Consider the following 72,089-nt stretch of genomic DNA (forward strand, 5'->3'; position numbering starts at 1 on the left):
TTGCGGTATATATGTGGCCTTCTGCCCTTGTGATCCGCATGATACGTTCAGTGCAGCACTTGGCTATGGTTATGTGGTAAATCCCCAGAACCTCAACATGATTTGAGCTATGCGCCTTATGCATGCGTTTATTCCGCAAAGTACAGTTGCATTCCACCCGAATGCCGCCTGATCCTATGAGGCCATCCCCCCCCATGTATGAATGATGTACACCTTGTTGCAGCCCATGCTCTACTAAGGAAGGCAGGACATTACCGTTGGGAATATGTCCTGCCTCCTTTTTGCCTTTTTTCTTTAATTTTCAGGCCAAATGCATTCAAGAACCCATTTTATGAAAACCAAATGAGGCTAGTCGCATTCCACCCTGATACCGCCTGGTCCTATGTGGCCCCTGTTATACTGTTGATGTTCCTGCCTTCGATGATTCTTAGTGCCCCCCCCTCTTCCAGGCCGGTTATCCTGGGCGGGGGCCTTACCAATAATTTTAGGGAGCCTTTTGCCCTGGTAAAATTAGCTTTCCAGGCAAGTCATTGTAATATTTGAGCCCTGCACTTATATTGCTGTGCTGTTGTCAGTGCATATGTTTAAGACGGACCAGTGGGCTTGTGATTGAGTGGTGAAGCTGAGGGGCTGCCCATCGCCCTCTCTGTCCCTGGTTCGCTGAGGGACCTTTCTCTCTGATTAGGCCAGTGGGCCAGTACTATCTTTTCATGTATCAATGGCTACGCATTGATTCAGTTTTGATTATCGCTATGTTGTTCGCAAGGCCATTATGTTTAAGGATTACATTTCTTTCATACAGGAGCAGCTGCAACAGTTGCCATCGTGGACATGTGTTCTGGAAGTATTCTGCTATTTATGCTGTATTCAAAAGGCAAAAACTTATTTCTGTCATAACTATCGCTTGACACTTCTTGGCGCTGGCCTTTAATCCAAGGCAAGAGGAATGCAGGATCATTCTGTGGATTTAGGGTCAGTAAGGTCCTTGTGGGTTGGTCGCGTTCCACTCCTAGGGCCTCTGACCGGAGGAGGCTAATCACGCCCAATGTCCTCCTTCAGATCCTGCCTTTATTTAGGTCAATGTGCTCATCTTGCATGAGTCGCACCTGTTCGCCACAGTAACTCTGACGATGTTCTATGGTGCTTTTCGCCCTAGTGAATTATTGGTTTCCTCAAAGCGCGATGTGTCCTATCTGGCCTTATGCTCTGGCGATTGCACGTTAGGTGCAGATTTAGTGAGGTTCTCCTTAAAAGTCTATAAGACTGATCAAAAGGGCCATGGCAGTTTTGCTTCTTTATAGTTGCCAGGTACCTGACTTATGCCCATTTTCCGCTATGCAGCAATGTTTGTGTTTCAGGCCAGCTGGCCAGCGTTATCTCTTATACATGCAGATGGTTCTGCCCTGACTCAGTTTCAATTCTGGGCCATTGTTCGGTGGGCCTTGTTGGACAGTGGTTGCGATGTTGGAGTCTATGGGCTGCATTCCTTCCAGATTGGAGTGGCTACGGCCACTGCCCTTGTGGGCTTGAGCATTGAGGATATCCAGGTGATTGGCAGGTGGTGTTCTTCAGCTATAACTTCTGCCCTTGCTCCCAGCACTCAGAGGGTGTACCAGCTTGCCTTGGGGACGTTCCAGGCATTCCGTGCCATTAGTGCTTTGCCTCCTGTATGGCCTATTCTTGTTCACATTGGCTGCAGTTTATCTATATCTGAATGGGCAATCTTGTATTTCTACCATCGCCGGACACCTCTCTGCGCTGGCCTTTATTTCCAAGGCAAGAGGAATGCAGGATCATTCTGTAGATTTTAGGATCAGGAAGGTCCTTCAGGGTTGGTCGCGTTCCGCTCACAGGCCCACTGACCGAAGGAGGCCAATCACGCCCGATGTTCTCCTTCAGATCCTGCCTTTATTTAGGTCTCTGTGCTCATCTCAGTATGAGTCGCACCTGTTCGCCGCAGTAACACTGACGATGTTCTATGGTGCTTTTCGCCCTAGCGAAGTACTGGCTTCCTCGAAGCGCGATGTGTCCTATCGAGCCTTTTGCTTTGGCGATTGCACGCTAGGTGCAGATATAGTTAGGCTTTCCCTTCGAGTCTCTAAGACTGATCAAAAGGGCCGTGGCAGTATTATTTCATTGAGAGTTTGCCAGGTCCCTGAATTGTGCCCAGTGGCTGCAGTGCGTTTATTTCTGTCAATGAGGCCAGCGGGCCAGCGTTACCTCTTTATACATGCGGATGGTTCTGCCCTGACTCAATTTCAATTTTGGGCCGTTGTTCGGCGGGCCTTGTTGGCCAGTGGTCGTGATGCTGGAGTCTATGGGCTGCATTCCTTTCGGATTGGGGCAGCTACGGCCGCCACCCTCGTGGGCATGAGCGTTCAGGATATTCAGGCGATTGGAAGGTGGCGTTTTTCCGCTTTCAAGTCTTATATCAGGTATTGATTCTGATGTATTGTTCTTTCTTTCTTAGGTGTGCTGAGCCTTCCGGTGCCTGCGAGGGTCGTCCTGTGTGGCCACTCGATTTTATTTTGGGCCCATCAGAGAGCCTTTTCTACGCTTGCCGGGACACAGCTGCAGCTTTCCGCTAGAGCAACGGTTGGCTGGGTGGTCAGAGGGGCATGCTTTGGGATGCGCTCATGCCTTTGGTGTGTTGCCTTATGGCATCGCTTAACCGGCCACATGTGTTGGTGGTTCATTTAGGGGAAAACGACTTGGTGCAGCAGCCAGGTATGGATCTGCTGCTTAGGATCACCCGGGATTTTAATGCTCTTTCCAGTCATACCCGGACCTTGTTATAGTGTGGTCCGACATGCTGGTGCGACGTGTTTGGAGGGGTGCACTGCACCCCAACAGGATCGACAGATCCAGAAAGTGGGTGAGTAAGAAAGTTAGGAATTTAGTTTTGTCATTGGGTGGGGCATATATTCCACATGATAGGATCCGTTTTCATGCTCCATATCTGTTTCGAGAAGATGGTGTCCATCTTTCGGATATTGGGTGTGATTTGCTATTGGAGGATTATAGGTTGGGTTTGGGGGCTTTGTTTTCTTTGGGTTGAGGGGACCAAGCTTCAGCTGATCCCCTCTTGTGGCGTTAGATTCGGGCAGGTGAGGTAATTGGGGTTAAAATTGAGGTGGATGAGGCATTTGGGAAAAGGGCACCCCCTGGTGAAACATCAAGGCGTAATGTCTGGTGTGGATCCGGGGGGTGTCCACGTGGGACTGGCTTGTGCATCATGGTGAACGCCTGTACGGTGGGGCCAGGATGCGGAGGTTGGAACCACAAACCTGACTCCGATTGCAAGGAGGGAGAAATTTTCCCACATCCTTGTCTGGGGAGTTGCCGTACAATGTGACTGACTTGCCTCCTGGTTGGGAGGGTCTAGACCCTCATAGATAGGTTGAGCCTCACCTGCCCGAAGGATTTGAGATTCTTTAATTGGCGGATTGGAATTTGATTGATTATGTGTTATATTTTAATAAATATAACATTTCAACCATACATGTGTCACGAGTCTTCCTTGGTGTGTTGGCAAAGACACATTACTCCACAATTGGTTTTGCAGGTTTTTTTTGTGTTGCTGTACTTCACACACTTACAGAAACAGAAGCAAAAGAAAATGATTTACTACAGATAACTTCACTAAAATTGCAAAGTAAATTATCGAACTATTGTCTTAATATCCCATGCAAGTAAAGTAATGCCCAAGATTCTACAACAAAGGCTCTTACCATATATGGAGCAAGAAATGCCAGACGTCCAAGCTGGATTTAGAAAGGGAAGAGGTACCAGAGATCATATTGCAAACATACGTTGGATAATGGAATGGACCAAGGTATTTCAGAAGAAGTTCACCCTGTTACAGCAAAGCCTTTGACTGTGTAGATCATGAAAAACTATGGAATGCTTTAAAAGAAATGGGGGTGCCACAGCATCTGATTGTCCTGATGCGCAACCTATACTCTGGACAAGAGGCTACTGTAAGGACAGAATATGGAGAAACCGATTGGTTCCCCATCAGAAAGGGTGTGAGACAGGGGTGTATTTTATCACCCTGTTTATTTAATCTATACGCAGAACATATCATACGGAAAGCAGGATTGGACCAAGAAGAAGGAGGTGTGAAAATTGGAGGGAGAAATATCAGTAATTTAAGATATGCAGACGATACCATACTACTAGCAGAAACCAGTAATGATTTGAAACGAATGCTGATGAAAGTTAAAGAGGAAAGCGCAAAAGCAAGACTACAGCTGAACATCAAGAAGACTAAAGCAATGACAACAGAAGATTTATGCAACTTTAAAGTTGACAATGAGGACATTGAACTTATCAATGATTATCAATATCTTGGCACAGTCATTAACCAAAATGGAGACAATAGTCAAGAAATCAGAAGAAGGCTAGGAGTAGGGAGGACAGCTATGAGAGAACTAGAAAGGTCCTCAAATGCAAAGATGTATCACTAAACACTAAAGTCAGGATCATTCAGACCATGGTATTTCCGATCTCTATGTATGGATGTGAAAGTTGGATAGTGAAAAAAGCTGATAAGAGAAAAATCAATGCATTTGAAATGTGGTGTTGGAGAAGAGCTTTGTGGATACTATGGACTGCAAAAAAGACAAATAAGTGGGTGTTAGAACAAATTAAACCAGAACTATCACTAGAAGCTAAAATGATGAAACTGAGGTTATCATACTTTGGACACATAATGAGAAGACATGATTCATTAGAAAAGATAATAATGCTTGGAAAAACAGAAGGGAGTAGAAAAATAGGAAGGCCAAACAAGAGATGGATTGATTCCATACAGCAAGCCACAGACCTGAACTTACAAGATCTGAACAGGGTGGTTCATGACAGATGCTCTTGGAGGTCACTGATTCATAGGGTCGCCGTAAGTCATAGTCGACTTGGAGGCACATAACAACAACAAACCTGAACTATATCAACTTTCTTAATGTTGTTGCTTCCTCCCTACTGAAACAAGATCAGCACAGCAATGTCTTGTTTCTGTTCTTTGGGCTGATTGCAGGTGTTGCCACCACTCACCATATGCTCAGAGGCACATGTTGCCAAATTCTTCCAAGCTACACAGGAAGTGGATTGTACTGTGAAAGACCAATCAAACTTGTGTTTGCATTTTGACAAATTTGTAGGGCAGTCCAATATCTCAGAGAGGAGGTCAGGTCTCCTGCTCCCCTGGTGCATTCACTATAGCTGCCCAATTTCCCTGCTTTTTAAAGTTTGATAGAAATATTTGTTGGCTATAGGTATAAACTGTAAGGGGTTTTGCCTATTAGTGAATTTGCTATGACTAAAGCAAAGTAAACAAGGGTGCAGGAGGCACAGAAGAGAGGATAGGATTTAAAACTGAAGCTTATAAACATGGTGTTTTGGAAAAGACCAAAAATACATGTAGTTTTTCAACCAGTAGCAAGCCAGGACTCTTTTGGTCAGCTTCCTTCAATTAAATCGCATATTCAGACTACACAATGTCACAATAAGGTAGCATTTGCATGTCAGGAAGATTGATCTAGATGTCAGCATTTGATCACAAAATTGAAAAGTCAGATTTCACAACAGGAACCAATTATGCAAATTAGGAATAATTGTATTAATTTGACACTGGTGGGAAAAGCTGATAGAAGACCTAAGGTTTTAAAGATTTAGTGATGTCTGTAATACCATCATGTACGTGATGGTTTTCCATAGAATGAGAGGCCATGTTCCTGCCTCAAAGGGCTTATAAACATGAAATATTGATTGGCCAATTAGAAAAAAATCCAAAAGTCAGAGCAGGGTACTATTTTATTAGAACCAACTAAAATGTCATAAAATACTGAGAGGACTTTCAAGTTCTACAAAACACTTCAAACTAGATATTAAGCAAAACAAAGGTGGGGCAAGAGAGAAAGTCCTAAAATTTGCAGTTTACAAAAAAAAATAAATGAAATTTGTGAGGTGTAAGACAAATTTAATTAGATTAAACCAGGGATGGTCAACATTTATGGGGCCTGTGGGCCAAAAAGTTTGGAATTTTTAGAATTTTGAAAAGATGCCATGGGCACCAGTGGTGGCTAGTACCTACTAGACCTGATGGGGCTGCTGAGAGGTCTTTGGGCCATGGCCAGTGAGACGTCATGGAGGTGTGGCCAGTGAGAGGTTGCAGGGGTGTGGCCAACTTATTCTGGTTTTCTCCCTATCCTCCCTTGCAAAGATACTGTAGATGCTTAAGCATTGTTGTTTTACAAATAACGCCTAACATAGCTGAAAAAATGTCTTACTTTGGTCCAGAAGAAGTCATAGTTGTTGTTGTAGTTGCTTCTTATAGTTGCTTCTCTGCTGTGAAAAAAACTGTGTGGCCTCCACCCATTCTGGTTCTCTCCCTATCCTTCTCCTGTGCAAAGAAACAATGGATAAAACATCACAGTTTTAGTAATATTGAACACCTAAGTGTCTTATCCTGGTTGAGAAGGGGTCTCTGCTGTCACAATTTCTAGTGTGAATTCATGCCACAATAATTGTACATTACTGAGAGGTAAGCCCCACTGTATTCCATGGGGATTGCTCTGTGGTAAGTATGTACAGGATTGCAGCCTGAAGCGGTTAGTCTGAAAGGTGCCACACAAAACTGTTAACAAGGGACCCCATGCATTTCCAAATCTATGGGAAAATATTACCACCTCCACCAGCTTATCCATTTCTACATCTTTCCAGAATGTGGAATAAAATATAGGGAAATTCAGTGGAGTAGGACCTGGGAGACTAGGGTTAAAATTACCATTCAGCTATGAAGCTCACTGTGCGACCTAAGGCCAGTTACTGTCTCTCAGCCTAACCTACCTCATAGGGTTGTTGTGAGGATAACATGGAGAAAAGGAGACCTATGAATGCTCCCTCGAGCTCCTTGGAAGAAAGGTGGAGTAGATTACAGTCTGTAGATATAAATGTAATACTGACAAATATAGGAATATTTTTAAAAAATTAAATCAATTTCCAGCCTGCTTGTTCCTGATTTTAACTGGGGTGGGGGTCTAGGTTTGGAATCATGAAAAAAACCTAACCTAAAAAAACAAGCCCTGGTGCAGCTTCTAAAACAGGGCCCCCTTCTCCTAGAAAGGAACACGTGAAATCAGCTTTGCGCTATCTTCATTCTTCAAGACTATTGTGGTATAAGCTTTCATGGGCTACAAAAGATACTCTGAGCATGTGCAGTAACATTTTAAACTCACTTAACTCATTGTTTTTGCTCACTTCCTGCCTTGGGCCAGTTACCAACTCTCAGCCTCATATGTTATGTATAAGACTGCACTGCAAACTTTATTGATGCAGACAGAGATCTGAAAAGAACACCACAGGTGGTGGTATTTTATTATTAATAATATTACTATTATTATTAATATTAATAAATATTAATATTAGTATTAATATTAATATTTTGATCCGGCCTTGCCCAGGGTGGGATACAACAATTTTAAAACACATAATTAAAATAGTTAAAAACAACCTAGTTGGTCAAGTCACCAGTTTATAGTAGAATATTAACCATGTACATGCAGAAGTATGTCCAAAGGGACTTACTCCCAGGGAAATGGGATTAGGATTGCAGCCTTAGCAAGAGGAACAAAAACTGGACTGGAACAATTATTCACCACCTCCTCGCAACTTTCCAATGGCTCTCCTGGGCAAACAAACTTACAAGGGAGGACAGCAGCCGCCACCCCTCCCTTACTAGAGAGGACAAATTGCCAAGCACATAGAGGGTGAGCATGCAGGGAAAGTGTAAAATAATTCACCTTCACCAGCTACCCCTTCGCAACAGACCATCAAGTGCAGAGATGCAGACCACCATTTCTTCAAAACCTCCTCTAGTACCCCCAGCCCATTCCCCAAAATAAATGCAAATGAAATAATAAATAGTCTCATGTTTGTTACAGAAAGACAAGACTGAGACTCACACTGGGCTGGTTCACACTGCAAGTTACTGTGAGATTGGTGCTACTTGCATCCCCATTTAATTCACAGGGTTCACATGACGTTGCAGGCAAAGAGAAGCTAGGACACAGTTTTTTGCTTTAAATCCACATTAAACCAATCCAGAGATAATGCAAAAAGTGAAGGAAAAACTGTCTCCGCTTCACAGCGTTACTCTATGTAGGTGCTTCACTCCAATGTTTTTTGCTGGGGGGTGGATCGTCACTTTCAGATACTCCCCTTTCTCCACCCACTAAACTCTTCATGAATTCCATTTTGTTTCCATTGGCTTAACAAGCAACTTCCAGCTGATTGCTCCTGAACTACTGCAGCCCTCCTTTCTTTCACTCCTTCCCACCAAGTAAGCTGCCTTCCTTCTCTCCTGTTCTTTCTTTCTTTTTTAAACTTCAGCACGGTTTGAACTCTTTCCACCCAAACTCCCTCGGGCTTTGCAAAAGCAAAGTGAACTACCCCCATGACTTTCCCACACAGCACCGCCGATCTGTAGGAAGGAAGGGAATGTTGGGCTGTGAAGCGTGTGCTGGCATTGGTGTCTATGCTCTGGCACAATAGAAACAGGGCAGCCCAGAGTGCTTAACATGTTCCGCTGAAATCACTTTTATGACCCAGGCTAACAACTTCGGCAGCGGCATATGAGGCACTGCTTTTCCCTTCCAGTTTGCTTCACGCCACCCCAGCAGAGGGAGAAAGGAGCAACGCTGGGTTAGCCTGAGCCACCTCCACATCTCCCCAAAACCTATCCGCCAATTACCAGCAATTTGACAGGAGGCATAGTCTCTCTTGCGCGCGCACACACAAACACACACACACAACCTGTCTCTGACTAGCTAATAAAAAAGGGAAGAAAGGGTTTTACTAGGAATAGGAGGGGAGGTCTAGTCAGTGTCATCTCAATTTCACACTGAGGCACTCTCCAGCCTTGAAGTCCAACAGTCATGGGAATTACAAATTGTTTTTTCAAGTCAAGGGAGGAAATTTACTCTGAAAAAAAAGGCCATTGGAGAAATGGGGGGCAGATGACCTCACTCCTTTTCAACTGCCAAACTTCCAGAAGCAGTTGGGGCAGGAGGTAGTTGAAATACTGTGCAGGTGAAGAATTTTTATACATGCCCAGTAACTGAGCAACTAGAGGGAGTACACATGTAAAATTAGAGGGTGGGGCCAAAAGGAAACAGCGATACTAAACCTTTCGAGAGGGATGCCGACTAGTGTGAATGGAAAACAGCGGATTGGAAGGTAGAGGTGCGAACCTTGCAAATCTATCAAGATGGCAAAAGCTGCATCTTTAATACAAAGTTTAGCTCCTGTATGAATCAGCCCACTATTTCCAGCATTTTACTCTCACATCTCTGAGCATGATCAGAAGGTATGTATGATTCTGATATAGGCTAAGACTACCAAATGGGACTGTTCTTGAAGCAGCCTAGGCTCCTCCCTAATGTACTAGCCTGTGTTAGATAACAACAATCGTCATCATAACAATGTAGGGAGTTGGAGCCTTCCTTGGAGGGCTGAGAAGCAGGCAGACCAAGAGAAGGGATCTCTTTGCCAAGCTACACTTTTGGATTAGGGTTGGCTGAATGTTGCACAGAACTGATTAGTCAGAGAGCAGTAAATTGACAGAAATGTTTGCAGAGTTTCTCTGAGTTCAAATAGAAATATAAAATGTGTGTGGAACAAGAATGTGTGGCTTTGAGATTTTGGTTTTTTTCCCATTGCTTGACATTCTCATTTGGAGGGCTGTGTCCCAGTGGATCAGCCTCCACTGATGGACACCATCCCCTCTGGATGCTTCATTTTCCCCTCTCCAGGCCAGTTTCCCCCACTTCGGATAGATAGAGTCAGACATGGGGCTTATTGAGTTACATTTAAATGCTAGCGCTTCTGTCCCGATTTCTAAAATTCCTTTCACACTGTAGTATGTATTGCATTAAAGAACCATGGCTTTGTTACTGGCATTTTGTGCAACTGTCTTTCACATAGCTGCAATGAATATCTTGTTTTTGTTCCTCACCCATTATACACATGCACATTGTAGTTCCCTACTGTGTAGGAAGTCTAAGATCTCATCCTATCACCATGAAACCCCTCTCCCTTTAGCATCTGACTTTTTTTTTAGTTGTATATTCACGGGGGGGGGGGATTCTGCTGCTACCCGCACCTATGCCAGAATACCAGTACAATTTTCATCAGGCAAAAAGAAAAGTATGCTTAAAGGGCAGGAACGCGCTGTCATGTGAGTGGCTGCAGCTAGTGAAAAAGCCTCCACTGGCACCAACAGGAGCTTCCCTACAATTAACATTCCATCTAGTTTGGCCCTTAGAATGGTGACAGTTAATCCAGACAGAATCCAGAAAGGCCTAGTCTACAAACACAGAAGAATAAGACAGGAATGAGGTAGAAGAGTCCTGAAGTAGTACAAAAGATTGACAGCATCACTTCAGACTGTAGATGGGTGGTCATATTTTGAATGCTCCCCTCCAGTGCTAAAAACTATCTGCAAATAGAAAGCCAACTCACAGGCAAAGAACTGGGTTAGACACTTCCTCCTTTATATGACTACTTTCTAAGCCCCCTGAAAAGTGATAAGAGAAGAACTCTCTTTGGTATTGTAACAAGAAATCTTTTAACAATAAATGAAAATGTAATCACTAATGATTTTTGCTCTATGGAGAAAGTTTAAAAACATAGAACTGAACTGCACCCAGGTCGATCACCCAGGTCGACCCGTGCAACCTGGATGAGCGGGGCATAGTTGCGGATGGGGGTGATGCTGCCGCCACCATCTTTATTATGGGCAACGTTGCGCATCACAGTGGTTATGTGCATGCGATGAGCAGCATGGAGGGGCAGAGCTCTTGGGCTTATTTAAGTTCAGGCCACCCCTCCTATCCTCCTCTTTGGTACTCGACGCCCTCCCTCTTTTATGGTGTGTTCATGGGTCGCTTCGGGGCCAAGTAGGAATTTTTAGCCTGCCCACCCTAGTTGGTGGGCAGGTTTTTTGCCTGCTCCACACTGTGAGAGGGGGAGGGAATTGGGTTAGGGGGTGTTGTGATTAATAGGTGGTTTTGGCTGATTCGGCTAATTTGACATGGTCAGAATGTTAATGCCCTAGAGAGGGCAGTTTTATTATGGAACGGGTGTGGGAAGGTGTGGGAAGGGAAGTAGGTAAGGACAGCTAGGTGGCCCCCTTAGGCACCTTTAGAAGTGATTGGCGGTTCCAGATGCCTGTCTGTCAGGACTTTATGGCTCAAGGGCAAGATATGGGCTGCTTCTGGGGCCAACTTACCTCATCCACCCAGAGTTTCACAGCCCCGGGGGGTGGTGATGTGAGAAGGCCCCCCTATTCACCTACAGGGTGTGGCCGGGGTAAGGGGTAAGCAGATGGGCTTGCCCTTTGCCCCAGGAGGGGCTGGTCACCCAAGAGCTGTATGGCAAGCTACTTGCTTATAGACAGTCCCCACACCTAAGTTTTCCCTCTGCAGGTCACTTTAAAAAGGGGTTTTTTTTGCTATAATTTAATAAAGTGGCCCTTGTTCAACCCAAGCTGATGTGTCTGTGTCTTATTTTGCCCCTCAGTCGCAATTATAATAGTGAATGTTGGAAAAAGATCAGTTGGGGAATATAACCCATTGGGAGAAACATGGTCTAATTGACATTAAAAATACGTTGATAACATGAATATGCAAAACATTTGACCAGGTTAAGCAGACTCTAGGATATGTTCAACTACCGTTTCTCCAATACCTTCAAGTTAGAAATATAGTTAATAAATTATTACAGAGACGTGGATAATTTAAGAGAGTCAACAAAATTTGAGATATTACATCTGAAAATCAATCTACAGGAATCTTGAGTAAAATGCACAGAATTTAAGCTGATTTAGAACCCTCAGGACATAAACATCAAACTAGGTGGGAACAAGTTATGTCAACAACAATTCCAGAACATAAATGGATATGGATTTGGAAAAATTCCTCTAGTTTTACTTTATGTATTAATCTTAAAGGAAACCTTCATAAACTATTAACTCATTGGTATATGAGACCAGTCAGACTAAATAAAGTATATCCTGAGAACACAGATCATGGTTGGCAATGCAGAATGCTGGGGGCAAACACGTTCCATATTATTTATGTGGCCATGCACAAAGACTCAGACATTCTGAAATTTAGTGTTCTCAAAAATGGAAAGTATTTTGGGTTATGACCTTCCAAGGAACCCTATGGTAAGGCTATTTGGATATCTTAAAGAAACTATATTAAAGGAAGATATAGAAATAACAATTTATTTAATAACAGCAGCTAGAATGCTAAGATGTCAGAATTGGAAGACTGCCACCATTCCTTCTATAGACCCTTGGTGAAGTAAAATATGGGATATGGCATCCATGGTTAACTAACAAATTTATTCAAGGTTAGAAAAGTAAACAGTGAGAAAACACCTTTACAGAGAAATGGAATTTATTTCATACTAGAATAACAAAGGGCAAGATGCCACAAACCCATATTTGTTATTGGGAGAAATTTAACAGCTAAGTGTGGAGAGAATAGAAGAATAAATTAGTTGGGGAAAGATTATTTATGAGTTATTTTCTTTTTCTTCTTCTTTCTTTACTTACTTTTTTCCTTTTCAGGAAGTAGCATTATTTCATTCTAGTTAATGATTAATTGATGATGGATTGATGTGTGATATGATTGGTGAAATGATGAAATGATTATTATATATTATTTTTTTCTATGTATTGATATAATTATTATGTATGTATTCTTTAGCTAGGAGAAGGATATTTATGATTAATATTTCTAGCAGTTATTATATTGTAATGTATTGACATTCCTTTAAAGAAAAAAGAAAAGAGAGAAGAGAAAAAAGCAGGGATTTAGGAAAAACAAGTATGACAGACCAGTCCAGATTATGATCAGCCTCATATGATATTGCACAATTACTGTACACTTTTCACTGGAAACATAAGTAAGCTGCCTCACACCGAACAAGTCCATTGGCCCATCTATCCCAGTATTGTTTACATGGATTGGCAGTGGCTCTCTAGGGTTTCAGAGAGGATCTTTCCCACCCTGCCTGAAGATGTCGGGGATTGAACCTGAGCAATGCATGTACTAAACCACTGAGCTTCCCCTAGCACCTACCAACTGCTGAAGTATAGCCATAATCAAAAATCCAGAGAATCTGCTATGGACCTGGGAAGAGGTTTATCCATGCAAAAGAGAGGGTACTTGTGCATAAGCTGCCATGAAAAATGTTCTGCACAGAGCTTTGAAGATTACTTTTAAAAAGTAATAAATTACAGTTACATGGCCCCCCAAAAAGTAGTAATTACCGTTACAATTACAATTGCTCTGAAAGTAACTGATTACTTTACTTTTACTCAAAAGTAATTGCTACAATTACATTTTCGTTACTTCTTTAAAATAAATTGCCTACAAGGTGCTGGCCTTGGCTGCTGCACATTTAAGTAGAATCATAGAATCATAGAGTTGGCCTTGTAGGTCATCGAGTCCAACCCCCTGCTCACAGCAGGAAATCCACAGCTAGAGCATCTCCCGCAGATAGGTGTCCAGCCTCTGCTTGAACACATCCAGCAAAGGGGATCCCACCACCTCCCTAGGCAGTCAGTTCCATTGCTGAACTGCCCTTACTGTCAAGAAGTTCCTTCTAATGTCCAATCTGAATCTACACTCCTGCAACTTAAAACTATTAGACCTAGTCCTACCCTCTGGGGCAGCAGTGAACAAATCTGTACCCTCCTCTATGTGACAGCACTTCAGGTACTTAAAGAGTGTAATCATGTCACCCCTCAGCCTTCTCTTCACCAGACTGAACATGCCAAGTTCCTTCAGCCTTTCCTCATAAGACTTGTTCTCCATACCGGCTATCATCCTCGTCGCCCTCTTCTGAACCCGCTCTAACTTGTCTATATCTTTCTTAAAATGAGGCACCCAGAACTGAACACAGTATTCCAGATGAGGCCTGACTAATGCAGAATATAGTGGGACTCTTACTTCCCTCGACCTGGAAACTATAGCTCTGTTTATGCATCCCAAAACTGTGTTTGCCTTTTTTGCCGCAGCATCACACTGCTGGGTCAAGTAGCCTAAAATAACATTAAAAATAAGTGCGCACACACAGAGGGTAGTAAAATAATTTTTTATCCATAAGATTAACAGAATGGCATAACAGAATCTCACATCCCCTCACTCCACCCCCAGCAATGATACCCCAACACACATATTTTTTGTATATATATTGCCTCCAGCTCTTTTCTCCTTCCACTCCTGTCCATTTTTAAACAATTGTTTTCTCCATGCCGTCTAGCTCTCCACCTCCTCCCTCATTGCCTCTTAAGCACCCATAGAGCATGAAGGAAGTACAACGCTGCACAGAAGCCCAATTTGAAGCACATGATTTTTATTCACAAATCAGAGGAGCAGAAGGCTTCCGCTGCTCCCCCCCCAAGTAATGCACAAAAGTAATGTTGGAAACATTACAATTACTCCTCAAAAGTAATGAAGTTACTACTCGTTCTATTACCAGCAAAATGTAATGAAGTTACCCACTCGTTACTCAAAAAAGTAATAAATTACAAGTAATTCGTTACTTGTAACTAGTTACTTCCACGCTCTGGTTCTGCAGAAACAGAATCTTGCACAGATACTGTTTTTCATGGAATGCAAAGCAGTGGCAGTCCTGCTTCCTTTGGTCTTCACCCTACTTCAAAGATTTGTAACTGCATTTTTAGAAGATGGGATGATCCGGCAAGTGAAGTAGGGCTTTCCTGCTGTCAGGTGTGAAGCAGTTTGTCCTCATGGATCTTTGCTTTCCATAGCCAACAATATGACCTAGCCGTTCACACAATTCTCTGGATCACAGACTGATTTTAATGAGATGATTCCAGGTCATTGGTTTCTGGAATGCTAGGCCAAGGAGGCAAAACTAAATTTTGCTTCCACAGACACCGAAGCAGAATCCACTTGCTGACCTGTCAGTCTCCAGAAATGCTGATATACCATCAGATAAAGCTGACACTCCTATATGATCTTTCCATTTTTAAAACACACTAACAAATAATAAGCAGATGTTCAACCATAAATATTGCAGACAACTTTTAAACTGAAATTATTGATTAAACAACATTCATCTTTATGTGCATCTCTATTAACTGTCATAATGGTGCTCCTGAAACATAACTTCTTGTTTCCCTAATATGATGTTGGGAAGAAAAAAATTATCACATTCACTCTCAAAACAATTTAATTTTGTACTTTATGTAGCAAACTGATATTAAGAGCTCTTGAAATAATGAATTACAATATGATACATGTCTGTTTACCAGAACATTGTCAGCCTTGTCTCCTTAACATTCCTTATCACCATTCAATTGAAAAATTCCAGCACACCAATTTCTTACCATTGAATGGCTGTATATTCATTTCATAAATGTCACTGCACCCACTGAAGTTTCTGAGCTAAAAAAAGGGGGGGGGGATAACTGTAGAGTATCCACAGTGTCCAACTTCTTGTGATCATTACTGTGATAAAGACTTAAATATTTGCTTGAACAGAAGTGTCTTCAGTTTCTGGTTTCCAAAGTAGTTAGTTCCAGCTACATCTACATAAACAAAGGAAAACAGCATTAAATATTTCTGTGATGAGTTGATGAGCCTTATCTCAGTACACAATTTTTATATACATTCTTTGTTTTTAATTCATAAGGAGGACCATGTTTAGTTAAAATATGATCTCTTTTTTGCCATCTAGCAAATCTCTCTGTCTCAGTTAGTGGACAGAGAAGAAGTTGGCCCTGTTCTTTAAAAGAATAAGTGTTCCTGCTTTCTTCTTGTTTTAATTCCCTTCAGTGATCAAGTGACAAGACTTGTCAGTTTATGCAAACTATGGGTGCACTGCAATAGGCTGGCCCACTTGTGTGTATGCTGACAACATGCAAGGAAGTCAGCTTCACACTGATTGATTTCTATACTGCCCTTCACCAAAAACTGTCATAGGGAAGTTTACAAAGATAAGGTAATATAAAAACATAATACATAAGAAACAGAAACATTAAAAAAATTCTTATAATTAAACAACACCTAATTTATTAATTCATTAAAAGGATTTATATACTACTTAATTGTCAAAACCTCTAAGCAGAAACATCCTAAAAATGATTTAGCCTATCAGCCTTTAAAGAACTGACAAAAAAGTGGGTTTTTACCAGGTGTCTAGAAGAACACAAGATTGGGGCTTAAATTCCACTAACTTAATCTGGGTTCAGCCCAATGTAATTATTTGTCTTGCTTTGTTTTCAGGACTTATATCCCACCTTTCTACAGAATATTCAAAATATTCTATTATTGTGAACTGCCCTAGAATCCATTTTTGATGGGCAATACATGAACATTTTAATTAAATAAATCAGAATATTAGAGAAACAACAACAAATACACAATGCACTATTACAATTACACTCATTGAATAAAACACACCAAAACACAGCTAAATAGGAAATTGCACCACAACATCAACTTAAGAACAATAAGGTGGGGAAAGGTAGCAACTGTCTTTGCTGCCCCATATTGGTGCTGATTTACTTTCTCAGCCATTTTTCTCCCATTCTTAGAACTTACCTTAATATGTCATATCTTTCCTAGGAAGTCTGTCAGCTCTGTCAATCCCTCTTTTTCCCTTTAGGTGAATGAAATCACTGATTGTACTAATCAATCATTTACTCAGCAGAAAAAGATTGTTCAGGAAAAAAAATATGTTGAATACTCCGTCTTACTGAGTACTGCTTGTTTTGTGATACATTTCTTGTTTGCTTCTGTATTTAAATCCCTAACCTGATTATATGATGTACTTTGAGACTAGTTTACTTCTGACACTTTACTCCAATTGTTGCAGTGTTGTTTTTTTCTGGGAAGGTCTTCAGCATTAGGATGATGCATATAGCTCCTCGGGAACTTCAGCTCAGGATTCAGACTCTGCACTGCTTGATCCCCTGACTGATTGTCCAGTCAACCTAGAGAATCAAAGTGCTACTTATTCATTTCTTTTCAAGGAAATGAGTATCTAGATTATAGAACAGCTTCAGATGTTCCAAAGAAGTGAGGAAAGAGGAAACCTGAGTGACTTGAGCATATTCGCACCATACTTTCTGGTCTTATCCAAAAAGGTAGATGTATTAATCCAACACAAAGATAGAGACATCTCCTTGGGCATGAACTGAAAGTGCAGGGAGACAAAGTACAAGTTCCTCATACTGCCTCTACCATCACTCTTCTGGAACTTCTGTAGTGCTGCTTTAAATACAAACAGCAATAAAAAGATAAGAACCACTGACTGAGATAGTGAGTATCACTTATAGACTGGATTCAGATGAGAGTCATGATTAGCAAAGATCCATTGAAACTTGTGAGACTTTAGTTAATTCCTCTAGTTTGGATTCAGCCCTATAACTTCAATACTCTCAAACGAGACCATATGTATCTCTTGGACTAGTAAATACAGGATAGTGGAATTTCCTTCCACTGGATGATAATTAATTGCTACGAGTTTGATAATGTTTGTCCACCGATTAGTTTAGGCAGCACAGATATGCACTAATAAACAATAGCATTATTTGCTTAACTGAATATATTGATTACCTTATCTGGAAATAAAAGGAACACTGTTAATTATGTCAATAGAGAACATAAGACAAAGAACTTGGTTTCAAGTGAAATTTGTATTGAAGAAAGTCAGATTGCAATGTTACAGTTTAAACTTAATTTAAACAGCAATGAAATCCCTTGACTAGTAGGAATCTGACAAGGTAATTTGTTCTAAAAAGCTTTTCATCGTTTAGGGAAATGTGTCAGTTTTATTATGCATCTCCCAGATTCCCAACAATGTTGTCTGCAGTTGGATAGGAGAAAAAAGGAGATTTATTGACTCATAATTAATGCACTTTGAAACAATATAGCAACATGACCTGAGGTGTTAAACTTGGATTCTGAGCAAACACACACCAGTGAAGCTATGAGGTATCATCACCGTGAGATATGATAGCTCTCATTTGAAAGGCTGGCACATAGAAGATGAACAACTTTGTTTTCTGTTGTTCCAGAGGACAGGAGCCAACAGAAAGGGGAGTTTATTTTTTACTATTTAATTATTCAAAGACGTTTTAGTATATTTTACATTCTTTATTATTCCTGTTACCTATTTTTTTTGTTGTTGTTGTTACTATTGTTAATCATCTTCCACATATATGTCTCAAGGCAATATACACAATATAATAAAAAAGCTAAAAACAGCTTATTTTTAATTTTATTTTTTTTAAAAAATCAGTTTATTTTATCGTAACACTTTTGTTTGTAGTTTTATTGTACCAGGGAGAGTGAGCTGAGAAGTAAGGCATTATCTTTGATATATCTATATGTGAAATTGTGACTGTTGTGATACTGGACCATACCGACGATGACATCTTCATGATCAAAATGCATTTGGAGTTTCCTATGTTCAAAGGATTTCATGTTCGTTTATTCTATTGATACAACAAGGTGTTCATTTTTCATTCTTGTGACTATAAAATATGCTTTATAAACTTGAAAGGTACATGTTAAATATATATTGTCTTCATGTCACACACTCTGACTTGGACGGTGTTCTTCTGCAATTTCTGTTGCTGGGTTTCATTATCTTTTGTTTTCCCATGAGTGTGGGCAGTGCCTAGATGGGAGACTACTTTGTAATCCCACGTACAGTGCTTGAGTTCCATGAAAGAACCTTGGAAATTGCCTTATACCAGATCAGACTGGTTGCTTATTCGGTCCATTACTGTTTAATCGGGTTGGCAGTGGCCCTTCAGTCAAAGGTCATTTGTCTGCTATCTGATTATTTTAACTGGAGAACTTGAGACCTTCTACATGAAACATATTGGTTTTTGGGCCCTTCCCCAAATGAAGATCCCAGGGTGGCATGGAGTAACCGACCAACAGCTACCATGGTCATATTGTATAAAAATACAATTCATTAAAATAACTATAGCCATAACAGCATCAGAATTCAAACAACAAGAACAAACGCTCCCAAAAGCATGCCTAACAGGATGCATCTTCAAACTTGGGTGTAAACTAGCCAATGAGGAGACAACGTGAACTTCCCATGGGGAGGGAATTCTAGAGCCAGGGCACCAGTTCTGAAGCAAGTACTTTACAACTAAGCTGTGGTCTGTGATGTTCCTATATTAATGTATATATGGTAAGTGTTGTTGTTTTAGAAGATACATGGTAAGTGGAGTGAAAGAGGGGGAGTGAATGGGCAGTAGAATGCGAGATGATTGGCTGAGTGTTTAAAATGGCTGAATGTGTAAAAGGAACAGTGAGAGTGGAATAGGGGGGAGAAGAGAAAGAGTGGGTTGCTTGGTGGGGTTTGAGAGAGTTGTTTGCCAGGAGAGAGTGAAGAAGGAGGGAGGTGGAGTTCGGATTAGTATTGAGTAAAACCATATGCTTATGTGCCTTAAGAAGAAATCTTGTTAATCTTGTTAGCTTTGTTATCTTTAATAAATACTTAATTTGGTTTACCAAAGGCCTGATCCTTGGCTGGGGTTTCACAGACCAGAAGGGAGGGTAAGGTAATGACCAAGGCTGAAGGGGAACTGTAACAAATGGTGGCAGCGGTGAAGAGAATAACAATACCAGTATTCAGAGTCTCTGGAATACTAGTATTAGGACGTGACTGGTGGTTGCCTAGCAGGGGGATCTGTTGAGATCTGTGCTAGAGCGGGGAGAGAAATCATAAGAGAGTGCGGTCCGGACTGGTGGAGTCCCTGGTGGTGCCTAGTGACAGGCAGTAGCCACGCGCAGGAAGGAACCTGACAGGGAGAGCCAGGGAAGGACGCATCACATGTGGTGGCAGTAGCGGTGGGATACGAACAACAGAGAATCCAGATACGAATACTAGAGAATCCAGAACAGTGGTGTGGCAAACAGAAACAACAAAACAAGATTTCTTGTGAGAGTGACTGGCAAAGAGTGTGTGGCAAAGAGTGAGTGAACTCAAACACCATGGCTGAATACATAAAAATGAAAAGAGAGGAGCTGGTGGAGAAGTGCATAACATTCAATTTACCTCACGAGGGTATAGGGGTAGATGAATTGAGGGTAGCACTTATAGGATTTGCAACTGCCCAGCAAAAACAACCTGTCAGGGAAGAGACCCCAGAAGGATATTTAAGCAATCCCGCTTATATAGAGTACTTGAGAGAGAAGTTAAGATGGGAGGCTGAGGAAAAAGACAAGCAGAGGGAGTTGGAAGCTGAGAGATTGAAGATGGAAGCTGAGAGATTGAGGATAGAAGGTGCAGAGAAGGAAAAACAGAGGGAGTTGGAAATTGAGAGAATGAGATTGGGGTTTGAGGAGAGGGAGAAGCAACGAGCATTGGATGCTGAATTACAAGTAGAAAAGTTAAAATTTGATAGAGAGAAATTTCACTCTGAGGAGACAAGGAAAGACAGAGATGGAGCAAAAATAAAAATTACTCCAAAGGACTTTGCTGTCTATGAGCCTGGTCAAGATCCTCAAATTTACCTCAGCACCTTTGAAAAAGCAGCTCAGTTGTGGGGGCTACCTGAAGATAAATACATGCAGTATTTATCAAACCTGATTAAAGGGGAATTGGCTGAGGTATACCAATATTTCCCCTCAGACAGGCCCGTCACCTATGCTGAATTCAAAGAAGCAGTGTTTAAAAGATTCAGACTGGGGCCTGATCATTTTAGAAAGCTTTTCAGAAACTGCCAGATACAGACAGGGAGGTCTTTTGTGGAACTGGGAGCAAAGTTGATGGATATATTTGGAAAGTGGATGAGTAGTGCCAAAGCTCAGTCAGTGGAAAAGGTGAAAAGCCTCATGATACTGGATCAATTATACCATCAGTTACCACCAGAAATAAGGCTCCTGGACAAAGACCGTTCCCCTACATCTGTGCAGGAGGCTGCAGAGATGGCGGATCACTTCGCCTCCAATAGAACTGGCTGGGTGGGGAAAACATCAAGAGAGTTTAAACCCAGACCATATAGTGCTGGCAGAAGGGATGTGGTACCACAGCGATTGAGTCCTCCAGTAAAATCTGAAGGGCACAGGACACCCCAGAGTGGATCTGTGTACCCTAAAAGTGAGGAGAAATTATGCTACAAATGTGGTAGACCGGGCCACCTACGTTTTCAATGTGAGGTTGCCAACCCCATTAGTAATCCTGCTCAGACAAGGGCAGTGAAAGCAGAGCCCAAGGCTTTAGAAGCAGCGAAAAAGGTTCAGTTTTGCCAGATAAACTGGACAGAAGTAACAGACCTTGATTCAAGTCTGAGAGAGGAAGTGAGTGTACAAGGGGCAAATTATTGGGCATTGCTTGACACTGGTGCCGCTCAGACGTTACTGAGGCCAGATTTAATAAAATCTGAAGAAATATTACCTCAGGAAACAGTGACTATCCAAGGAGTGAGGGGTCAACCAGAGAGTTTGCCTGTGGCCCTGGTGAAAATGGAATGGAGAGGCCGAAAGGGCCAATATAAAGTTGGTATTAATGCCCAGCAACAAGAACCAGTAATACTGGGAAGAGATGTTATGGGGGCACAGGGGAAAATATATGTAGTGACCAGACAGCAAATTGGCAGAGAAAAAGAAGCCATATTAAGGGGGGCTGAAACAAACAGGGTGGAATCTGTTAACCAGCCTCAGGTCACCATAGCAACCACTAGCAGGCCTGCTGAAGAAGACAAACTGTATCAAGTGGTCTCTGGGGAAGAAGCAGATCAATTCAGGGAAGAGCTGCATCAAGATATAAGTCTGAAGCAGATAAAGGAACAAGCGCTGACCCAACAGATTCCTTTCACTGACAAACTGAGGAATCAAGTTGTGTGTGAGAATGGGATTTTATATAGACTGTGGATGCCTGCTGAGAGAAAGGGTGAATGTGAACCAGTGAAACAAATGATGGAAGTGGTGAAAGAGAATTTGAGTCATGCACAGGAGAAGCAAAGTTACTGGTATGACAGAACAGCCAGAGAACGTGTGTATGATGTGGGAGATATGGTTATGGCGTTCATACCCAGGAAACATGACAAATTACAGGCTAACTGGGAAGAACCATATACCATCAGAGAAAGGCTTGACACAGTGACGTATGTAATCACCACAGACCAATTAAACAAAAGCAAAGTGGTTCATGTAAATATGTTAAAGCCTTACCATACCAGGGATGCAAAGGTGTTGCAAGTTACCTTATTCCCTGAGGGAAGTGGGCCTGAACTTCCAGATTTGGTACAGGAAAGCAAAGACAAAGGAGGGGTAGATCAAGTGGAATGGTCAGAGGAGGTGAAGGAGGAAGTAAAAGAAGAGATTCTGAGAGTTTTGAAAACCTATCGGAATCACTTTAGCAACAAACCTGGCCGAACCAGTATAGTTATACATTCCATTGATACTGGAGATCATGCCGCAATCAGATCTGTTCCGTACCGTGTGAATGGGAAAGTTTTGAATGAGATCAAAAAGGAGGTGGAAGATATGCTGGAATTAGGAGTGATCAGGGAATCCATCAGTCCCTGGGCCTCAAGTATTGTCCTGGTTCCGAAAAAAGATGGAACGACAAGGTTTTGCATTGATTATCGGCTAATCAATAAAATTACTGTCCCAGATGCGTATCCTATGCCTAGGGTAGACGCTATGTTAGAGTTATTGGGGGCAGCAACCATTATCTCTACACTAGATCTCTGTAAAGGATTTTGGCAAATGGAACTAGACGAGCAATCCAGAGCCAAAACTGCCTTCAGTACACCAGATGGGTTATATGAGTTTGTGACCTTACCCATGGGACTAAGGAACTCACCAAGTTCATTTCAGAGGCTAATCAATACTGTGTTGCGAGGCATGTCAGATTTTGCAGTGGCCTATATCGATGATGTGGCCATTTTTAGCAAGTCGGTGCCTGAGCATGTCCAACACCTGACAACAGTATTGGAGGCCTTAAGAAAAGCAGGCCTCACAATAAAAGCTAAGAAATGCCAGTTTGGACTAAAGGAAGTAATCTATTTAGGACATAAGGTGGGGAGTGGGAAAATCACCCCCTTATGGAGCAAGGTGGAGGCAATACAAGCGTGGCCGATCCCCTTAACCAAAAAACAAGTAAGGGCATTTCTGGGTGTGGCTGGTTTTTATAGGAAGTTTGTGAGAAATTTTGGGAAAATAGCAACCCCCTTGCATGAATTGACCAAGAAGAAGTGTTCTGAGCATGTGGTATGGACGGATGAATGTCAGAAGGCTTTTGATCTGCTGAAGCAAGCCTTGTGCCAAGGACCCATATTAATAGCACCAGACTATGAGCAACCATTCATCGTGGCTACAGATGCGTCGGACCTCGTGCTGGGAGTCATCTTGCTGCAGGAGAGAGAAGGCACCAGACATCCAGTGGCGTACCTGAGTCGCAAGCTGACGCCGAGGGAGAAAAACTATTCGTCGGTCCAGAAGGAGTGCCTAGCGGTCGTGTGGGGACTGAACAAGTTGCGCCCATACGTGTGGGGACGAAGATTCACAGTGACTACGGATCATCGGGCCTTGTTATGGTTGCAGACTATGAAAAACCATAACACTATGCTGCAGAGGTGGTCCTGGGCCCTACAGGACTATCAAGTGGACTTCCAGTTCATAAAAGGCAAGGACAATGTACTGGCCGATGGACTTTCCAGGCAAATGGCTGGGACTGCAGTGACGTGACCAGACAGAGGAACAAAGAAAGACATTTTCCCCATAGAGACTTTTATTTGTTAACGCGACGTATAAATCCTGGAACAGGAATAATACTCTGCTGTTGTTTAAGGGGGGGGGAATGTGATGTTCCTATATTAATGTATATATGGTAAGTGTTGTTGTTTTAGAAGATACATGGTAAGTGGAGTGAAAGAGGGGGAGTGAATGGGCAGTAGAATGCGAGATGATTGGCTGAGTGTTTAAAATGGCTGAATGTATAAAAGGAACAGTGAGAGTGGAATAGGGGGGAGAAGAGAAAGAGTGGATTGCTTGGTGGGGTTTGAGAGAGTTGTTTGCCAGGAGAGAGTGAAGAAGGAGGGGGGTGGAGTTCGGATTAGTATTGAGTAAAACCATATGCTTATGTGCCTTAAGAAGAAATCTTGTTAATCTTGTTAGCTTTGTTATCTTTAATAAATACTTAATTTGGTTTACCAAAGGCCTGATCCTTGGCTGGGGTTTCACAGACCAGAAGGGAGGGTAAGGTAATGACCAAGGCTGAAGGGGAACTGTAACAAAAGGTGGCAGCGGTGAAGAGAATAACAATACCAGTATTCAGAGTCTCTGGGAATACTAGTATTAGGACGTGACTGGTGGTTGCCTAGCAGGGGGATCTGTTGAGATCTGTCCTAGAGCGGGGAGAGAAATCATAAGAGAGTGCGGTCCGGACTGGTGGAGTCCCTGGTGGTGCCTAGTGACAGGCAGTAGCCACGCGCAGGTAGGAACCTGACATGGTCCCCTCCCAAGGCAGGGATGTTACAAATTAGGGGAACCTATTCCAGCCTGAGGGCCACATTCCCTCAAAGCTAGCCTTCTGGGGATCACATGCAAGTGGTGGATGGAGCCACCCCCTCTCTCACATATACACACCTGTACATAATGCTCTCACACATTCATTCTGGCACATAACACACATTTATTCATGAATTCATTTATTCACTCACATTCACACACACAGTAGCACATCTAATATACACATGAGACACATCAATACCCAGTCATTCATTCTCTCTCTCTCTCTCTCTCTCTCTCTCACACACACACACACACACACACACACACAAAACACTAGAATTAAGCTTGAAAAAAGCATTTTAGCATTTTTCAGGCTTAGTTGAGGGAGGGGGTGATCTTCATGGAGGCAGCTGGGGAAGCAGAGTTAACCTCCCCCCCCCAGCTATAATCTGCACAAAAATTGCCCCAACCTGTGCAGCAGTTAGGCTGGAAGCAGTGGGAGCCTTTTTTGAAGCCTAATTGTCATGAGTGTGGGGAGGCAATTTTCAGTGAGGGAATGCACAGAGCATGGGGAGGATTAGCCTTTCCCTCACCAACTGCAAGCTCTCCCCTAAATGCCACACACACACACACAGAGTGAGAGCAAGAGAGAGTGCATCTAGGCTTACAAACAGCATTCCATTGGCTTCATGGGGAGGCTGGTTTCTAGACTAATTGTTACACAGGAAGAGGGGTGAGAAGAGAAGGCTGCAGGCCAGATGGAAAGAGTCACAGGTCATGCGGCCAGCAGTTAAGAACAAGAGCGAGGGGAAGAAATTTTCATTCAGACTGTGGCACTCTCCCACCTCATTTCCAATGAAAACCAACTCCATTCCACCTTCTGTTAGCCCCAGGAAGGATGCGTCTAGTAGTGCCAGTGGAAACTTTCCTCCCAAGCAAATAATGAGGGGAGGAAAGGATTAAAAAGCACGTGCACACACAAATACATACACATGCTGCAGTCTCAATGAAAATCATCCTTCACGCCTGCTATTGATTGTTGTGGTTATAAAAGAGCAGCAAGTGACATGCTCAGAGTCGCATCTAGTTTGGTCTTAAATTTACCACCAGCAATTTTGGCCTTTCCATACTGCATCCTTAGTAATGGTTGAGAGCCAAACAATTTTTTAAAATCCACAATGTATGTATCTACCCAGTGGTAGTCAACATTAAGGATGGAATTCAGTAGCTGGATCCTATCTGTTTGAATTCTGACAGTCTGGCTTTCAGTACTGATCCGCCATTTTTTGTTTCCAATTATTTGCACAACTGCCGATTTGCGGGGTTCTTTAGTGAAAAAAATAACGTAATTGCTAATGAAAATGCTTATGCTGTAGGCACTTGTTCCACTAAGAATGCATCAGCTCAGGGGAAAACTGATTACAAAGACAATATTTTTTTTAAAAAAGTGCTTATGACAGCCATGACCCGCCACAAGAAATCAATGCCGGTCTGAAAATACTGCAGATCATCGGATTATGTCAAAATCCAGTAATAAATCTGATTTAACATATATTCTCCCCCATCCCTAGTCAACATAGTGCCCTCCCAATGTTGTTGGACTCCAGGTCCCATCAGTCCCAGCAAGCATGGCCAATGGTCAGGAATGATGGGAGCTGTAATCAAACAACATCTGGAAGGCACCACATTGGCTATAGGTATACATTTGTGGCATATGTCAGGGAGGGGTTGGGCAGATTAGCATAAATTTATACCATGCTCATAAACAAATATTCCAAATGCCAAATATTCTCAATCCAATTCACTTCCAGGTAAGAAAGTCATCTGATCAGTTCTTGGCAGTTGTTGTTCATGTCTCAACTCACAGAGAGAGAGAGAGAGAGAGAGAGAGAGAATAGTGCTGTTATTAATGTGCATATATAGTGCCTGTGGGAATATCAATATTCATAAAATTTCAAAGTGATATTTGAGCTGTTTGCCGCTTCCCTCCTGTGGCTGACATTAGTGCTACAAGAAAAGATCAGGCCTAGAAAAGAGACTGGTGATCTGAAGAAACTAACAGAGACCCAACAGGCCTACTTTGAGAGTAAGCTACCAGTGATATCACAAATCTTCCTGAAGGAGATCTTCCTGCTACCCTGGGCTCCCACTGGGAGGACAGGATATAAATCTAATAAACAAACAAACAAATAAATAAATAAATAATGAGAATTCTGACATTTACTTTTGACATTGTCATGTAAGTTAATTGACTTAGATATATGCTGGTTTGAAAATGGATTTGAATTCAGTTATTTGCGTAAATCAATGATGAGGAACTGATTGCCAGGCCTTTTTTGCACAGAAACTCCAATGATCAGTTAATCATTGTGGCCTAGAAACCAAGTTGCACAGGACTTTGCAAGCTACCATTATCAGCTGATCATTGAGACTTCTGTGCACTATGTTTTCCAAATCCAATACTCAGCTGCCTGTTGGCCTAATCCAGTTTTCCACCCCCAACCAGCATGCTGGTGCATTTCAATTAAGATTGGTTACATTGAAGTGCCTTCCTGAGAACTAGGTACTTAGACAAAACTCTGTTATGACAAGGGGACCTCTGGATATGACAGCAATCCTCCCGAGTACAATGGAGACAGCCTGACAGAGTCATATTTCCCTGCTGAATCACTACAGGCCAGATCAAAATGATTTAGCTGCAACAGAACATAAGAACATAACGATAGAGGCTTGTGGAACCTTAACCTGGAGGGGCACCTCTGAGGTCATGCAGGAGGAGCCTCTAAGTTTCTCATTCTCCTTCCTTGCAAAGAAACAGTGGGCATTAAAGCAGTATAGTTCTACAAATACTTAGCACCTAAATGTATCTTACCTTGGTTCGGAAGGAGTTCATTTGGTCACAGCTGCAGTCATTGGGGCTTCTCCACACCCCCTCACCCCCCAGATAACCTCATGTTTACCATGAGAAGGCAGCTATGTCTTGCTGGTCCTGATTGTTGGAGGTAAAGCATCTACTCGTGTTGCAAGAGACCTGAACCGGTGGAGGGTGATAGCCAGAAAGGCAATCTATTTTTCCCTCTGCTGATTCCTCCTCTAGTTTGTTGTTTTTGCAGGCATTGCTCTTTCCCTTCCTCCCTTCTCTTCTTGTTTTTCTTCTAAATTAGTTAGTAATGGCTTCCTGAGTGCAGGCTGCATGGCTGCTTCAGCATGTATGACTATCTTTTTGTAGTAATAAACCTTAAATGTCTTAATTCTTTCAACCACCAATCTTCAGACCAGTTATTTCTGCACTCAACTGTAATTAACATATATCCCCAAAACTCCAACACTGATTTTGGAAATACAGCTGTCAAAAAGCACAAGAACCCTGTTTTCCCCAATGCCAATTCTAAATCATATGAAAGAGATGCTTCCTCTGTTTCATCTTTGTGGGTCTTCTTTATTCAGTAAGAGATGGTTTTCTTCAGGCATCAGTTGTGTGTTTGTGTTTGATTTTGGATCTCTACACGCAAGGGGTTTCTGGTTCTGTCAAGACATTTATCTGAGGAAGAAAACTGTTTATGTTTGTAATTAATAAGTATAGCCTTAATTATCCTAAATGTTTTGGGTCCCCTCCCTCAGCAAACATTTGAAAGTTTGGATATAGGAAGTGTTTTGATACCAATAATGCTTTTCTGTTATTTGCCTCCTTCAGCATATTCAGAGGCAGACTGATTGTTATTGTTATCAATATCAAGTGATTCAAGGCAAAACTCACTGTCTTTCTCAATTTAATACGGAATACATCCAAGAGTAGGCTAATTAATCCTGCTGTAAAACTGGGTCTTCTCTACTAAACTTCCTCTTGTGCCATCGAAGCATCAAATGGTGTCCCATACACTAAAAGGAGTATGGGAGGGGAAATAAGCTGAACCAGCTAATCCCTTTCCTCTCCAATCCTACCATTGTTTTCTCTCTATACATGAAAGTGATGAATTGTAGCCTTGGTCACCAATCTCTCCTGCAACAAAATGTTGGAGCAGGGAGTGCTCCTGCTCAGGTTCCACCCAGCAAACTATTCTTCTTTTCAGACATTCTTTTCTCCCTCTTCTCCATCATTCCATGTCCGCTAAGCATCCTCAGTCTTTATTTGGCCATTGGAGGACAGGGGTCTCCCATGTTTTTTCCCTCTAAAGTTTTTTGTACTTCTGCAAACCTTGGGGTTCCCCTCCAAGTCTTCTGATAACCTCCCTCTTGTGTATGGATGGAGGTGTTTTGGTTGCACAAGGATCCATACTTGGACAACATGTGCTATTAGTACAGTATATGAAAGCACAAGATGTTTCTTATGGTATCAGTTGGCTATGTAGTAGAAAACAAAATAAAAATGTCCCAGCAATAGATATACAATACCAATAAATATATATGTATTCACATAATCATTTCAATGGTAGTGCGTCATCTCTACCTCTGAACCTTAATAGATCTTTCCCTTAATAATATTTTATGTTTTATGAAGAAGATGGAACTGTTTTATCCTGCAATACTAATATACTGCAAAGGAGTCTCATACTTCACTGCTTGTCAACAAACCTTAAAGAACTTTACACAATGAAACAGATGTCTGTACAAGACATTTCCACTGACATCCTATGCAGACCTCTTAAGATTGCGACACAAGCCTTTTTTTCTTACAGTGTCAATGTGGATTTTGGTTCATGCACAGACCCCATTAATAGTTAAGTACTGGAGAACTGAATACAAGATTGCAGAGTGCACTCTGGATCACACCTGCCTTTTAAAATGAAAATCCTAATTCAATGTTGTATTGAAGAACACCAACGTAATTACATTCCAATTAGCCTTTTTTTAAAAAAGCAAAATGGAACATATGTCAACATAGCCCCACCAAAGACAAATACTTCAGCACATGGGCAAGTGAAGGCATGTGCTTGTGTCTATTTCAAATTAATTGAAGGTTGGATTGAATACTGAGGTTATACGGAATGCTTGGAAAAATAGGATGTTTGGTGAATGAATATAGGATAAATATATTTGATCCAAAGGTTCCCTTCTATCCATGCAAGAAATTCTTCCAGGAATTGCAAGAGACATAGATCCAGTAGAGGCCCACACACTCACCATGTGAGAAGGGGACATAGGTCTAGTAGAGGCTCCTGCAGGGGGGAAGTTATCTTTGCCAGTTCTTCCTTGCCACTCTGTTCCAAAAGATCCCCTGGCACCATGCAGTAGATTTTCAGGAGGTACCAGGGGCTGCAGGATGAAAGGTGAAAACTGCTTCACCCACCTTCTGTTCATGGTATTTGAGAATGCCCTTTCCGATGAGCAGAATTCTACTCATGGGATCTCTGGATCCAACCAATCATATTAAAGAATGGTATTCAGTGCTAGCCCTACTCAGAATAGACCCATTGGCATTAATAGACATGACTAATTTGGTTCATAAATCCCAATGAATTTACTCTGAGTAGGACTTAATAGAATGTCCCCCAAAGTATTTTGCTGTAGCTTCAGTCATCAATAACAAGTCAATGCCTCTGAAGCATTGAGGGAGAACCATTCATATCATTATACAATCATGGTACTGGAGAATCACTCCCCACTTTTTAAAATATATGATTATTTTATTTATTTATTGTAGACCACACTTTCATCCAAAAATGAATTTCAGAATTTCATAGAAATTTAAAATCTGCAATCCCAAATTAAAACAACATAAAACTTTAAATAACAGACAATTAAACACTGAGGAGGAATAAACTATTCATCTCTCATCCTTCCCTTTGTTTTGTGTGCCGCAAATGCATGTGCTCCCTACTTTGAAGCCATGGCAGCTGAATGGCAAGTTCAAGTGGGGGTGCAGATGGAATTTACAGAAAGGCATTGCCTTTACCTGACAAGACACAGACTGACCTACACAAAAAAGCCTCACAACTCTCCAGATTGGTCTTGGTGTCAACAATTGTTGATGTATCTCATAGTAGATGGGTTTGTCACCCCATAGTAATGGCAGTTGTTGCAGACTTGGCAGCCTCCATACACACAATAAGCCCAACTACAGGCCCTTCATGTGCAGGCAGGTTCATATAATAGGAAATGTATTGTGTGTTGTGAACCACTTTGTCTGTTTCTTTATTTGTACCGGGGGCCAAGAAACTGAGAGCTAAAATTGCAGCTCAGCTCAATGTTTTGTTTGGTTGTGTTGTTTTTGCTTTCAGTTTTGTTATGGCTTATAGCTAAACAGATAAAATTATTACCTACTTGCCTACTATTTGGGCACAATTTTGTGGGAAAGTGGCTTACACATTTTATGATAATTGTGATGGTGGGATGATATGAAGTAATGGAGGCATAATGGATGGGCCCAGAAATTGCTCTATATGTGTCATTAGAAGCCAGTTCCTTCTTTTCTAGTTTGTTGTTAGGATTAACTCAGTTTCATTTATTGTTTTTATCCTGTTGTTACTTGTCATGAAACAAGAAGCAAAGAAGATGGTCCCAGCTTAGGTGAATTGGTTGTCACTAGGAATGGGGGAGAAATTCAATTCAGTATGCATTTAAAGCTGAATCTATAAATTCATACTTTCCAAAACAATGTGAGAATTGAAAAACAGCCACTCTTTGAAATTCACACTTCCAAATTTTGCAGTGTAGCTCACCAACCAATCAATATGTACAAAAATGCATATATTAAGGGAAAGTTAATGCAAAAAAGAGAATGTTAGTGAAAATAGCACTCAAAATACATTATATTAGGAGAAAGCGCTTTCAAAAATGTTTAGATTAGTCAAAATGGCATACAAAACTGTATTTATTAGGAGAAATTTGCACTGAAAGAATTTTTATGAGGATATTTTTATTAAAAAAATCAAATTGCTGCAGAAATGTTGAGAACTAAATTTAAGATTGGAATAATGAGAAACTGAGAGAACTGAAATTGACAGATCTTTCCACAACTAGTCATCACAGAGAGAAATACTATAGCCTTATTTACATCATACAGATAAATTAGCAGAGCTTCTGTTCTAAAGGTATTAATTTCAAGGTACAAATTTATTTTAAATATCAACACTCAAAAACTCAAGCAAAGGACAAGAAAGAACCTGTCTATCCCAATTCCATGTACAGAAGCCACATGGACTTCTTGAATCTTACTTGAAAACTGGCAGTAGGCCAGCATCTTCCACCATATCTGAGGGCAGCAGCCCTGTCTAGAGGTTGTAGGGTAGGCCATATGTGACACAAAGAGCTCTGTCCTCAACACCTCACCACAACTCCCTGCCCCCTCCAGCACCTGTTGCCTGAAGCAGCTGCCTCATTCGGCCCAATGATAGGGCCGGCCGTGCAAGGAAGATAGTCTACTTCTACAGACATATGTTCCCTCGCTGGATTGGGACACTAGTCTACATGAAGCTTTCTCAAAAAGTCACCTTATTGAATGTCATGTTATCATTCAATTAAATTATATTTATTTATTTTATTTATTATTTAATTTATATCCCACCCTTCCTCCCAGCAGGAGCACAGGGGTGCAAACAAAAGCACTAAAAACACTTTAAAACATCATAAAAACAGACCTTAAAATACATTAAAACAAAACAACTTTAAAAACATTCTTTAAAAACCTTTAAAAACATCTTAAATAAAAAGGGTTAAAAATATTGTTTAGAAGAAAAAAAGTTTTTTAAAAAATATATTAAAAGCAATTCCAACACAGACGCAGACTGGGAAGGTCTTAACTTAAAAGGCTTGTTGAAAGAGGAAAGTCTTCAGTAGGCACCAAAATAACAGAGACGGTGCCTGCCTAATATTTAAGGGGAGGGAATTTCACAGGTTAGGTATCACCACACTAAAGTCCCTATCTTGTGAGGAACGGACCTCCTGATAAGATGGTATCTGTAGGAAGCCCCCCACCTGCAGAGTGCAGTGATCGACTGGGTATATAAGGGGTAAGACAGTCTTTCAGGTATCCTGGTCCCAAGCTGTATAAGGCTTTGTACACCAGAATTAGAACTTTGAACTTGGCCCAGTAGCAAATGGGCAGCCAGTACAATTCTTTCAGCAGCAGGGTGACATGTTAATGATACCCTACCACAGTGAGCAGTCTCACCACCGCATTTTGCACCAGCTGCAACTTCCGGACCAAGCTCAAGGGCAGGCCCACACAGAGCACATTACAGCAATCCAGCCTGGAGGTTACCAGTGCATGGACAACAGTGGTCAGGCTATCCTGGTCCAGAAATGGCCGCAGCTGTCTAATCAGCCGAAGCTGGTAAAAGGCACTCCTAGCCACTGAAGTCACCTGGGCCTCTAGCAACAAAGATGGATCCAGGAGCACCCCCAGACTACAGACCTGCTCTTTCAGAGGGAGTATGACCCCATCCAAAGTAGGCAACTGACCAATCATCCAAACCACCAACCCACAGTGCCTCCATCTTGCTAGGATTCAGACTCAGTTTATTGGCCCTCATCCAGCCCACTACCTAGTCCAGGCAGCGGTCCAGGGCTTGCACAGCCTCTCCTGATTCAGATGTTACAGAGAAATAGAGCTGGGTATTGTCAGCATACTGCTGACACCTCACCCCAAATCTCCTGATGACCGCTCCCAAGGGCTTCATATAGATGTTAAACAGCATGGGGGACAAGTTGGTACCTTGCAGCACCCCACAGCACAACTGCCAGGGGGCCAAAAGACAGTCACACAATGCTATTCTCTGAGAGCTACCTTGGAGATAGGATCGGAACCACTGTAAAACAGTGCCTCCAATACCCATCTCACCAAGTCGACCCAGAAGGATACCATGGTCAATGGTATCAAAAGCCACTGAGAGATCAAGTAAGAATAACAGGGTCGCAATCCTCCTATCCTTCTCCCGATAAAGGTCATCCATCAGGGCAACCAAGGCCGATTCAGTCCCACAACCAGGCCTGAACCCAGACTGGGATGGGTCAAGATAATCTGTTTCATCCATGAGTACTTGTAATTGCTGCACCTCAACCCTCTCAATCACCTTCCCTAAAAAGGGGATATTTGTAACCGGTCAATAGTTGTCACAAACCAATAGGTCCAGGGTGGGCTTTTTCAGGAATGGTCGGATCACCGCCTCTTTCAAGGCGGCTAGAACCACTCCCTCCTGCAATGATGTGTTAACCACACTCTGGATCCATTGGGTCAAACCCCCTCGGCAAGCTTTAATAAGCCAAGAAGGGCAAGGGTCGAGCGGACACATTGCTGGCCACATCATTGCAAGCACCTTGTGTACGTCATCAGGCTGCATCAACTGAAACCATTCCCAAGAAGTTGCAGCAGATGTTGCACTGGACACCTCATTGAGACTACAGTAGATGTGGAAAAGGCATCAAGACTGCTATGGAGGCGAGCAACTTTACCCTCAAAGTGCCTTGCAAACAATTCACAGTGGGCCTCCGAAGGGTCTAAAACTCCATTTCCTGGAGTTGATGTCAACAGACCTCTGACAATACAGAAAAGCTCCACTGGATGGCTACTTGAGGATTTGATGGTGTCAGAGAAGTGGGCCTTCTTCGCCGCCCTCACCACCGCACAGCAGGCACGGTTATGATGTTTACTCGTGCTTGATCAGCCTCACAGAACGTCTTTTGCCACTTGCGCTCTAGCCGTCATCTAGTCTGTTTCAATGCCCTTAGGTCACTGGGGTACCAAGGTGCAAACCAGGCTCCACAATGCCAAAGAGGGCATTCGGGGGCAACTGTGTCAAGAGCCCAATGCGCCTCGCTGTTCCATAGCATGACAAGGTCACCTGCTCTATCTACTGGGAACTTCCCCAGGGCATTCAGGAATCCAGTGGATTCCATTAGGCTCTGGGGGCGGACCATCTTAATCTGTCCACCACCCCTGCAGGGAAGGATCAGAGCCATAAGTCTAAATTTCACCAGGAAGTGGTCTGACCATGACAATGGGGTGACACCCATCTCCCATCTCTAGACCACCCCTTTGTCCATCTGGAGCAAAAAACAAGTTGAGGGTGTGTCCTGCCCTATGCGTCAGACCAGTGATAACTTGAGACAACCCCATGGTCATGGAGGCCATGAAATCCCGAACCGGAACACTAGATGCAGCCTCAGCATGGACATTGAAATCACCCAGCACTATCGTTCTGGGCTCCTCCAACACCACAGCCAAGACAGCCTCCACCAGCTCAGTCAGATAAGCTGCCAGGCAGCAAGGTGGATGGTACACCATCAGCAACCCTAGTTTACTATCTCCTTGGCCCAACACCAGGTGCAGCCCTCACAGCCAGATCCAAGACAGAGTGGTTTCCTGGTGACAGAGATGGAAGTTCTGTAGACCAGAGCAACTCCTTCCCCCCCCCCCATCCCTACAGCCTGTGCTGGTGTTACACCGAGTATCCAGGTGGGCAAAGCTGGGTCAGATCAACTGCTCACAGCTCACAGGTCTCAGTAATGCACACCAAACTGGCACATTCATCCACAATCAAATCATGGATACGAGTGGTTTTATTGTGTACCGATCTGGCGCTAAACATCAACACACACAGGCTAGTGGGCCTAGCAGATGAGCAACAAGGAACCAATCCATGAGAGGAGTGGCAGCAAGGAACAAGGCGCAGAGAGCCTTGCCCTCATCTTCTGTGGTAATTCACCTCATCCTCATGGCTACATTTCCCTCTACCCGTGATCACTGAAATTGGGGTGGCGTCATCCATGTTCCTCCATACTAAGACTCCTCCTAAACACCTGATATGGACCCAACACGAGCCCACCAACAAAGCCTGCTGGAGCCAATTATCCCAGAAGGCCTCTGCGAGAATTGGGAACATACCCATTCAAACTTTTTTACACAGGGCCCATCTACTCCCCCTTCTGTCTCACACCCAGGGAGGGCCAGCCTTCTGCCAGTTACCGACTCTCACTCTGAAGGCATCTGGCGACTTTCTCCTACCATTCAGTTCACTGCATAGGCTCTCACCCTATGCAGGAACTATACATGCACCACACGTCCTCCCCACCACCAATCTCCTCTAGAATGGTTTAACAGAAAATTTAAAGGAAAGGTAATGGAAGGGGGGTAATGCCCTCACCCTCGGGACTCGTTATTGGTGTCACCCCTTCGGTGGTGACCCCACCAGCGGCAGACCTGCTGCCCAAGAGCAGCTGGGCTTTTATGCCTCCTGACCAGCCAGCAGCTGATGCAAGAGGCTGCAAGATTAACTAGAGCCTCTCTCTGGAGCAAGGGTCAGGCAGGGGGTCCCAGTCCTTGCAGCACTTACCAGGGACTTCAGCTGTTTTGAGACACAGCACCCCAGGGAGCGAGCAGCAAGCACCCAGATGCTCAGATACTCACTCCCAGGGCAGGTCTTCTTCAGTCCCCTAGTGCTGCAGCTGTTATATGGTCTAGTTGCCCCATTTTTAAAAGGGCTGGTTAGGCAATGCTATGTTTTCTGTCAGAATTATGCTTTCTGGAATTTTAGAGCCTGAGCTTCGTAGTGTCAAAGAGAAAATTCTGGCCTTCATAATGGCAATACCAGTATTGCTATGGAAAATGCATTATGGAAAATAGCAAAGAAAATCAATGTGTGTGTTTTTTAAAAAAAATAACTATGCTTTTGTAACATATTAATTTATTGATTTTGCAATATGTGAAGGAACTTGGAAGGCATAGCAACAATTCATGCTATATAACTTAGGAAATTATCCCACATGTAATTTTTTTTAAGTCAAGAAAGCTCGCAAAGTCATGAAAGTATGAAAAAGCCAAATTTCCCATCAAAGTTCAGAGTGTTCTACATCTGATCAACATGTTGCTCCAAGTCCCTATCTCAAAGTAGATAAGGAATTTACTAACACAGTCAGTAAGCAGACACATCATTGATAGGTTGCCAGCTGCTGGGAAATGTATTAGGAACTTTAGCCTGCAGCTTGATATTCAGAAACCACCCAGAAGCATTTCACACCATGGAGGTGAACATTGTAACCTAATAAACTCTGCATATCAAGCTGCTCCTGAAGGTACAGCTACAGTGATGCATCAAAAAGTTAGCAGTTCTTATTGTGGAATACTCAGTCAGAGTTACCAAGCTAATTTGCTAGGCTATTCTCCTTCGGTGTTTGAGCTTCTCCCAAAAAGTTCCCATACATGGTTCCAAAGAGCAACAACAGTGATAGATTCAAAAACTAAACAAAAATTGAACTCATGTTTGCGAAAAGTATTGTTTTATACAGAGGGCATTTAAAAAAAAAAACTATAAGAAGCAAACACCAGAAAATGGTTTATCTGCCACCTAGTGGATTTGCTTAAATATAAGCATTCATATTTAATTATCTTCCAGACAAAATCATCTCAGGTATGACAATTTTTTTTTACCAGACATTAGTTAGCTATATCAAATATATAAAGCTGGAATGGGGAAACTGTGACCCTCCAGATGGGAGTCCAGCAACATCTGCATGGCCACAGATTCCCCATCCCAGGGGCCATGGGAGTTAGAGTCTAATATCTGGAAGGTCACAGCTTCCCTGTCCCAAATATAAAAGAAACATTCCAGAATACTGTCTAAATCAAGTAAACTAATGAGATACCAATAAAATGTATTCCTTAATGAGGATGATCAAAGTCACAGCATAAGCAACAAGGATTTTCAGCATTCCTGGTCAGCAGTGCCTATGGGCTGTGACATAACTCTATCCTACATACCTGTTTGCCATTCCCATAGTGGACTGTTCCCTCATACCCACTCCCCACCTCTAGAGAATCTCTGCCAGTCACAGTAGACTGAGGCTGCATACATACTATATATTTAAAGCGCACTGAAAGCACATTTTCCCCTGCCTGCAAAATGTCAGGACTTTTAATTTACTCCTCACAGAGATACAATTCCTTACATTCTTAACAAACAACACTCCCAGGATTCTTGGGGGGGGGATACACTTTCAATGTGCTTTAAATGTATGGTGTGTATGGAGCCTGAGAGACATGGACAATAGTCTAATAGTATGAAGGCAGCTTCATGTGTCTGTAATATTTATATCTGCCTTTCCTCCAATGGACTCAAAGCAGTGTGCATGGTTCTCACACCACATTTTATTATCAAAACAACCCTATGAGGTAGGTTAGGTTGAGAGATGGTAACTGGCCAGGATGTCCTGCCCAAACCCACTGAAGTCAGACATGAACACAGAGGGTGCGGTTGTCTTTAGTAGTTTTAATAGAAAGTTTCAGTTCAGAGTGCTTCATGAATCAGCTTACACTAGAAAATACAATAATGCTGGGAAAAACAGAAGAGAGTAGAAAAAGAGGAAGGCCAAACAAGAGATGGATTGATTCCATAAAGGAAGCCACAGATTCTTACAAGATTTGAACAGGGGGTTCATGACAGATGCTCTTGGAGGTCGCTGATTCATAGGGTCGCCATAAATTGTAATTGACTTGAAGGCACATAACAACAACTAGGATTAACAAGGCATGGCTACATTGCACTAAGATGTTGTCACAGCAACTAGACACACCTCTTTACCAACCTTAAGTAAGGATGGGCAAGCACTCTACTTGTATGGAGTGAGTGTCACTTTGGAGAGCACACGCATAAGTGAGTGCTCCTCGTCCGAGCGACAGTGAGGGCTCATTGAGGTTGCCAGTACCACAGCCTCCGAGTTCCAGGCGAGGGTGGCTGGTCTGCCTCAGCAAGGTCGCCCTCAACAGGAGGGGGGCTGCTTGGTGACCACATGCTATTGAGTGAAGGAAGGGAGTGAAAGGTAGGCAGAGGGTCCTCTTCCTGACTGGGTTAGGCTTCTTCACTGGCAGAGGGATCTATAGGGACAGGGCTGTCACTAGCTACAGCACAGGGACTTATAGTCTCCAGTATGCCTGTAGACATGTCACTAGTGCCTTTTTCCCACTCAAAGTCCAACTCCTCCTCCCCATTCTTGCCATCCCATACCCTGTCTGCGGGGTTCATGACACAAGGGGTGCTTCATGGCTTAGTAGGGATTTGAACCTGGGCCTCCCCTCTCCTACTTCAACCCTGCAACTCCTAGGGAGCATGCATCAGCTCAGTGTTTACCCTGAAGAATAAGATAAATCGGGGCAATAGAGGTCAAGATTCATGTTCCTGGGTTCGATAACACCATTAACAAAACCATTCAAGATTAATTAGGGAGTCACCAATCTTCCTAGTAGCTCTGTTGCTTCAGTTTTTAAAATAGTTAAATGTACAATCTCCTGCCACCCTTCTTTTCTTTTCTGAGAAACTTAACCAAGATGACATGGGAAAAGCCCAGAGAGGAGGGATTGGGGGGGGGAGTTTTCTTTTAGATGGATAGCTCTAGCTTTTAATCTCCACAATCAAAAAGTGAATTCAAATTTCAGTGAATTGGGGAAGGGAATAAAGGAGAGTTGTTTTTTACATGGATTGTCCTGCAAGGTTTGGCTATGAGAGCAGGGTGTAAGCGACAGAGTTAGACTATTGGGATGGCCTGCTTCTTTCCCAATCATTCTTTTTACTAACAAACAATTACAAACCATAGCTCTCTCACTTTTTTCTTCCTCACTGAGGATAATTCCAGGATGGTGGGCAGTGGGGAAAAAAAGGTTTTTCTTTTCCATGTTTTTTTTTATGACAATCACCTACACTATAGCCACTGAACCTATTTATCCAAAACTTGGCAGGTTTCTTTCCCAGGGGTACCTTCTTCCTGTCTCCATTTTACAGAGAGGTTGCTCCCCAAAATCTATGGCAGGACATATTCTTTCTATTTTCCCACCTCAATACAATAAAGTCTGCGCTTCCGGGAAAAACACTGCACCTATGTTTCTGAAATTTGGCAGTCTTCATGCCCTCAGAAGCGGTGAGCATGCCTGCAATTTGCACCCAATTCTGGCAGAAAATAAAAAATAAAGGTTCCTTGCATGAATCTGAGGGGATCTGCCTGGAATTTGGCAGGCTTAATCCACTATGGAGGGGCTCTTTTCATGTGCCATATCTGAACAGAAAACTTCATATATATTCCAGCTACTGTTGGAAACATAATGCTGCAGAATTAGATACTGATCTAGCTTAATAGCACTGACTGGCAGAAACTCTCCAGGGTTTCAGCCACCAGAAGTAAACTTTGCCTTATGGGAAGAGAATTCCCTGCTATCTACCTCAGTATGGGCCACCTGAAGTATCTATGATAATAATAATGTTATAATCCATTTTAGTAACCAGCCTGTAAAATGGGAACAATGATCACTTTCTACAATCTTTTTCTGGTGCTGACTGAGAAAAAAACTGTGAAGTGTTCTGCATACACCACTCAATACTGATACATAACTCTAATAGTGAACTTACGTGGTGAGAGTGCCAACAGAAATATAGCCCAAACTGGCAACTGAGAAACAAGAATGTGGTATGGGCATGCCCAAGGGAGCCCCAAGGTTTGCATATGCACAGGTGTTTAAGAAAAGAAGCTGTAAAAGGGCAATGGTAATAAAATGGCAAAATAATTCATTGTATGGGGAAAGGCCATAGCTCAGTGGTAGAGCGTTTGTTTTGCATGCAGAAGATCACCTATTCAATTCCCAGCACGTCCAGGCAGGCCTTCCTGAAATCCTGAAGAGCTACTGTCAGTCAGTGTAGACAATTCTGAACTAGACCAATGGTCTGACTCGGTATAAAGACAGCTTCCTAATGTAAACAAGTCATGCACGTTGGGGGAACCTCCCTTAATTTCGCATATATGCTCATAGGGTCTGAAATGGGGGTGAATAAGCAGGAATGACAAGTTGGGGTTCTAGTGGCCAGCTCGATGAAGACGTTGACCCAGTGTGTGGCAGCTGTGCAAAAGGCATATTCCATGCTAGTGATGATTAAGCAAGGAATTAAAAATAAAATTGTCACTATCATGATGCCATTATACAAAACAATGGTGTGACTGCACTTTGAATATTGTGTACCTTTTTAGGTCACCACACCTCAAAAAGGCTATTTTAGAATTGGAAAAAGTTCAGAAAGGGGCAACCAAAATTATCAAGGGGATTGAGTAAATCGCCTATGAGGAAATATTATAGCATTTGGGGCTTTTTAATTTAGAGCAGAGGTTGTCCAACTATGGTCTGTAGACCACCAGTGGTCCATGAGCTTCATTCAGATGGACCAAGGTTTGTTTGCATTAAATATTCATATTGACTTTTTATTGTATTTTGATTGCTAATTTTATTCCTTATATTTCAAATTAGGGATGGAAAGATCTGTCAGTTTCAGTTCTCAGTTTCTCATTTTCCTAATCTAAAATTCAGTTCTCTACATTTCTGCAGAAATTTGCAATATTCAAAAAAATCCTCATTAAAGTTCTTCAGTATTTTAGTGCAAATTTCTCCTAATAAACACATTTTTGTATATGCAGTTTTGACTAATGCACACATTTTAGCAAGCAGTTTATCCAAATATAATGCATTTTGTATGTTATTTTCACTAATATATTCATTTTTATGCACACTTGCCTATAATATATGCATTTTTTTAAACACTCATTGGTTAGAAAACTGCACTTAAAAATTCGGGTAAGTGTGAGTTTGAAAGGATGGCTGGGTTGCAGTTTGCATATTGTTTTGGAAAGTGCAAATATGATAGATTTGGCTTTACATGCAAACTGAATTGAATTTCTCCCTCATCCCTAATTGTAATACAATAAAAGAAATAAAAGAAGCAATTAAAAATCATACAGCCTCTAGCACAGTGCATTACAATTGCTACAATGGGCAGGAAAAGCATTAAGTGATCTGCCAAGACCAACAGCAATTTTCAAGTGGTTTGTGGGGGGGAAAGTTAATAGGGAACATGATAGATGTATGTAAAATTATACATCGTATGGAGAAAGTAGATACAGAAAAGCTTTTCTCTCTCATATAACACTAGAACTCAGGGACATCCAATGAAACTGAATGTTGGAAGATTCTCGACAGACAAATGAAAGTACTTCTTCATAGTGCATAGTTAAACTATGGAATTTGCTGCCACAGGAAGTAGTGATGGCCACCAACTTGTGTAGTTGTCAGTGGCTACTAGCCACGATGGCTATGTTTTACTGCCACTATCAGAGGCAATATGTTTCTGAATGCCAACTGCTGGGAATCACAAGTGGGAAGAATGCTCTTGCACTCAAGTCTTGCTTGTGGGCTTCCCATGGGCATCTGGTTGGACACAGAGAACAGGACACTGGACTAGATAAGCCATTGGCCTGTTCTTATGCTTGAGCCTCTAACAGCTTATAGTATCCTAGAGGAAAACACTGCTTATGGATGGAACTCTGAAAGGAGCACTCCTATCAGTTGGTGAGGAGGATATACTGTAACATTTTGTTGCATGGCTCACTTGTAAATGTTTAATCATCATTCATCTGGGGCATAGTTCCTCTTATTTGCCAGATGGCACTAAAGGCTAACAGATTCCAGTCATCAAAAAATATTGATAGAAAATTTCATCTATGTATAACTGCAAAATCTGTTTGCTGCAAAAGAGAGTTCATTCCCAATTCCCTTTTTCTTTTAAAGTAATGGAACTGGGTTGCTGAGGCAAACATTTAGTAAACTCCATGAATTTGCCCCCATTCTCCACATGTATCATGACTTTTGCAATTTCCAGGAAAACTGCATAACAGCTAAGTATTATTAATACATTTTCCCCACACAGCAAGTTGTCAATTATACAGTGATGTGACACCACAGCTAAAGCATTATCTGATGATTCAGTGCTACACACACCTTTTAGTTCTAATTAAGGTTACTGAAACTTTTCCTGCTAAGAACTGCCCAAAACCTTCTACAACAGATTAAAGTTAGATATACAATAGGTCTGAACATTTAACATCTGAAAGGCGACACACTTCAAATATGCCTCTTTTCAAATCTAAAAACAGCCAAGGTAAAAGTGTAAAAGAGAACAAGGACACAATGGACCTGCAAAGTCTATTATTGTGATGTAACGTCCTTCAATAAAGGCTTGACAATGGATTCTAGATCTGCTTCTGCTGATGAGTCTTGCTTTGTCCTTCTGCTGATGCTTGTGCTCCTGTTAACTCTGATGTGGCTCAACTCTGAAGATGCTCCCAGCTTACAGAGATATACTGTTCCAGCCTTTGAAATCCAATCTAGGACTAGTGGGCTAATGGCTACAGAACCGGACCCTCTGTAATTTTTGTATATCACATGCTGGAGCAAAGATGGGATACCTTCGGCTGCCCAGGTGTGGCTCTCCAAGTGTTTCTGGACTACAACTACCATTATCTCTGGCCATTGGCCATACTGTCTGGAGGACCATCATTTCCCTACCTCTGACTTAAGAGCTATTTCACACATCCCATGGCAGCAAACCCTGACAAACATTTGACAGGGAGCTGCAGCGAGCTCCAAAGGTGCTAGGAGATTCACATGCTACATTTAAAAAGTATGCCATTTGTGTACACAAATACTCTGCACTCATACAATTACTCACATGTGACATTCAATGAGTGTACAGTATATGTACCTGTGTGCACAACAGTTGAGCTGTTTCACTTAACAAGTGTACACTCTTTCACACAAACATGCACATAGAGATAGCTTGTACCTGTGTTCAGTATAACATGTGAACAAGCCTTGCATCTATATGATATTTGTGTTTGTGGACCCATTTTTGGTTGCATTCACACATTACATTTTTAGGTAAGCATTACAGGGGTAGCCATGGCTTGTAGCACCTGAGGACTAACACATTGATTATGGCATACACTTTTGTAGACTCTAGTCCATGAAATCTTATACCGTAATAAATGTGCGAGTCTTTAAGTTCCTGCAAGGCTCTTTGTTGCTTTTACTTTTAAAAAGAGAAACAATATGTACAAGTTGTGGTTTCTATAAACAGAAAGCTTTCTAAACAGAGATGGGAATATAGAGTTGTATAAACAGAGCTTTCTAAACAGAAATTGAAAAGCACAAAAATTAGAACTTTCTGAACAGAAATAGAAATAAATCTTCTGAGACTTAGAAAGCAAAGAGAGTGCTCCTCTGGAAGGTGTATTAATACCTTTCCATTGTTATTCTGCTAGCAAGTTCACAGTTTTGAGAAGAAAGTATGTTCAGGCTAGCACTATTCAATATGGCTTACATGACCCTATTTGCTGCACACAACTGAGAAGTCGATCAAATTCAATTTAGGTAATTTATATGGATTGTATTTGATCAACGTAATTATCAATGTAATTGAAACAGCAGATGAATTTTTCCCATATGTGTGTGAAGCTATCAAGTCAAAAGGGGTAAACCCACAACAATCTCTTCATTATCTGTGTCAATGTCACCCTGTTCCATCATTGCTAGGGGGAGGGGAGTTAAAAGCCTGGCTACACACAGCAACAAGGGGAACTTACCACTACCCACTGACAGAGGTGGGTCCAACCTGAGAACAGTTTTCACATGGCCTCCTCAAACCTGGAGCCATACAACACAATCAGCAGCCTGGCTGGTTTCCATATTAGGGGAAAAGGCCTCGCTCAGTGACACAAATCTCCTTTGTGTGCAGAAGGTTCCCAGATTCAGTTCCTGGCATCTCGAGATAGGTCTTGGAATGTCTGCTGTCTGAAACTCTGGGAAGTCACTGCCAGTCAGTGTAGACAATACCGAGCTAGTTGAACTAACAGTCTGACAGCATTAAGCAGCTTCGCCATGTTCATTTGTTCCATATTAGCCAGGTTGGCTCTGAGTAAATTCAGTGGCACACATACTTGCTGATATTATTTGACACTTTTATATGATTTAATTGGCTTAGTTCTGCACTTGCTCACTACAAATCCCAATGCCCTCTCCATGCCAATCATCTTTAGCCAGAAGGTTTCCCTGAGAAAGATATGCAAAACCAAACCCTGCTGAACTGTGGGGGTTTTGCTTATTTGTTTTAAAGATAATGCTCTTTCTTTCTGTTGGTTGCTAGGGGAAGTACAGTGGAGATGCACTATTTGTTGAAAGTATTCTGCAAATAAAATTGGTCATTGCACAATACAATCAAGATAATGGTCATTTGTTTTGTTCTTAGGAGGATTTTCTTCATGACAAAGTACAGCTGTCAAAGCTTCAGTAGAACTTGACTCTTTTTGGCAGAAAGAAAAAAACACCAAATGGCAATCTGCAGTCTGAAGCATGCTTTCCAACTGCGGCTCTCGATTGCCATGGACAGAGCAGACATACTGGAAGAGATCCAACTGAATCCAAAAGCAAAACAAAACAAAACAAAAAACCTCCAAAGAGATAAATAAAAAAATAAGCAACTAACAAGTCAACTTACTTATTTAGAGCCTGTCAAGAGCCTTAGTTGGCTTACAGAATGATTTAAGGGAATGCTGCTTCAGAGATTTCAAAAATCCTTCCCCTGTGCAATTCCAAAGCTCTGTAAGGACATGGTAAGAACCTGAAAACAAGCATGTGATAACTCTGAGACAGAATATACTGATGTGTGCACTGTTCTAACAAACTGTTCCAAGACCAAAATGGCTTCTGAGAAATCCAAATGCAGGACAGCCTTTGGCACCCATGTGCAACTGAGACAGAATTCATCAGAAGATGCTCTCCCCACCATCTTAGTATATTGAGGGCTGTAGATTAAAATGTACCAAAGACCTTGTTTTTGAGCTGATTACTGTAATTATTCACCTGGCTTAATCTGACTTTTCCTGGTTCATCTAAATGAAGCAGAGGAAAGGGATAATCCATCCATCAATGAAAGACAGCAGTTCCCAAAATATCACATTTCAAAGGAATCCTTTCAAGTCATCCCCACAACTCCACGCCACTTTCTGGTTCACATTGGATCCAATGGGATCTCAAACCCATTTAAGGCAAGGCTATGAACAGGTTCAGTGGCACATGGATATCTTGCGTGAATAAGCTCTAAGAATAACGGTTGCCATGTTGGCCATATAAATGCCCCCCCAACTTATTTTCAACTTTCACTGATGGGCTCCTCAGCTCGTACCCTCCCCTTACCCTATCAAAAGAATGATAGATTTAGGATTTTATGGCTAAAAGAGGACTTTAAATTTGCAAAGGAGAACTTTGTTTGCAGGGAGGTTGTATGACAAAAAGCAGTCATGCTGCACTCATCCTAATTTCCTTCCATTTGCATTTCCTCATCACTTTTCAAATCACAAAAGACCCATGTGGGCTTTCTCTTTAAGTAGATTTGTTGCACTAGGGTGACAGAGTCTTTTAATCCCCTTTAATTGTGCAAACTTAGAGTTCTGGTATGTGTTTGAATCCCTCCCTGCAAAATATTGGCAGTTTGGAGGCATCCATGGAGGATTCTCTCTGGATAGAAGCTAAAAGAATGCATATGAAATCTTTCTTATTGTTCACTTTTAATTATCCTACAAAAATGTAAAAAGAAGAGGAAAAAGCAAAGAAAATGAATGCAAATATGTAAAGGTTACTTCAAAATTCTGCTACCTAGCATTATATATATATATCCTGGAATATTAAACAAAAAACAAAAAAACCAAGCGCAGAGCATCAGCCTATCTATTACCTGGGATGACAATTCCTATGTTCCCTTACATAGAGAAATAAATCAAGACATGCTGGTGTTCTCTCTAGTCTGAGAGATGGGAAATATGTGAACATACCCTGCCATTTGTCATGTGTAAGCACAGAGACAGCTTGGTAAGCTTCCCCGTTTCCCCTTTCTCTATTGACAAGATTAGTTTCAGTGGTCAGAAGATAGGTCTTCAGGGGCCAATAATCCTACTGCTGAAACTACTGTTTCACTGGCTGGTAATACTGAAAGTGCTTTTCTGCCTTCTTGGTGGTATATGAGGACATGCAACTTGCTGTGTGGGATGAAAGGAATGGGGGGGCATACGGTAGGGTGATCAAAGTCACCATGACAAAAGAATGGAACTTTAGCCAATCATGTTAGGCTAGAATGATTGTCATGGTCACACAGTACTCTATGTCAACCCGCACTCCAATTATTAACTACATTACATACCTTGCCATGGTACTTGTCAGAGGCCAAGCCAGCAAAATTACATCTAACAGATCTGTCCGATAGCCTGTTTAGTAAGCATTCGTGTTGGTTTGCTTGCACAAAGATTACATGGAGGTTAAGTTATATCTAGCCTTTAAGAACATAAGAACATAAGAAGAGCCTGCTGGATCAGGCCAGTGGCCCATCTAGTCCAGCATCCTGTTCTCACAGTGGCCAACCAGGTGCCTGGGGGAAGCCTGCAAGCAGGACCCGAGTGCAAGAACACTCTCCCCTCCTGAGGCTTCCGGCAACTGGTTTTCAGAAGCATGCTGCCTCTGACTAGGGTGGCACAGCACAGCCATCACGGCTAGTAGCCATTGATAGCCCTGTCCTCCATGAATTTGTCTAATCTTCTTCTAAAGCCATCCAAGCTGGTGGCCATTACTGCATCTTGTGGGAGCAAATTCCATAGTTTAACTATGCGCTGAGTAAAGAAGTACTTCCTTTTGTCTATCCTGAATCTTCCTACTGAAGCATTCATTCAGATTTATTTGCAGGGAGATTATACAACAATGAGAATTCATCCTGATTTGCTTGCAGGGTGCTTATACATCTTCCCATTAATCATTTGCTCATTTCACACTTTTCAAATCATTTCTCAGTCACTTTCCTAACTGCAAAAAAGTCTTTTTAAAAAAATATATATGTGGATTTGTTGTACTTGGGTGACAGAACACTTTAATCCTCATTAATTGTGCAAGCCTAAATTTCCCAGTATATGCTTGAATCTCTTACAAAATAATGACAGTCTGTAGGCACCCTAAGTGCATCTGTATTGGTTTCAACAGAATAACCACATTGTATGGATCTAAGCTATTACAGTATTCAGGTAACCAAGTAGGCATCAGCATCCAAAGAGGTACCCTACAATGCAGTGCAAAAAAACCCTCCCAAAACAGATAAGGTTAGGAGATACTGAGACCAGAGATAGCAGGGAAGATAAAGGACTAGGAGAGGAACAGAAACATAAGAAAGCCAGAAGCTGAGGCATCCAATCACAATATTAGGAGGGATACCAATTGCAGGCTGTGTTGCAGCCATCTAGGCCAATCAGTACAGAAATACAGACAGCACAGGGAAGTGACAGAGAGTAAAGAGTAGAGAAATTTTGTAGAGTAGAGAGATAGGGGCAATTTGACAGAAACAGTCATGTTTGAAAAAGCATCCAGGGGACACGTGAAAATGCAGCCAAGTAACGATGATGGACTAGCAGGGAATTGCACAAGGTGACTGAAATGCAACAGGGGTCACTCTCTTTTTGAATGTTAATTACTAACATATTCCCAAATGATCTCATGCCTGGTAGGCAGGGCCTGAAAGAGTCATTCCAGGTACATTGCAAAACGGTGCTGCACCAAAATATACAGGCTTTTTTGGGGGGGGGGTACATTTACACTTTAAACATTCTTGCCAAAAAGATAGCCATGCTAGTCTCTTGCAGCAAAAGCAACAAAGTCTTATGGCATCTTTGTTAATCTTTATTATGGCATATACTTTAGTGATCTACGGTTCACTTCATCAGATGCATGGTGTTATCCTGAGTTGCAGGTACATATGTATATGGTTTGGGGAGGTGGGGTTGGAAACAGTGAGGTCAGAAGGAAATAAATAACAGAAAAGTACAGATCATGATAATTACCTTATTAATAGTGACCATTAACAAAAAGCAGTAGTTGATGATACAGACATCCTTGCACTGGTAAGTCAGTTAACACACATAAGCGTGATAAAAATTCTTTATGCTGATTCAATCCACAAGTGATTGCATTAAACCTCTTGATGTATTGCAATTCAATGCTTTTATGGTGTCCTTTCCCTTTGAAGGTCATTTGTTCACGGATAGCCACCTTAAGGTCAGTTGCAGAGACTCCTAGGAGACTGAAATCCCCCTGCTTTTTTATATTGCTACTTCTGATGTCAGATTTGTGTCCATTTATAATATCGCAAAGAGCAAAAATTTGTTTTATGTAATCAACAAAGCCAGACATATATTAAGAATCAATGCAAAGAGTATTCACTACAGTGAGAATTACTTCAAACACAGTGACTGTTGCATGTCAGTGGGGCAGTGGAATCCACTCCAGGTTTTAGTGGAAACTTTCAAGACATTATCCTAGGTGCTTCACTCCTATACTCATGGGGTGTATACAATTGTTGCTAGTAAACCAATTAAGATAGCTGCCAAGAATTCAAAATGTTTCACACTGTCTAACAGCCTATTTTCCTAAACAATCCTTAATACGGCAATCAAATCAACCAGAGGCAGAATCAATTAGTGTGGCTCATTTCTTTGTTGAACTTTTACCTGGAAACATTTTATACTCCCTCCACCCCCCTGAAATTTAGAAGTGTTGAATCTTTTTACCAGATGGGATTTTTTCTCTCTCCACTCCTTAGCTACAAGCCCTTCGTCCTTATTCATACAAATAACCTTTTGTCCTTTGCAGAATACTGCCTTCTAGATTGGTAGCAAAAGGTGAAGAGATCAGGAGAAGAAAAACATATTCAGATTTATCATTATCCAAATCCTACAACTTTTGCTCTTTTTCCAGCTTCCTTTTTCTTGGTTATCTAAGGGGGGCTTTTGTTAACTGATGGCATCCTTCTGAAACTTTACTTTCTCCTATCCACTGCAACTGATTATATAGACTCTATTTCCAACAGATCTCTGAACTATCAGATTTCAAGCAACACATATTTCTCCTTACATCATGGCCAAACTAGTCATGGCCATAACATATTGCCAGTGTTTAGGCTGTGAGAAGGGAAGGCTCCATTTTTCAGTTTTGGTTTCTCTCTGTTTTTCATTTTTTCATCCTTAAATTCAGTTCTCCACATTTACCAGAGCTTGGAAGTAATTCATTAGGAAAAAACTATTTACTTATAATTTATTACTTTTTTGAGGAATGAGTGGGTAATTTCTTTACATTTTAATTGTAATAGGAGTAATTTCATTACTTTGAACTCTAATTGTAATGTTTCCAATGTTATTTTGGGGCATTACTTTGGGGGGAGCAGGGGAAACATTCTGCTTCTCTGATTCATGGATAAAAATCACGTGCTTCTGTGCAGCATTGCTCTTCCCTCATGCTCTATGGGTGTTTAGGAGGCGATGAGAGAGGAGGTGGAGAGCAAGATGGCGTGGAGTGGAGAAAAAATGGATAAAAATGGATGGTGGTGAAGAATGGAGTGGAGGGAGAAAGGAGCTGGAGGGGAAGGAGGCAGCGGCAGAATGGACATGAAGAACTGTGGAGGTAAGAGACAACAATGTGTAGGTGTGTTTGGCATGGAAAACTCTGAGTGGTGGTCTCTGCATCCCTCCCCACTTCCCCTCTCTTACCAGCAGAGAGACAAGAGCCAGAAGCTGCCTCCTCACAGCCACAGCTTCGGGGTGAGCGAGGGGCAGGCAGAAGTTGCAGCAGCAAGCAGCCAGGGTCCTAAAGAGCTGCTGCTTCCAGTTTCCTTTCCTGCCCTGCCTTTCTTCATAACAACCAGGATGTATCTTCATCGTCTGATGAAGGTATTCCCTGGAAGTTTTTTTGTGCAAATTAAAAAATCCCCCTCTCCATGGCAAATGCAAAGAGTTCCAATAAGGCACTTGTTAAAAATCATTGTATAGTTAACTTACAGTACAATATATACAAGTCTACTCAGAAGAAAGTCTCTTTACATTTAATGGAGCTTACTCCCAGGTAAATCAAATTGGGTATAGGATTGCACTAATTAGGCAAAATAAGGACTGGTTGAAGCCTTGAAGCTATGCTAATTTGCAGGGGAGAATATGATACTTTATAGTACAAATATGCATCAATCTGGTTAAGGGAAGTAAAATTTGATGCCTATAACACAAGAACCTGCAACCCAATACATGTCTACTCAGAAGTAAGTTCCATTGGCTTTAATAGGACTTACTCCCAAGCAAGCATGACTTGGAGTACACACTTACTTGGGAGTAAGTCCCATTGAATCCAATAAAGCTTGCTTCTGAGTAGACATGTATTGGATTACAGCCTTAGTGTCCTTTTGCAGCCATTTTAATTCTGCCTTCTGTACCTTCACAATGGCCATGTGAGGTAGGTTAGGCTGAGACTTAGGAACTGGTCCAAAGCAGTAAATAAGCAAAAACAATAATGAGTAAAAATTTAAAATGTGAAAATGCTCATGCTCAGAGTATTTTTGTCGTTGTTTGTCAAGGCTTTGTGTGTGTGTGTTTATGTCTACTGTCTCATAACTTCTTTTTGCCTGACAATGTTGTATTTCATGCTGTTACAGATTTCTTTTTTTTTAAATGCCCAAATTCTGTGGTTATTTTTTTTTTTGCTTGAGTTCTTTGCATGATTTAGGGTTGGCATTGCAGGAGATCAGACTCTTGTGCATTTAACAGCTATGGGGCAGGTAGAAATTAAATGGAGTAAGCCTTTTCTATTATGGAAATACAATTATAGGGAAAACTTCACCTGTTAACATTCTGTTTATCAGACATCTTATTACTTGTGTTTTCCCCGATTTGTTTCTGATTTGTGAATTCCATGACCATTCCCTCCCCCCATTTATCTTTGCAACAACCCTGTGAGATAGCTTAGGCTGAGATAATATATGTACATAAGTAGCAGTTGGTAGTTGTAGTTGGTACAATATTAATAAAGTATAGCTCCTGAAATGCTGAAATGTATTCTGGTCGAGTCCAGACCTATATATGTCTACTCGGAATTAAGCCTCATTGAGTTAAATGGATAAGTATATAGGATTGCAGATTAATTTTTACCTCTGAAAGGAACACACTGTCAGACATAGAATATAAAAGACATACTTTTCTGGACATGTTTGAAACAGGTGGGTAGGTGGGAAGGGTGTTGTGTTAATCTAATTGGGTCTTCAGCACAGTGCCCTTCAGATGTTGTTGGACTACAACTGTCATCAGTCTCAGACAACATAACCAGTTATCAGGGATGATGGAAATTGTAGTCCTACAACATTTGGAGGGCATCACATTGACTATTCCTGGTCTGTACGGCCCCACAAGTAACTTTTGTTGTTGCAATACATACAAGAACACAAGAAGAGCCTGCTGGATCCAAACAGTGGCCCATCTAGTCCACCATCCTGTTCTCACAGCAGCCAATCAGATGCCCTAAAGGGAAGCCCACAAGCAAGACCTGAGTGCACGAGCAGCACTCTCCTCACTTGTATTCCCAGCAGCTAATATTCAGAAGCATACTGTCCCTGACAGTGGACGTAGAACATAGCCATCAATGCTAGGTGCTGCTGATAGCTTTATCCTCCATGAATTTGTCTAATCCTCTTTTAAAGCCATCCAAGTTGGTGCCCATCACTGCTTCTTGTGGTAGCAAATTCTATCATTTCACCATATGCTGTGCAAGACTACATTTTTAATTGCAGGAGAAGGGATAACATTTATTCTGGTGGATTATTTTTGATATGCACATTTTCTGTTTACCTGTGTTATGCCTCTTACGTTCTACTTCTGACAGTTCAATCATGCATGCATGTCAACCCAGTGTGTTTAGTGGGACATGTACAGGATTAAGTTATACTGTCGACAAAAAAAAAAATACAGAGGCAAATCATAAAGTACTAAAGTTTGCATTTTTCTTTGACGATAGGGGATTGTCATATTGATAAAAATATGTTTTAGTTCAAAGGGGATCTGCAGTGTTTTCGCAGCACAACAATCCTGCTGGGAGGAAGGGCGGGATATAAATTAAATAAATAAATAAACAAACAAACAAACAAACACAGGTATGCCTTCAAGCACCACAAAAGAACACCTATTCCGTACTGGTGGCAACATAATGACTGTAAAAAGACATTCCTTGTCTGACATGCTCTTTGAGCAAAGATGAGACATAACAGAAATGTATTGTAAAAGCAGCATTTCAAGTGTAAAATTTGATTTTGAGTGAAAAAGTATATGTGTGTTGGGGTATCACCATTGCTGGGGTTGGGGTGGGGATGGGGGGTCGATGTGAGATTGTTATGCCATTCTGTTAATCTTATGGATAACAAAAAATATTCTGCTACCCTCTGTGTGTGTGTGTTTGTTTATTTTTAATGTTGTTTTAGGCTACTTAAATGTGCAGCAGCCCAGGCCGCCAGCTCCTTGTAGGCACTCCATTTTTTTAAAAGTAACTTAAGTGTAATTGTAATGATTGCTTTTGAGTAACAGTAATCAGTTACTTTCAGAGTAATTGTGATGGTAATTTATTACTTTTTGGGGTCATGTAACAGTAATTGTAATTTATTCCTTTTTAAAAGTAATCTTCCAAGCTCTGACATTTCCACATTAGTTCACTTTTTTTAATTTAAAAATTCCATGTGAAAATGAATCAGCATTTTAGCAAGAATTTCTCCTAATATATATGTTTTATATGCAATTTTGTCTAATATACTAATTGTTGCAAAGGAACTTTCTATAATAGAATACATTTTATGTTATTTTCACTGATATATGCATTTTTATTCAGCATGTGCATTTTTGTAGACATTACTCGGCTGGCGAGCTGTGCTACAAGTTTCAGAAAAGTGCAAATTTTGAAGGATGGCTGTGTTTCCGTTTTAAATTGTTTTGCCTTTCTAAATGTAGATTTGCCTTTAAATGCTAATGCAATTGAATTTCTCCCCATCCCTATCTGTGAGTGACATTGCTCTTGTAGCAAAAATAGTACCATGCACACGAAGGAGGTATTAGCGGGTTTGGGAAAAGCCTAAGATCTGCAAAAGTACCCACAAAAAATCCTAAGAAGGAACACCTAAACAGCCTAATGGAGACTGAACATGCTCAGTGGCCACAGAATGCTGACTGATAGGGGGGAGCAGAAAACTTGGGGGAAGGGAATGGAGTGGAGTGGCTGTAGTCCTGAATGGTAACATTCCACACTGCAACATTTCATTACAGATGTCACTTGTCATGACTAATAGCTACCAATAGACCTATCCACCATGATTTTGTCTAATTCCCTTTAAAGCCGTCAGAGCCAGTGGTCATCACCACATTTTATGAGGCAACAAATTTCACAAGTTAATTACAAGATGTGTGAAGAAGTGCTTTCTTTTGTCTATCTTATCTTTTGTCTACATTTAATACTATCAGGCATCCACATGGGTTTGTTCCCTTTGTCTTTATTCCCCACAGGTCTTTGATCATTCATATGCATTGGGGAGAAAATATCCTCTTAATACAGTCTGGAGTTATTTGGCGGAGGGTTGACTGAACCACATAAGCAAACCAAGCAGTTAGCCAGGGTGTCAGATTGCAAGAGATGCTCAACAGCCAGAAAGAGCAAATGAATCCAAGGCTTTTTGGGGGGGTGTGCCCCCACTTCACCCATGTACCATACTGCCCCACAATGATCTGCATTAGAGATTGACTCTCCTGTCTGAAGAACTTCTTAAATGGTTTTGCTTTAATGTTATATAAAAGAAGCAATTAGAAACATAGGAAAGCTTCCTTATGTGGAGTCAGATCCTGTGGTGCGATGGTAAATCTTAAAGAGCAGGAGCTCACTATGATAGCTCCCAGAGCCATACTCCCAAGGATGCAAGCAGTTGTGTTGATCCAGCAGCAGCACACTATATAACACTTAATATATTAGGGTCAGCTGACAGTTATAGAGTAGTGAGCTAGCAAAAAGTAGTGTTGTAGTTTAGCATGTTGAAATTTTGCTGAGGAGAGCTGGGTACACATCCCTTATCACTCATGAAGTTTACTAGGTGATCTTGGACCAGTTATTGTCTTAGCCTAGCCTTTCTAACAAACAGTGGCAGATTTATGGCCCTCTGTGCAGATCTTTTGGGGGCCCTGCCCATTCACCTTCATTATTATATTAAACACCCACTATAGTTTAATTGGGAAGTAGGAGAAATGAAGACCACAAGAAACTAAATACTAGAATTCAACAATGGCAAATCTTTGTCTGCAGTCACATTTCAAAGGTATCCTCCAAGTTAACAACATATAATAGCTTGGACATTCCTCAGCCAAGCAGGGCCCTACTTCTGTGTATACTGCATGTACCTATAAATGTGCTCCTGATAACAAGGTGATCATGTGCCATACCAGAGCTGTCCTTCAGTCCTCCAAGCTTAAAAAATTGGCAAGTACTGCTCAGGCAGACATCATTGCTCCTAATACAAAAGCAGTACCAGAGCTATGCTCCCTCTAGTGCATTCCCCATTGATCAGACCATTGTACGCACCAGTACTGGGAAACCTGTGGGGCTTCAAATGTTGTTGGACTCTAATTCCTATCAACCCCAGCTGGAATGTCCCAATGACCAGGAATTATGGGTGTTCTAGTTCAGCAGTACCTGAAAGGTTATAGCTTCCCCATTCCTGGCCTACTCTGGCTAACAGTGGCTCCCCAGGGTTTCAGATGGTCTTTCCCCCTGTTGGAGAATTCTTCTCCTTGGGAACTTTTGCTGGGGGTCCTTGAATAAATTGGAAGACATAGGCTTGGAGCAAAAAGGTAGGCCTTTATTTCTACAAGCACATGCAGGGTCAGTCCCCCAGAAAATCTGGAGACGACTGCACTGAGGCACTGTGTGCAAGCTCTTTTATAGAGTACAGTTACAGCATGTGACAATGATTTCACCAATCTCATGAGTTCTTGCCCACATAACATCACAGTTTCTCCTCTCTACAATTGTTCCAAACCAATCAGAAATCATTAGGAAACTTCAGTGGTGATTCCAAGATTCTGTCCATCCCATTAATGTCTCCATTGTCCTACTCTTAAAAGACTAATGAATTTTCAGGCCAGTACTATTGTGAATGTGCCTTCAAGCATACCTAGTACATTCCATATGCCATTGTTTCTGATCAGTCAGGCTGACCCAGGTACACCTGGAAATATTTGGACAAGTTCCTTGAATTAAGTTTGCCTCAACTTAGGGTGTTTGGGAATGTATGAGCACCCTCCAGTTATATTCCTTGCCATAGCGGTTCTTTTGTCCTTATACTTTCTCAGAAATCCCATTTCCTTACTTATAAAATACATCGCTCAAGAGAGGGGATTATATTTAAATCATTTTAAAATCCCACAGACTCGGGAAAAGACTGGGTGACTCTGGCTAACTAGTATTTTTCAGCCTCAGAAATATAGAGGAGGCAGGCCACCCCAGAGCACCCTTTTCTTAATGAAAACACACTTATAAAGTTGTAAATATAACACACTGGGTTATTTTTAAAATCATTATTACATCTCACTATTTATCCTCATTAAACATTTAATAATTATTACAGACTTTTCCCCTAGGTGGCATTATAGCTTTACCCAAGAGTCAAACATTGGCGATTCCTACTTATTACATCAATCACAGCTTGGCTCACAGGTAATGCTCCTTGATTTCAAACAATAGGGTAATTAATCTCTGTCAGTCATGCACTGGCCAATTTGGCAAGAACCCAAGAGTTCAAACTAAGTTTACTTTGCCTGCTTTTTCTATAGATTTTAGGATTCTCTGTGAGCCTATTCTCAACAGGCCTTCAAGCCTGTGCTAAATTCCTTATGATCATAAAACACATTCCTTCTTAATATCCGTGATTATATATGTGTGGATATTTAAAATTGCCCATTACCCCAACCTACCTAGAGATGTCAGGATTGAATCTGGGAGGGACATTTTACATGCAAAGAATATGCTCTACCACTGAACTACAGCCCTTCCTGTAAAGAAATTAAAAAAACTCAAAGCAAGTGAAGGCATACTTTTTATATAGTGGACGAAAAGAGGAAAACTCCTCAAAGTGCCTAGCCAGCAAACAGCTAAAAATGAAAACAAAAGTCATTTTATTGCTGCCTAATGCATTTTGGGTGACAAAGGCCCTTTGTCAAGGGCAATCTAGTGGAAGTCACACTGACAGCAGCGTGAGACTTCCACTAGATTGCCCTTGATAAAGGGTCTTTGTCACTCGAAACGTGTCAGGCACAAATAAAACTACTATTGTTTTCATTTTTGGCTGTTTGCCGGCTAGGCACTTCGAGGAGTTTTCCTCTTTTCATCCATGATACATTTGGGGTGCCTCCCTCTTTGTCTTCTCATCATACTTTTTATATAGACCAACTATTGTGCAGAAAGCTGATTTCAGGATTCTTTCTCTGTCAAGCTAGAGACTCAAGAGGGAAAAATCAGCCTTGTTTTGTGGAATGCCACCATGGGCCAATCCATGATGTATTATGCTTGTGGAAGTGAAGCCTGAATGGCACAGAATGTTCAGCTGTCTTGCTTCACTGCTAGAGGACCTTTACTGTGCCTAAGGCAGTGTTTTTCCATAGCTGAAAGTGGAATTAAAATGGAGATTCCACACAGAGCTTGGAATAGCACTATATTATCCAGCAATACCATTCTCTGTGGCCAAGATGCTTCTATAATGTTTAATCACAAGCAAGTCCTGTTCAGCATAGGTTCTTTCTAATCTCAATTAAATATTTCCTGTTTTAAGGACCTGCCCATTATATTTACTCCTGATTGTATCAGCTGGGAGAATGATGACAAATAGGCTGTTAATTGCTTGATCAGCATCTCTTAATTGCTGCAGTGTCGGTTAATTCTGTGTCCTGCAAATTACTAGCATCCTTGCATTATTTTACATAATAAAATAGCCTGTGGCAGCAATGGCACCTCTTGAAGTCTTCTCCTGGCACCCACAAGGTCTCTGATCCCTCCTACTTACTCTTGATCATGAGCTGGTGGAAGTGATTCGCTTTTTCTCCTTTGAAAAGTTCCTAATGTTGAGAGAAGATTGATTGATTAGATTTATATCCCTCCCTTTCACCCAGTAGGAGCCCAGTTGGATAGCGGCACTATTTCCCATTTCGTGATTCAGCTCAGTGCTCTTTTAAAGGCTCATATTAACTCTACAGGATCCAACTTTTAGTCAGATCCCTTGGAAAACTGTGTGTGTATGCATGCTTTCTCTCTTTCTGTCTTTCCAGGGAGGAGAGGGTGTTGCTGATCCAGGGAAGAGTAGTGAGTAGAAAGGATGGCATCCACTAGCAGCACTCACTTGAAAATCCAAAAGTTCCTACAGTGCCTAAGAAAGGTGGCAAGCCCAGCCTTAAAAGATGCATATTTTCATGAATTACAGCTCTTGTCACTTGTCCTTTTTTGTCTTATATTTGTGTCCCCCATATAATACCAGTGTGTATTTTATGGTGGGAACTAATTACAGACATTGTGTTGTACAGAGGAAAGATCTAAAGGCATGCACAAATTCAAGGCCAGTTTTAGAGACATGAAAGTAGACTTCCATTAGTTATCTCTAGCTACTGCTCATTTCCTTTCTATACATTTCTAACACTTAGAACTCCAAAAACAGCACACATTTTCCTCTCTGGGGCTTGTTAAGGATCTATTTATTTATTTATTTTATTTTTAAATTTATTCCTGCCCTTCCTCACAGTAAGAGCCCAGGATGGCTTTTTTTTTTTTTACAGTCACAAGGTCATAGAATCAGACACCATCAAAAAGCTTGTTTGCCTTTTGATTACTCTGTCTTATCCTTTCAACACTTCGTGGTGCGCCCCAAATTTAAAAGGGCAATCTGCAGTATTCTCTATATAGTCGACTCAAGGTCAGACAGTGACAAAATGATAGAGCTCAGGTAAAGAAAAAGAGGGTAAACCCCTCCAAATTGCCCATAATTTTCTGCTGTCATGTACTTTTGGTATGATGAAAATATATTTTACAAATGTAAGTGGCGAAAGGTCGGCCAAATAAAGGAATCACCTTTTCCCTCGCTGAACAGCCCAGTGTTGACATCAATATTCTATCTTCCCAAGCACAAATGAAGAGGCTTGTCTAATAAGGTAAGCTGTGAGCCTATTTTGAAAGCTGTGTGTTGTTATACCTGGACTAAAGCCCTGGGCTCCTGCTGGGAGGAAGAGCGGGATATAATCAAATAATAAATAATAAATAAAATAAATAAAGCTAAATCAAACAAAGCTGATTCCCCATTTTGTGGAATTTAAAACCCATCATTAACTATTCTCCAATATTCTTTTGCTGTCCTCTCTTCAGCCAAAGCCCTCTTTTAAGGGAGTGAAAAGATCTTGGCAGTGTACACCGGCAAAATTGTACAGCTAGATAAAAAACTGTGTGATAAGTTAGATAAATGTTCCCAAGTTACCAGGTACTATGTGATGGCTGGGCTATAACAATCAAAAATGAATAGCTGGGGACAAGCTATAAAAATCAAAAATGAATAGCTGGGGACTCTTTATCTTCTTTTGGAACATTAGAATGTTTGGAAATCTTCTGAGGAGAAAAAATACGACCAAAAACACAGCCCTAGTATTCTTCAATCACCTGAGTCCAAGTTGTTTAATTATGTCTCTCAACTCTGCTATATACGGAGTTTAATGGATTTCCTTGGATGAAGAGGGACATAGCCTGAGAATGTAGAATGTATCATTGAACCTCAACTAATTTGGAATTTGGCTGGGATGGGAATTAGAAACAGAGGCTGGAGTAACTCTGCTGAAACAGATGCAGTTGTGTGCCTCTGTGCTGTGTCTGCATGAATGGAGGGGAGCTGAATAAACTGAATGATCACTTTATTAGGACTGTGCTACAAGGGCAGGGCCAGTGCAGAGCTTGGAAGATTACTTTTAAAAAGTAATAAATTACAGTTACAGTTACATGGCCCAAAAAAGTAGTAATTACCGTTAGAACTACCATTGCTCTGAAAGTAAATTATTACTTTACTTTTCCTCCAAAGTAATCGCTACAATTACATTTCAGTTACTTTAAAAAAAACCGCCTACAAGGTGCTGGCCTTGGCTGCTGCACATCTAAGTAGCCTAAAACAACATTAAAAATAAACAAACACATACAGAGGTAGTAGAATAATTATTTTTATTCATAGCAATGGTGGTCTCTGCTGGTAAGGGAGGTGGGGAGGGAGGCAGAGGCCACTACTCAGATCTTTGCATGTCAAACCAAGTGCACACACCCCCACTCAGCCAGCCAGCACAATCTCTCTCACTTAACCACCTCCCGGACCCTGCCTTGCCACCAAGTAAGGGACACTCACTCAAGCAAACATTTTCCCCTGAGATGCAAAAAAGTTAAAATACTGCAAATGCAGCATAGTAGCCAGAGAGGGTGGTGGAGGCCACTTTGTGTAAACACACACACACACACACACACAGAGGGAGAGAGGGAGAGAGGGGGGGAGAGGGGGAGAGGGGGAGGGAGAGTGTGTGTGTGTCATCTTTCACCTCCACAGTTCTTTATCTCCATTCTGCTGCTGCCGCCTCCTCCTTTATCCATGTTCTTGACCTCCGGATCCTTTTTCCCTCCACTCCATTCTTCACCACCACTATCCGTTATTTAAAATAATTGTTTTCTCCACTCCACCCCGTCTCACTCTCCGCCTCCTCCCTCGTCGCCTCCTACCCACCCACAGAGCATGAGGAAAGAGCAACACTGCACAGAAGCCCAGTTTGAGGCACATGATTTTCATCCACAAATCAGAGGAGCAGAAGACTTCCCCTGCTCCCCCCCCAAATAATGCCCAAAAGTAATTCTGGAAATGTTACAATTACTCCACAAAAGTAGTAAAATTACTCCTAGTTCTATTACAATCAAAATGTAAAGGAATTACCCACTCATTACTCAAAAAAGTAATGAATTACAAGTAATTCGTTACTTGTAACTAGTTACTTCCAAGCTCTGGGCCAGTGGTATCATTAGGCCAACTAGGCAGCCGCCTAGGGCACAGACCTCAGAGAAGCGCAGTACTGACCTTTGAGGGGCACATTTTTATACAGATTAGTTTTTTTAACCCTTGGAAAAAATGCCACTAAAATAAATTTAGCAGTTTCAAGTTTTGTGTTTTTCATTTTTTCTACAAGACATCTGTTTTTGAAAATTGAAGTTAGCAATTTTTTTGGGGGGGTGTGCAAGTAGTTAGCCTTGCCTAGGGCACAAAATAGCCTGGCACCGGCACTGTACAAGGGCAATGACTGCTCTCCCCCCAAAAACACTATGATGAACCCTCTATATTCTGTTGCATTTCAGCAGTGCTATCTAGACTGTCTGGATTTTGCCCCGCTGCAAAGAACCCTAAATAGACAGCTGTCCAGTGTTCTGTTTCTGAACATATATCCTAAAGTTAATGTTTTTCACACAGGCTAACTGTGAAGAACTGGCTAACTCCATGATAGGTAAATACAGAGTCATTAAGATATCAATGACTCTGCATTAGCAGAATTAGCTTCCAAGTAAATCTGTGGTTGGTTACCTAGACCACTGACATCAGAGAGGGGGCTTATTTTGCCATACCAAACAACAATCTGCCTCAGATTTCCATAAATATGTGTGAATTCATTCTCAGTCTTCATCTTCCTAGAAACAATTGATCATGAGTCCAAAGAAGCTATCTCTCAAAACCTTCAAGTAACTCTGCACATGCTCTGAAACCTAAGACTCTGTTCAAGCAGGTAACATGTAACCAGCTAGATTAGATTGTCCTTACTGACTTTATTTACAATCCTGTGTGTGATTGTTGTCTTTCTTTACTTTCCTGTTCCCCCCCCCCCACTTTCTCCAAATAAACTGCCATTTTCTACTTGGATATTTGGCTTCATTGATATAAAAAGGAATTTCTCACTTCAGCCTTCACCATATATTAGAATCCTTGATTATTAAAGCTACCCCTTTGTGTTCTAAGGAGAGTTTACAGGTTCTGTAAGATTAGGTATAGTTAGTAATTTTATTGGATATAGAGACTACTGCTATCAAAGCTGGAACGGACTTCATGACTGGGTCAAACATCAGTTAGAAAGGTTAGCTTTTATTGGTGTCAGTATGCCATAAGTAGGTTTGTAAGATTTTGTGTTTCTGGGCTTCGGAAAAGTAAATCCAAAACATCTTGTTTATTTTGTACCTAGAGGTTGGTTGAAGAAAGGGGTCCTGGGCAATAAAATTCAGAGGTTCCCCATGCAACTGAACAGACAAAGGTGTGGCAGGAAGGAGGTTCATCCTGTCTGGTGGTGGTCTATCATAAGTCTTTTCAGGAGGGAACCCTTATACAGTAAGGGAGTTGGCCAGTAAGGAAAAGCCATCCCCAATCTATTGCAATGTAATTCTTTGGAAGTATTCCCAGTGGAAGTGCAGTGTATGAATGTGCTACAAATAGGGATTGCTTCCTTACCAGTAAGTATCTTATTGGTCTCCAAATCAGACTCTGGTATACAGAAGATGGAAGGGAAAGAACCTCTATTTGTAACCGATTCACATCCCATTGATATTGAGAATCACTTGTCAAGGTTACAGACAGACAGGGCTTTGGCCTTGTGGATCTAGATCCAAGAGGACATTGGGAAAGGTACCTTCAATAGGCCTCACTCCCTGCACAGGCCCACCTCCTTGCCACTGTCACTGCTGCCCGTTCACTTGTCCTCTTCCACTGGGCCCAGTGTGTAACACCCCCAGGAAGAAGAGGACAGGGGAGGTAGAGACCGCTGCTCCTTCACCTCACTCTTGTCATTGCTAATACAGTTAGGGAGGATAGGTGAACAAGCAGCAATGGAAGAGATTAAGTGGGCAGCTTTATCCCAGGCTGCATCTGTATTGGACTTGAAGATGGTTTTGTATATGTTCTTGTTCTTGTTAATCATTTTGGGATGTTTCATGGGAAGCAATTCACAAATGAAATAAATGAACAAACAAGACAGATAAGTAGGGATGGGGGCTCTGGAGGTCAGCAGTGGGGTCCCTGCTGGGTTATGAGCCTCAGCAGTTGCATAAACAATGCTGATCCCTGATGCTAGACCTGGGCTGCGTGCACATTGGATGCATATCCATACCTTTAAAAAAACTCTAAATGGGAAGATACATGAAATGGTGTGACTGGTAGGCCCATTTATTGCCCACCACCTGATAGAAAAAAAATCTAAGTATTTAAAACCATTTTGTGTTTTCCACCCTAGAGGCTTTTGTGGCATCAGGGCATATTACTGAAAAGTCAATTGGAAGAAACTCCTTACATCTACTTATCTAGTCAGTCAAGATGTACAGCAAGAGAAATTTTTAATCACCACAAGGATAATTGCTACTACATAAACACATTGCCTTTTGTCCTGTCTGCTCATCAATCTATAGGGATGGAAATTCTACCTTGTAAATCTGCTGCTGTTTTGCCATCTTGACCTGTTAACAGAACAGCAGCTCCTCTAGGCTCCCAGAAGAATCATACCCAAAGGGCGGACAGTGCACACTTTTCTTACAACTACTTCTCAGAGTCTCTTGGGCAGCTTTCCAACAAGTTTTTAAGATTTCTTACAGCCTTCCCAAGGTACCATTTCCCCCCTGTAATCCATCAAGCAGAAAGCCTGTAATCTAATTGAGATTTCCAATGGTTGTAAATATTTCACTGTAATAACACAGGTCACAATTCATTAGCCTCACATCATTAGCTCCAGCACTTAATATCAGCGGACCTCATTTTTCATTTTTAAATTCACCACCTTTGAAACACCTGAAGTGTTGCAGTGACCTCTAAAGTATATAGACAGCGAGAGCGATTCAATTGGTCGCATTGGTTTTCATGCCCTTCTGCCTGGGAAGAAGTTGTGCTGTCATGCTCCTACTGATTATAGATAAGGACATCATAGTTCTTTTTTCTTGTTAAATATCTATGCATATCTTTCTTGAGCATAAACTTGAACTGAAGAATACATTAATCAGCCTCTAACCCAAATGTTTGTAGTTTCATGTGATCCTCATGGGTAATATCATAGCAGAATTATTTGGTGATCATGCAACAGTTGGGGTAATGTGGGGGATTGCTCTACAAAAGTGTATTTTTTCATCTTCCTGTCTTCTAATTCTCATTTTGTTGCTCATTGTGACTGCCCTTTTAATAGCCTTCAAGTGAGTATAACCAGATACATTCTCCTGATTCTATTTCCCCTCCCTGGAGCTAGCTGTCCCACCTCACCTGCCTTTTGTAACATCTCCTAGGTTACTGACAGCTCATGAGGTGATTGCCTGAAACAGAAACAGTAATATAGATGTTGTGTGTCTGTGTGTCCCAATATGTCTTTATATGCATGACCAGTCCTATACGGGTTCCAGTACTATTTGTAACTTATCACTTCTTATTATTCAAGTGATTCAAGCAGTAGCATAAAACAAAAAGAGAACTTTTATTTTTATACCAATAGCATTTCTCAGACATGCACGTATAGCATAATGCTCTTAAGCATAATGGTTACACTGTCCCAGATCCAACTTTACCTAAACTCTCGCTCTCGCTCTCAATATTTCCTCTTTTAACCTTTTCCTTTCCTAGCACCTCAGAATCTCAATCTGATCTTATTATTTTATTTATTTATTTATTATTTGATTTATATTCTGCCTTTCCTCCAGCAGGAGCCCAAGGCGGCAAACAAAAGCGCTAAAAACAGTTTAAAGACATTATGATAACAGACTTTAAAATACATTAAAACAAAATGGACTACGACCTGGGAGACCAGGGTTCAAATCCCCACATAGCCATGAAGCTCACTGGGTGACCTTGGGCCAGTCACTGCCTCTCAGCCTCAGAGGAAGGCAATGGTAAAACCACCTCTGAATACTGTTTACCATGAAAACCTTATTCATAGGGTCGTCATAAGTAGGGATCGACTTGAAGGCAGTCCATTTCCATTTTCAAACATGATTGCACAGAAATAAATCCCATTGAACTCAAAAAGTATGCAAATGTTCAAACCCACCCTCCCATCTCCTCCCTCTTGCCCCTTCCCTCCCCCTTCCTTTGCCCCTCCCTAACCATACCCATCCCCTTCCAATACCCTCCTTCCCCTTTCCCCTCCTCTTCCTCCTCCCCATGGCCAGTTTTACCTATCTTAAGCATGATTGCATGGAAGTAAATACCATTGAACTCTATAAGCATGCAAATGATCAGACCTGCTTTTCCCTTCCTTCCCCTCCTCCTCCCCTCTTCCTTCTTCCTCCTCTCCTACCCACTCCAGCCCTCCCTCCCTCCGCCCTAGTCAGTTTTACCTATCCTAAGCATGATTGCATGAATAATGAGGGAAATAAAATTTTCTAGTTTAGATTCTCTGTAGAAACATTAGTAACACAGGAAAGAAGCAAAGTAAGAAGAACACCAACAAACATACAAAAATGTAATTCTCCATCTTTGAAGATGGCAGGTGTTGCCACCACTCACCATATGCTCAGAGGCACATATTACCAAATTCTTGCAAGCTACACAGCAAGTGGATTGGACTGTGAAAGACCAACCCAAATGGTGTTTGCTTTTTGACAAATTTGTAGGGCAGTCCAATATCTCAGAAAGGAGGTCAGGTCTCCTGCTCCCCTGGTGCATTCACTATAGCTGCCAAATTTCCCTGCTTTTAAAAGTTTGATAGAAATATCTGTGGACTATAGGTACGTTCTTAAACGTCAAGGTTTTTTGCCTATTAGTGAATTTTATCACATTCCTGAAGAAAGCTAAAAATGTTATTGTACCTTTGCCACAAGTGAAGTTGGTGAAACCATTCCTACTCAGTAATGCCATGCCATTTGACCATTAAAAAGCAACACCAAGCACATAGTAGCTAACATATAAGCTATTTTTGTTATTAATAATTTCTAACCACTGAAGGAGTGCCTTAAATCAATATAACATTGCTAATGCATTTGTACATTATTATTTTCTGTATACTGAGTTGGAGATAATTCAGGATTAAAAGGCAAGAGAAACTCCAACAAACATATATTTTTTTTAAATTTGGAGAGATAGATTTTCTATGGCTGTGTACACACTAACCTGTTTGTGATTACCTCCACATGCTGTTTTCAATCTAGATTGATTCTAGATCCTGCCATCCACAAGGGACATATGTGAAATCCCTCCCCTTGATTAGGTTGCCCATGTGTTTACTCCCTTAATATGCCCAAGGTGAATGAAGAAGTGGCAGTTGCAATCTTGGTATACTCCCACCCACAACATCACTGGGCAAAAGTGTGGATATAGCCCCCATTGCCTGGACTGTCTACATCTTTTTTTATATGTTTTAAAATGGACACAATGCAGGGTAATGAAGAATCAACCTGCAATGAGTTTTTAATTTCAGAATGAAGCCAGTTTCTCAAGAAGTGCTCTTCAGGGGCAAAAAATATGTGATAGATCTAGATTGTGTGTGGACTATGTAGGAAAAATAAGTACTCTGTCTTCATTAGAGATGTGGGAGAATATCCGCTAAATCAGACTTAGTGCCAGATTTTGATCAAATTCAGCAGTCTGCTATCTTTTCGGACTGGCACTGATTTCTTGCGGCGGGCTGCGGCTGTAATCAGCATGGATTTTTTGCAGCCATGACTGCAATTAACACAGGGTGGTTCCCCCCCATTTTACGTAATTATCTTCGCAATTTCCTCTAAGTTGCTGCATTCGTAACACTGTTTTTTTATTAAGAAAGCTTAAAGTTTAGCAAGAAAAAAGATGTTAAAATAGTACTGCAAACAAAACAAGAATAGTGAATAGCAAAAGGGAGGGGAATCATTAAGCAGCACATCGGTTAGCCCAAGGCAAGAGACAGACTCAAAGGCGATTATCTGCCTCATTGATGTGTAAATAGGAAAACAAACATGTTGAACACCGTGATGTGATGATTTACTTAAGTATTTACTTTAAAAATTATGCACTTTTTTCACTACCAAAAAAACCCCCACAGCCCAAATCACCCCCCAAAAACCCACAGCACATTGAATCGGCAAGTGCCGAAGCAAGCAGGAACAAAAAAAGGCAGTTTGGGACCAAACAATGGACTATCAGAATACAAGCAGATTGGAACTAGGCAGCGAACCTCATCCCTAGTCTCCACTGGTTCTAGAATAAAATGTTGTGTGTACTGAGCCACATCTCCATTTCCACAAATACAGTGTCTTGATTCATACTGTACTACCTTATTCTGCCCTTTTAAGACTGCTATGTGAACCATCTAATATCATAAAGCAGAAAAAGCCCTTCTCTGAGAATGAGGACTCAAATTTGACAGATACTTTTTGCGAGCATACTGTGATTTTATGGTATGAAACCATGGAGAGAACTTAAAGTCAGCTAATGCTGCCAAATTGTTTTGGGCTGCCAAATCTTGAAGCTTGTTCTCAGTTTCAGACTTGGCAGCAGTTAAATTAACCCTGTAAAATAAACCTCAGAAAACTGCCGTTACCGCATTAGATTGGTTGTTGTCTCCCACCAGGAGAATCTCCCATCACTCGTAGACAGTAACTCAAGCCAATAACTAAAGACATCATTAATACTGTGAATTATCCCATTTCTGAACTTAAAAGCACAGCAGGCATATTTGGATAATACTATTGCCTATTGTTTTTCGTGCTTTTGTTCGCTGCCCTGGGCTCCTGCTGGGAGGAAGGGCAGGATATAAATCAAATAATAAATAAATAAATAAATAAAAATGATTAGGGCCCCCATAGCTCAGCCCCACATGCAATTTGTGAGTGAACTTTTGCAAATTTCAAACCAGACAGAACCAGTTTGCCCCAATGCTGTTTCCAAAATCTCAGCATACTTCTCAAGCTGTAGATTTGGCTGTTTGCAAAGGCTCCAAAGAAAACATCCAGATATCTATATTTTACAAGTTTTACCTCCTGCTATGCCAGGAATTCAGTGAGATCTTCTCAAATCTCAGCATGACAACCCTAAAAAGCTGCTGCTCCCTTTTTTTCCTTTTCCTTTAAAAACAAAAACCGGCCAACACATCGCAATCACACTTTTTAAAAATAGAAAAGTACAGTATATTCAGAATATACAAATCTAGAGATCTAAATCTGCTATGAGGCAAAACTACTACTAAGTTCAGAAAATACATGATTTATGTCAGAGGTGAATGAAAAAGGATAAGAATATATGGCAGGAGGCCAAATGAGCCCACTGTAAGGTTTACCCAGGGGTTAAAATTATAAGTTTTAGCCAAATGTTAACACAGCCTGTAGTCCCTGTCCATGAGATATTTAACCAGGACCGACAGTTAATCTGTGGATCCCCAGATGTTGTTGGATTCCAGCTATCATCAGCTCCAACCAAGACTGCCAATGGTCAGAGATGATGGGAGTCATAGTTCACATCACCTGGAGGGCACCACTTGGCTATTCATGCCCTAATTGATCCCTATTTAGGAAGTCAGCTTGCAGCCTTACCATCTACTCACAGTGGAATCTTTCTACTGAATCTTCTCTTTGACAAGTAGCCACCTCTTTTTTATATAGACTCTTACACACTCTCCAGTTCTCCGAGTGGTAAAAACTGCCAGGAGCATTGTTTCAGGATTTAGTTTCAATGAAATCACACTGGAGCTGCATAGTCCTTTTGTAATATTTGCTTTATTTAAAGATATGCAAGCTGAGCAGGGAAGAAGCAATGCACATTCTTTCAGCAGCTAGTAAATTCACTGATGCTGTATCAGATCCCCAGAGAGAAACTAGCATGGCTCCCCATCTGCCCCCACAGCTGCAGCTCAGCTTCAATTAGAAACTCTCGACTCTATGGCTTTTCAAACTGAAAAGGGCACTTTTGCCTTCTCCATGCCCTACTCTTCTGCTGAAAGGGTGACACTTCATCCAAACTATAATGGGCATCTCATTTAAAAAGAAAGTCTTTCAGTTATCAGGAGGCCATCTATCATCATACTAGGTTGTATCCAGCAAGGTTCTACTCAAAGTAGGTTCACTGAAATTAATGAACGTATGCTAATTGTGTTTATTAACTTTAATGGGTCTACTTTTAGTAGGACTAGGATTGGATACAAACCTGTTTGTTTATATGCACATCCTTAGCCTACCCTTTAATTTCTTATGGGTGAAGCCACTCAGGGTGGTTTGAAAAAAATGGACTGCCTTCAAGTCGATCCCGACTTATGGTGACCCTATGAATAGGGTTTTCATGGTAAGTGGTATTCAGAGGTGGTATACCATTGCCTTCCTCTCAGGGTGGTTTAGAACATATTAAAATGACAATATCACAGTCAAATAAAATCATCAAAATAAAATACAATAAAAGCAGACACAACAGTGAACAAAAAAACAGCACTTCAGATTAAAACATTGTGTACTTGGCCTGGCACTGGAAAACATGGATTGTGCAAAGCATAGTGTGTTAACAAACCAAGGCCACATCCACACCAGACATTTATTCCACATTCCCAGAATTCTCTGGGAAAAGGAGCTGACTGTTAAACCACTCTGGCCATTAGAGCTCCATCGGAGGAATAGGAGTCTCCTAACAACATTCAGTGCCCTTCACAAACTACATGTCCCAGGATTCTTGAGGTGAAACCAGGGATGTTTAACGTGGAATAAATGTTTGGTGGGAATGTGGCCCAAGATAACAAACCATGATTATAAATGAACTTACACATTTTGATGAAATGAAAAACTCATTTGTTACAAACTTTGAATGAAAGCTTCAAGTGTCCTTCCCTCATGTGCAAAGCAGGGTGGAGGTGGGGAGACACACAAGCCCAAGCCTTGCCACTGAACATTCTCCTCACAACATAGTTTATCGCTTCACTTTAATTCAGTCACAGTGATATGCCTCAGTATTTCTCCTAGCTTTTGTTTTTTCTCTTGCATTTCCTTACTTCTTCCTCATACCTAACCACATCTGCTTCATTGCTGCCCAGCACCATGTTCCTTTAGCCTGCCTGCGGGGAACCAATCTCTGCTTCTCACCGGGAGCACAGCCCTATCCAGCTACTTGTTAAAATGTTCTTGCTTAACCATCCTGCTGGGTACTGAGAGAAGGGTGATCATGCTGTATTCTTTATACACTTCCAGAGGTTGATGTAAGACTCAGCAGCAGTCAATGGGGTGGCATAGGTAGGGCAGTGTGGCATACCTGGCTTTCCAATGCCAAGCACTGCTGCCGAATGCCAAGAGGGGAGGGGCAAGGAGTTCAGAGTGGCATGGGTGAAGCAGGAGACTCTTCTACCATTGCACTGTGCTGAACTCCCCACACCTCACCACTCCTTCTCTTTGTAAGCAGCACCGACACTCAGTGTTGGGAATACAGATGTGCAACACTGCCCTGCTCCACTGACCACTGCTGATAAACTCTCTCTCAAGATTCCTGATCCTGCAGGGAAGGAAAAGAGGACCACTCTGGAACATGATAGTTCTCCACAGAATTATCTGGATAGAAAGGATCCAATGAATCACGTAGTCCAATTATCTACCATGACATTTGTGAATCTCCTGTGTGCCCCCCCAAATATTCACAGCCAATTTTGCCACTGCCAGCCCTGTCCTCTGCCTAGTTTTGTAAAATATTATATTTCCTGCCCATTTCCTGCTTACCAGCATGCTCTGTGGTCAGCCCTCTGAGAGCTTCTCCTAGCAGAATCATGGCAGCCAGCTCAGTGGGCAGACCACAGAACATCAGGACTGCTTGGCTAAACAATTAATGGCATTCTCTTTTGCCCACTTTAATTATCCCCATTAAACCAATAAGGACACTGTGGTAGAGACATGCTGATATCCTACAGATATTTCTAGGAGCTCAAGTGGCAATTTTCCTTCACAACAGTTTTGTGTGGTATACGCTAGACTGAGAGTGACTTACCAGAAAAGCCTTCCATAACCATATTCATCTATCACACCAGCTCTCTGCTAACATCTAGTCTCATAACAAGTGTCCCGCCCAGAGCCGAAAGAATGAGGCTGGAGCGTGTGTGCAAGTAAATCTCATTTTATTAGAGTAATGGATACATCAAAAGCATTGCGCTTCATAGGAAACCCTAAGCTAACTCACTAAAGTCCCTAACTAAACTCTAGACATGCTCTGCAGCGTGTGAAGGAAGTTGACTCAGCAACCCCCCCCCCGGGAGCAGCAAGCTTATATAGGAAATGTTTTTGAACGTAATCTCTGACTCCTTCGTAATTCCTGTCTTTGCCCTGTCCGTTTCTCGCAGCGGCGGGAACGAGGAGACAGGGGCCGCACCTCCACTTGCTCATCTGAAGACACCTGCTCCCGAGCAACAGGCTCGAGGTCAAGAGGTGGTGCCTCATTGGAATCCTCCTGGGAACTGCTTGGGAAAGGAGGAGCTGGCACTGCTTCTGAAGCTTCCTCCCACAAGTTCTCTGCCTCAACTGGGGGCGGTGCACTCGGCTCCTCGGAAAGGGCGTTACTCGTGGGAAATGGCTGAAGAGCAGGTTGCCCCCCTCCCTCACGCTCCTGCGCAGACACAACAATCCCCAACTCTGCTTCTTCTGACTGCGGAGGCGCCTGAAATTCATGCCTCCCCCCTTCCTGTCCCTTCTGAGTTGGCTGCAGCGTAACAACAAGGATATTTTACTTATTGCAAAAATGCCTCAATATTAACACAGATATGGACTAAAAGGCAGGACTTTAAGCACGGAAAGCCTTATAGATTGGTATGCAATCCTTCCCAGTTTTCATTTAGATAACATTTCAGCAGATAAAACGTTAACTACAGTAGGGCCCCGCTTACTGGCACTTCGCTTTCCGGCGTTCCGCTAATGCGGCGGTGAGAAATTCCCCGTTTTAAAGCCAGTTTGGGGCTTTTGCGGCATTTTGCGGCATTCTCGCGGTATTTTCACGCAATGCACAACCCATTATCCTCAATGGGCGATTTCCGCTTTACAGCAGCAGTCCGGAACGGAACCTGCCGTATAAGCGGGGCCCGCCTTTATCGGTAAGCATCTCTGATTTTCTGATATCCTTTCACCTCCAAATCTGAAGCAGATATCGAATTACATAACCATTTTTTTAAAAAATGTCTTCATTGTGTCCAACAGCATCCTTATCAATGAAAGAAAGCAGCACTTTCAGCCTTATTTCATAGATAAAGGCCAAAATATGTTCTGCCTGCTTGCCCTGATAGAATTTACAGCATGCTACTATTCACAGGATTTCCTACTGTGGATTCTAAACCTGAAATGATGCATAAACCATACGTGCTTATATCACCATAGGTAATATATATATATATATATATGTATATGTATATGTGTATATATATATATATATATATGTATATGTGTGTGTGTGTATATATATATATGTATATATATATGTATATATATATATGTATATATATATGAATATATATATTCTCTTCTGTGCTGCCAATAGAGACAGGCAAGCTCACTTTGCCGGGGGGATATGCAAATATGGATCTCTGGAGGTAATGTATTGTTAATAGCCAAGTGCAATGAAAAAATGGGCAGCCTGGCTGTTGAAATCTTCTCTCCTACCATCTCCATTCCTAGTACAGTTCACGTTTTCATACCCGAGTTCAGTGACACCTCCCCAGACTCCAGTAACTTAATGTTTCTATCCTACCACTATTTCTTAGGCTGTTAAATTATGAATTATAAGCTGACATTATATACTATGAAAGCCATTTATCTGGATAGCCTGGCCACAGTTATGCACACTCTGGTAACCTCCTGACTTAATTACTGTAATGCGCTCTATATCGGGCTATCTTGAAGACCATGCAGAAACT

General features: G+C 41.6%; 1 long non-coding RNA gene across 1 annotated transcript; it reads right to left on the minus strand.

The window, feature by feature from the left end:
* Positions 1-15,349: 15,349 nt before the first annotated feature.
* LOC133364463 (uncharacterized) lies at positions 15,350-49,977 on the minus strand. Its single transcript, XR_009757949.1, has 3 exons — positions 49,905-49,977; positions 16,647-17,038; positions 15,350-15,631 (listed from the first exon to the last, which is right to left on the minus strand). It is a non-coding gene; the product is annotated as an uncharacterized LOC133364463 (long non-coding RNA).
* Between the last annotated feature and the right edge of the window lie 22,112 nt (positions 49,978-72,089).

The sequence above is a fragment of the Rhineura floridana genome, chromosome 9, assembly GCF_030035675.1.
Source record: "Rhineura floridana isolate rRhiFlo1 chromosome 9, rRhiFlo1.hap2, whole genome shotgun sequence".
NCBI lineage: Eukaryota > Metazoa > Chordata > Lepidosauria > Squamata > Rhineuridae > Rhineura > Rhineura floridana.